The 63,779-nt window shown below is 44.7% G+C and overlaps 1 protein-coding gene across 1 annotated transcript; it reads right to left on the reverse strand.

The window, feature by feature from the left end:
* Positions 1–35,038: 35,038 nt before the first annotated feature.
* On the reverse strand, positions 35,039–58,129 carry LOC311231831 (nucleotidyltransferase MB21D2; the record flags this gene model as incomplete). Its single annotated transcript, XM_084318453.1, has 2 exons — positions 35,039–36,306; positions 57,856–58,129. 2 exons carry the CDS (start codon positions 58,127–58,129, stop codon positions 35,039–35,041), a joined length of 1,542 nt encoding a protein of 513 aa, XP_084174579.1.
* Between the last annotated feature and the right edge of the window lie 5,650 nt (positions 58,130–63,779).

Below are 63,779 nucleotides of genomic sequence, written 5' to 3' on the forward strand. Positions count from 1 at the left end.
ACAGAGAGATGGATGGTGGAGAGGATAGAGAGATGGTGGAGAGGATAGAGAGATGGTGGAGAGAACAGAGAGATGGATGGAGGGAGGGATAGAGAGATGGTGGAGAGGAGAGAGAGATGGATGGAGGGAGGGATAGAGAGATGGTGGAGAGTATAGAGAGATGGTGGAGAGGATAGAGAGATGGTGGAGAGGATAGAGAGATGGTGGAGAGGATAGAGAGATGGTGGAGAGGATAGAGAGATGGTGGAGAGGACAGAGAGATGGTGGAGAGGAGAGAGAGATGGATGGAGGGAGAGGATAGAGAGATGGTGGAGAGGACAGAGAGATGGATGGTGGAGAGGATAGAGAGATGGTGGAGAGGATAGAGAGATGGTGGAGAGGAGAGAGAGGTGGATGGAGGGAGAGGATAGAGAGATGGTGGAGAGGACAGAGAGATGGATGGTGGAAAGGATAGAGAGATGGTGGAGAGGATAGAGAGATGGTGGAGAGGAGAGAGAGATGGTGGAGAGGACAGAGAGATGGTGGAGAGGAGAGAGATGGATGGAGGGAGAGGATAGAGAGATGGTGGAGAGGACAGAGAGATGGATGGTGGAGAGGATAGAGAGATGGTGGAGAGGATAGAGAGATGGTGGAGAGGAGAGAGAGATGGTGGAGAGGAGAGAGATGGATGGAGGGAGGGATAGAGAGGTGGTGGAGAGGACAGAGAGATGGTGGGGAGGACAGAGAGATGGTGGAGAGGATAGAGCGATGGTGGGGAGGATAGAGAGATGGTGGAGAGGATAGAGAGATGGTAGAGAGGATAGAGAGAGGTGTATTCTATGCCAACCCAGTCCAGCAAGAGGCTGCAGCACTGGCAGCCTCCCTACTAAGTGCCCCTCATCGGTCCCTTGTGGCTGATGAGAACGTGCATCCTGTCTCATCAGGAACAGGGATGGGCAGCTTTACTGCAGGTGTCTTCTAACACACAGCAGTATGGAGATAACTGTGATAAACACAGGAACAGTGTTGTGTGTTTTACCAGAACACTGTTGTTTCCCTGTATTTTAGATTTAGTTAGCTTGCTACTTGTTCTTGGAGCAGGTTGGTACATATACATGGGGGTCAGGTGCCCATGCTCGGAGGCACGTCGGCAGTACTGGCACTGATGGTACTGGGGATCGAACCAGCAACCTTCTGATTACCAGACGGCTTCTCTAATCAGTCTGACAACTTTCAACCCTGCTACCGGATGGAGACAGACAGACAGACAGACAGACAGACAGACAGACAGACAGACAGACAGACAGACAGACAGACAGACAGACAGACAGACAGACAGACAGACAGACAGACAGACAGACAGACAGACAGACAGACAGACAGACAGACAGACAGACAGACAGACAGACAGACAGACAGACAGACAGACAGACAGACAGACAGACAGACAGACAGACAGACAGACAGACAGACAGACAGACAGACAGACAGACAGACAGACAGACAGACAGACAGACAGACAGACAGACAGACAGACAGACAGACAGACAGACAGACAGACAGACAGACAGACAGACAGACAGACAGACAGACAGACAGACAGACAGACAGACAGACAGACAGACAGACAGACAGACAGACAGACAGACAGACAGACAGACAGACAGACAGACAGACAGACAGACAGACAGACAGACAGACAGACAGACAGACAGACAGACAGACAGACAGACAGACAGACAGACAGACAGACAGACAGACAGACAGACAGACAGACAGACAGACAGACAGACAGACAGACAGACAGACAGACAGACAGACAGACAGACAGACAGACAGACAGACAGACAGACAGACAGACAGACAGACAGACAGACAGACAGACAGACAGACAGACAGACAGACAGACAGACAGACAGACAGACAGACAGACAGACAGACAGACAGACAGACAGACAGACAGACAGACAGACAGACAGACAGACAGACAGACAGACAGACAGACAGACAGACAGACAGACAGACAGACAGACAGACAGACAGACAGACAGACAGACAGACAGACAGACAGACAGACAGACAGACAGACAGACAGACAGACAGACAGACAGACAGACAGACAGACAGACAGACAGACAGACAGACAGACAGACAGACAGACAGACAGACAGACAGACAGACAGACAGACAGACAGACAGACAGACAGACAGACAGACAGACAGACAGACAGACAGACAGACAGACAGACAGACAGACAGACAGACAGACAGACAGACAGACAGACAGACAGACAGACAGACAGACAGACAGACAGACAGACAGACAGACAGACAGACAGACAGACAGACAGACAGACAGACAGACAGACAGACAGACAGACAGACAGACAGACAGACAGACAGACAGACAGACAGACAGACAGACAGACAGACAGACAGACAGACAGACAGACAGACAGACAGACAGACAGACAGACAGACAGACAGACAGACAGACAGACAGACAGACAGACAGACAGACAGACAGACAGACAGACAGACAGACAGACAGACAGACAGACAGACAGACAGACAGACAGACAGACAGACAGACAGACAGACAGACAGACAGACAGACAGACAGACAGACAGACAGACAGACAGACAGACAGACAGACAGACAGACAGACAGACAGACAGACAGACAGACAGACAGACAGACAGACAGACAGACAGACAGACAGACAGACAGACAGACAGACAGACAGACAGACAGACAGACAGACAGACAGACAGACAGACAGACAGACAGACAGACAGACAGACAGACAGACAGACAGACAGACAGACAGACAGACAGACAGACAGACAGACAGACAGACAGACAGACAGACAGACAGACAGACAGACAGACAGACAGACAGACAGACAGACAGACAGACAGACAGACAGACAGACAGACAGACAGACAGACAGACAGACAGACAGACAGACAGACAGACAGACAGACAGACAGACAGACAGACAGACAGACAGACAGACAGACAGACAGACAGACAGACAGACAGACAGACAGACAGACAGACAGACAGACAGACAGACAGACAGACAGACAGACAGACAGACAGACAGACAGACAGACAGACAGACAGACAGACAGACAGACAGACAGACAGACAGACAGACAGACAGACAGACAGACAGACAGACAGACAGACAGACAGACAGACAGACAGACAGACAGACAGACAGACAGACAGACAGACAGACAGACAGACAGACAGACAGACAGACAGACAGACAGACAGACAGACAGACAGACAGACAGACAGACAGACAGACAGACAGACAGACAGACAGACAGACAGACAGACAGACAGACAGACAGACAGACAGACAGACAGACAGACAGACAGACAGACAGACAGACAGACAGACAGACAGACAGACAGACAGACAGACAGACAGACAGACAGACAGACAGACAGACAGACAGACAGACAGACAGACAGACAGACAGACAGACAGACAGACAGACAGACAGACAGACAGACAGACAGACAGACAGACAGACAGACAGACAGACAGACAGACAGACAGACAGACAGACAGACAGACAGACAGACAGACAGACAGACAGACAGACAGACAGACAGACAGACAGACAGACAGACAGACAGACAGACAGACAGACAGACAGACAGACAGACAGACAGACAGACAGACAGACAGACAGACAGACAGACAGACAGACAGACAGACAGACAGACAGACAGACAGACAGACAGACAGACAGACAGACAGACAGACAGACAGACAGACAGACAGACAGACAGACAGACAGACAGACAGACAGACAGACAGACAGACAGACAGACAGACAGACAGACAGACAGACAGACAGACAGACAGACAGACAGACAGACAGACAGACAGACAGACAGACAGACAGACAGACAGACAGACAGACAGACAGACAGACAGACAGACAGACAGACAGACAGACAGACAGACAGACAGACAGACAGACAGACAGACAGACAGACAGACAGACAGACAGACAGACAGACAGACAGACAGACAGACAGACAGACAGACAGACAGACAGACAGACAGACAGACAGACAGACAGACAGACAGACAGACAGACAGACAGACAGACAGACAGACAGACAGACAGACAGACAGACAGACAGACAGACAGACAGACAGACAGACAGACAGACAGACAGACAGACAGACAGACAGACAGACAGACAGACAGACAGACAGACAGACAGACAGACAGACAGACAGACAGACAGACAGACAGACAGACAGACAGACAGACAGACAGACAGACAGACAGACAGACAGACAGACAGACAGACAGACAGACAGACAGACAGACAGACAGACAGACAGACAGACAGACAGACAGACAGACAGACAGACAGACAGACAGACAGACAGACAGACAGACAGACAGACAGACAGACAGACAGACAGACAGACAGACAGACAGACAGACAGACAGACAGACAGACAGACAGACAGACAGACAGACAGACAGACAGACAGACAGACAGACAGACAGACAGACAGACAGACAGACAGACAGACAGACAGACAGACAGACAGACAGACAGACAGACAGACAGACAGACAGACAGACAGACAGACAGACAGACAGACAGACAGACAGACAGACAGACAGACAGACAGACAGACAGACAGACAGACAGACAGACAGACAGACAGACAGACAGACAGACAGACAGACAGACAGACAGACAGACAGACAGACAGACAGACAGACAGACAGACAGACAGACAGACAGACAGACAGACAGACAGACAGACAGACAGACAGACAGACAGACAGACAGACAGACAGACAGACAGACAGACAGACAGACAGACAGACAGACAGACAGACAGACAGACAGACAGACAGACAGACAGACAGACAGACAGACAGACAGACAGACAGACAGACAGACAGACAGACAGACAGACAGACAGACAGACAGACAGACAGACAGACAGACAGACAGACAGACAGACAGACAGACAGACAGACAGACAGACAGACAGACAGACAGACAGACAGACAGACAGACAGACAGACAGACAGACAGACAGACAGACAGACAGACAGACAGACAGACAGACAGACAGACAGACAGACAGACAGACAGACAGACAGACAGACAGACAGACAGACAGACAGACAGACAGACAGACAGACAGACAGACAGACAGACAGACAGACAGACAGACAGACAGACAGACAGACAGACAGACAGACAGACAGACAGACAGACAGACAGACAGACAGACAGACAGACAGACAGACAGACAGACAGACAGACAGACAGACAGACAGACAGACAGACAGACAGACAGACAGACAGACAGACAGACAGACAGACAGACAGACAGACAGACAGACAGACAGACAGACAGACAGACAGACAGACAGACAGACAGACAGACAGACAGACAGACAGACAGACAGACAGACAGACAGACAGACAGACAGACAGACAGACAGACAGACAGACAGACAGACAGACAGACAGACAGACAGACAGACAGACAGACAGACAGACAGACAGACAGACAGACAGACAGACAGACAGACAGACAGACAGACAGACAGATAGACAGATAGATAGATAGATAGATAGATAGATAGATAGATAGATAGATAGATAGATAGATAGATAGATAGATAGATAGATAGATCTCAAAACAATAGCTGTCTTTAGAATATCAAAAACGGTAAAGAACAAAGTTAAGATTTTCCAGTTTTATTTTTTATTCTCTCCAATAAGCAGGACAACTCCTGGCTGCATATGGCATTATCTGACTCTAAACTACAGAGTGCACCTTTAAATAGTGGGGAATTTCCTCTGACTGTGGTAAATCTACCTGCGTCACATAATGACATCACATTATCATTAGTGCAGCCAGCATTAAAGGAACACTGCCACATTATCTCCAGACTCAGACAAGAAGATGGATACCAAGTTCCTCTGTGTTCAGTTGGAAAGCTGTCGGGCTGCAAGCTATGGACCAGCTCGCCTAGCTGTTGGCCAGAACACCCCTGCGGCCCGTGGTAGTGGACCAGCTATGGACCAGCTCGCCTAGCTGTTGGCCATAACACCCCTGCGGCCCGTGGTAGTGGACGGTATGCCGGTTTCCCATAATGTTGGCGTGTTCCTTTAATAATTGAGTGGACAAAAGATTGGTCTGTGAACAGATTGCCTGGAGAGAGGGGCGGGGCAGGGAGCGCTCAGCAGAGACACAGCAGGGACTGGGACCGCAGGTGCACTGACAGGTGCTGAGACCACAGGAAACAGGACCTGGCAACCCGGAGAGAAGAGGAGGAGGAGGAGGAGGAGGAGGAGGAGGAGGAGGAGGAGGAGGAGGAGGAGGAGGAGGAGGAGAGAAGAGGATTAGGAGAGGAAAGGAGGAGGAGAGGGGGAGAGAAGGAGAGGAGAATAGAAGAGGATTAGGAGAGGAGGAGAATAGAAGAGGATTAGGAGAGGAGGAGAGGGGGAGAGTGAAAAGAAGAGGAGAGGAAAAGAAAAGAGGATTGGAGGAGGAGAGGGGGAGAGTAGTGAAAAGAAGAGGAGAGGAAAAGAGAAGAGGATTAGGAGAGGAGAGAAGGGGAGAGGAGGAGAGGAAAAGAGAAGAGGATTAGGAGAGGAGAGAAGGGCTCGAGGAGAGGAAAAGAGAAGAGGATTAGGAGAGGAGAGGGGGAGAGAAGTGAAAGAAGAGGATTGAGGTGAGGAGAGAGGGGAGAAGTGAAAGAGAGAGAGGTAAATAGCAAACTATAATTACTTTTTTTTTATATAGATCTAGCCCATTTTGTGTTAACCAATTGGCTGATGAAAAAATGCTGATAAATTACAAATTGAAGTGATTGTTATACTTGGTTATACAGGGTGACAGAGGCTCAGGAGCTCGAGCGGTCGTCTGGTAATCTGAAGGTTCACGGTTCAGGCTCCCGGCAGCGCATCAAAGTGTCCTTGAGCAAGACACTTAACCCCTAACTGCCCCGGCACCTTGCATGGTCGCCTCCGCCGTCGGTGTGTGAATGTGTGAGTGAATGAGTGAAAGTGAGGCATAAGCGCTTTGGATAAAAGCTGTTATATATAATTGCACCATTTACCATTTAGGAAAAGGGGCATGGAAGGAGGGGGGAGGGGAGTAGGGGGGAGAAGAGAAGAGAGAGGAATGGGAGGGGAGAGGAGTAAGAGAGGGGAAGAGAGGAGTAGGAGATGAGGGGAGAGGAGAGGAAGTGACAAGAGGAGAGATTGAGAGGAGGAGAGAAAAAGAGGAGTAAAGAGAGAGGAAGAGGACCAGAGGAGTAGAGAGGAAGAGAGAAGAGGAGATGGGGAGGAGAAACAAGAAGAAGAGGGGAGGAGAGAGGAGAGGAAGAGAGGAGAGGAGTTGAGAGGAACAGAGAAGAGGAGGAGGGGAGGAGAAACAAGAAGAAGAGGGGAGGAGAGAGGAGAGGAAGAGAGGAGGGGAGTTGAGAGGAACAGATAAGAGGAGGAGGGGAGGAGAAACAAGAAGAAGAGGGGAGGAGAGAGGAGAGGAAGAGAGGAGAGGAGTTGAGAGGAACAGAGAAGAGGAGGAGGGGAGGAGAAACAAGAAGAAGAGGGAGGAGAGAGGAGAGGAAGAGAGGAGAGGAGTTGAGAGGAACAGAGAAGAGGAGGAGGGGGAGATGAGAGGAGATGAGAAGAAAAGAGGGGGGAAGGAGGTTAAAGGACAGAGGAGGGGAGTGAGACAGAAGGAGAAGGGACTGTCTCACACCTCAAAGTGTCTCACACCTCAAATTGTCTCACACCTCATTGGGTAATTTTGAGGTGTGAGACACTTTGAGGTGTGAGACACTTTGAGGTGTGAGACACTTTGAGCTGTGAGACACTTTGAGGTGTGAGACACTTTGAGGTGTGAGACACTTTGAGGTGTGAGACAGTCCCTTCTCCTTCTGTCTCACTCCCCTCCTCTGTCCTTTAACCTCCTTCCCCCCTCTCCTCTTTTCTTCTCATCTCCTCTCATCTCACCCCTCCTCCTCCACTTCCCTGTTCTCTCTCAACTCCTCTCCTCTCCTCTCTCCTCCCTCTTCTTCTTGTTTCTCCTCCTCTTCTCTCTTCCTCTCAACTCCTCTCCTCTCCTCTCTCCTCCCCTCTTCTTCTTGTTTTCTCCTCCCCTCCTCCTCTTCTCTCTTCCTCTCTACTCCTCTGGTCCTCTTCCTCTCTCTTTACTCCTCTTCTTCTCTCTTCCTCTCATCTCTCCTCTTGTCACTTCCTCTCCCCTCATCTCCTACTCCTCTCTTCCCCTCTCTTACTCCTCTCCCCTCCCATTCCTCTCTCTTCTCTTCTCCCCCCTACTCCCCCCCCCCCTCCTTCCATGCCCCTTTTCCTAAATGGTAAATGGTGCAATTATATATAACAGCTTTTATCCAAAGCGCTTATGCCTCACTTTCACTCATTCACTCACACATTCACACACCGACGGCGGAGGCGACCATGCAAGGTGCCGACCTGCTCATTGGGAGCAGTTAGGGGTTAAGTGACAGGCTGCTTTTGTATATAAGAATTTGTTCTTAATTGCTTGCCTGGATAAATAAAGGTTAAATAAAAAATAAAAAAAACACCTCATAATGTATCACGCCTCGAAGTGTCTCACACCTCAAAGTGTTTCGCACCTCAAAATGTCTCACACCTCACCCCATGTCTCACACCAGTGTTAAGTAAATAATAGAAAAAATGTTATACACCCAAATTCAAAACTACTTTTCAAGTAACAGTCTGATAACGAACTACCAACATGCATATAGAGATTGTCACTCTACAACAGGGCTATTCAACTGGCGACCCGCGGGCCAGATCCGGCCCGCGGGATGATTCTGACCGGCCCGCCAAAGATTACATGATAATTTTTTTTTTTTTTTTTTTTTTTTTTTTTAACTTTTTTCTTTTCATGTCAACGTTAACACGCACAATTGAGCCAAAAGTCACTCAATTAATGACAGATTTCATTGATAAATTGAGGGAAAACTTTGCAAGTCGATTTGATGAATTTGACATGTCCAGAGAATTGATGCATTTTGTGAGCAACCCATTTGCCAATGTAGCTGCTATTTCCACAAAAGGACAAGAGTTCCTTGCATCACTTCACATTGATGAAGGTCTCCTGCAACTTGAAATAATTGACATGCAAGCATCATCTGCTCTGAAGCAGGCACTTGAGAATGAATCCACCACAACATTTTGGATAAAGTGTATTCATGTCAAGACATTCCCCAAAATAAAAACGCTGGCAATATCTGTGCTAACAATGTTTGGCTCAACATACACCTGTGAATCCAGTTTCTCTCACATGAATGCCATTAAAACAAGCAACATGCCTCCTTGACAAATGAGCATTTGCATCACTGTTTGCGGGTAGCCCTCACTTCCTATGAACCCTCTTTCTCTGCCATTGCCCAGTCAAAGAAGTGCAATCGCTCTCATTAGATGTGTGTATGTAGGCAAGGCCTGTCTGCCCCCCACCCCCCTGATGTTTGAGAGTTAAGAGTGGACAATAAGTGCTAATAAGATGCTGTGATTTGCTGTTGTTGCACAGACATGACGCACTTTTTCATAAGCTCAGCTGCACTATAAATGTGTTTTTTTGTTCAAGTGTTGATGTTAGAATGTTCAGATGCACATCATGCACTTGTTTGTTTTTTATTTTATTTTTATATTGAAATGTTGAAGAGGAGATGTTGCGGTTGTTGCACAGTCATAAATGAAGCACTTTCTGCAGGAGATGTTGCAGATGTGGCGCATAAATGAAGCATTTTTTTGTAGTTAAATAAAAGTTGTGAAAATGTGGTTGCGTGTTGTGTCAAGTGTACATATATTCATAGCACGGGGAGGCGCCGTGGCAGTCCGGCCCCTGGCCCCTTGGGTTTCTGACAATGTGGCCCCCTGAACAATTTAGTTGAATAGCCCTGCTCTACAAGCACAGCACTTGCCCAAATGACCGACGACTGGTTTAAGAGCATGGATGATAGGAGGCTTGTTGGAGCTGTGATGTTAGACTTTAGCGCAGCTTTCGATGTGATCGATCATAGTCTGCTGCTGAACAAACTCAAATGCTATGGCTTTGGCTCTGTTGCTATGTGTTAGATGGAGACCTACCTGACTAGGAGAAGCCAGTGAGTCTTTTTCAATGGGAGCTTTTCTGAAAGTAAGGTGTTGCAGTGTGGGGTCCCACAGGGAAGTTCGCTTGGGCCTTTGCTAATGTAGCAACCTGAATATGTCTGGCTATTATTCAGAATTGCTAACGTAATCTTTTGCATTCCCTGTGTTCACAAGGACGTTGTAACCAGTTGTCCACCCTTGATCATACCTGCCCGGATATGGACAAATAACATGCGGTTCTCTTTGATCACCTCTCCTGGGCCCTCATTTATCAATAATTCTTAGAAAGTGTTCTATCTTTGTTCTTAAGCACATCATTTAGAATGTGTGTACGCACAAAAAAACTGGATTTATCACACATGCGTACACAGGTCGTACGCACACCTGTCTTGATAAATATCACTTTGATCCTACGCTGCAGCTCGTGCACGATTTTAAGTATTTGCATATAGCACCGCCCGTAATTAACCATATACGGTAATGGACACCCCCATGAAATGTGGAAAAGTGGACTAAGCCGAGGGAAGCGTGTTATAGAGAAATACGTGACAGGCTGACAGACATGTACACGTACGATGTCGGATATGATATCTATTAACTTAAAGACCATATTAAATAATAAAGACTGTGCTGGAATATGACTGCCTTTTTCCGTTTTGTTCGATTAATACCCAGGGATTAAAGTTCTCCTCAATTTTATTCCAAATCGCGACGGATTTTCCGTCAATTTTCTACCTGCTGCATATGATTTCTAGAGGCATACAATCTATTTTGATGTCGGTATTGTTTCAAGTTTCAAGTTTCAAGTTTCTTTAATAGTTGTCATACAGAAGTACAGAATACTTTTATACAAAATGCTTCTTACTGTTACGCTCCAGAGACTGTGCAAGACAAGATAAGTATGAAATAAAATAACATAGTATAGCATGTAAATTAGAAGTAAAAAATTAGGTCACAGTGTTCAGTATAGACATATGTACAATGTTCGATGCAGAATGGGTATCCTATATAAACAATAATACAAGGGCATATACAAGAACAATGAATCTCACTGCCATGTATGATGTAGCCTATATACGCAATGTGTAGCCTGCCTATATGTGATCAATACAAACTTGCACTTGAATTCCATCATGTCTGTGCGGGAGCTCACAAGGCTGTTGTCACAATGTAAATAAGAACGTGCACTGAAAAGTTACAGTATGTAGTTGGTTGATTATTTGTATGACATAAACCCTTGCAAAAAGTATCAGTTTTATTTAATTAATTAAAAACATGCAGCATGCCTTCCGGCAGCAACGACAGTGGAATCCCTTTCTATTCACATACTGTAACTGCATTTGTGATGGAGCTTTGACAGTGTCGTATATTCCTAATGAATATCTACGGTTAATTACAGCACAATGAGGTTGCTAACTAGAGGGAGAGAAGGAGAGTGATAGTAACATGGTCCTCATCTGACTCCCAAAAATAGCCAGTAGAGAATAAGCTTGTATTAGCCAGACAACCAGGAGCTTTGGTCCAAACTCATTTATTTGCAGCGTTGGCCAAGAGTTAATGCATTGGTTACATACAGGAAATGTATTCAGCATAATACATGATTGTACAAAAGGATTGATGAGGTAAATCCCAATAGCCCTAACACGGTGGCTCTCTACATCAAGACAGTATTGCACATAAATAGTAGTCATGTTATGTTATGAAATAAGACCATAGTACTCCTTGTCACCACATGATTAAACCTGGGTCTAAGATAGGCATCTTACTCTAGTTATCACAAAACAGTGATTATTCCATATACAGTTTACTCACGTAGGGCAAAGTCGAACCATGGTCTGTGGAAGTGGTGGAGACGCAGCCCCAGACCCCCTGGGGAACGGTCGTGGCGGGTCTGAGCTGGCCTGCTCTCTCTATCACCAATACCTTGTTTTATACCCCATTATTTCCCCTTGCTTCCATACATGGCGTTTTCTCCTTAGATGACCGTGTGGGGGAGGCCCCCCCCCCCCTGACTTCCTTGTTGGTGTCTTCTTCCAGTTTTTAACATCGAGGAGGTCTGATGACTTCAGACCTTTTAACATTTCCCTTAATAGGGCTTGTGTTGATCTAGCATTAACCCAGTACAGTCATTGCTTCTTAGGTTAATACCATTCAGTCCACAAGAGCCAGCACCAAACCCCATCTACCAAACTGACTTTGTATTACTCTATGAAAGGAACCAGCTTTGGCATTCCTAAAATGGTAATCTATTATTGTATAGATTCAACCACATTGGTCTTATTGTATAGATTCAACCACATTGGTCTTGTCTCACAGAGGCATCTCCGCTTTTGGTCTCTTGTGCTGTGCTCAACCGTCACATGTCTAGAAGGTGTTTGGTTCTTGGGGGTTTGGAATGGCGCCTCTACAACTGTGTAAACAACCTTATCATTAGAGAGGTTTTGCCTGAAGGTTTCCTCCAGAATGTACTCTGAGAGTCCATGTAATGCATGAATGACTATTACCACAGATATTTTCAGTTTTCAGGGTTGTTCTAACATTTTGATTATGAAATCTCAGTCAAGGGTACCACAACAGCTACATGGGTGGTACAGTAATAACAGTCTATTACTCGATCCATCTACAATATCACAATGGACCGTGCCATGTAGCCTATGTATAGCCTGCCTATGTGATCAATAAAAACGCGAACTTGAATCCCATCATAATATTTATATGTTGTGTGTCTGTCTACTATTTTTTATTACTTTGTTATTTCCCCCCCCTATCTATGTAAAGCGACCTTGCATGGGTCTCTTGAAAGGCGCTATATAAAATGAAGCTATTATTATTATTGTTGTTATTATTATTATTATCACTGTGCGCGGAGCTCACAAAAAAATAAAAATACTGTCTTTTACTGTTAGTCTCAGTGAAGTTTCAACGGAGCGAGGTAATCTATTCTAACCAACAAATTGAAGTAGAAAGCATTTCGTTGTGGCCAATCTTATTTGGAAACATGACACAAAATAATAGTATGTCGCTTTTTATTTGAAACAATATTTAATCGCGTTTGGAGGTAGGTGTTCTGCGTCTGCCCCCCCCCCCCCCCGTGCCAAACAAGCAGGCAACCTCTTGTTCGCGCATGAGCCTGTTATAATTACACTACTGTCGCTATTTTACAATGAACTGTAATGAATTACGGGTCATACAGAAGTTGAACACGCCAGTGTTGGAAGTAATGCACGAAAGCTTATTTCCGCATTGAAACTAATGCATGAACTGAGGAGCGCATATGCCGTCCGTCTGCAGTAACGATATTCTACCACCGGGCATCAGCTACGCATGCTCCGAGCTGTGCGTAGATATACGCACAAAGTCAAGTTCACGTTCAAATTGATAAATCCCACACTTTGCTTAGAAATGATCGTACGCACGGGTTACGCACATATCTGTGCGTACGCAACGTTGATAAATGAGGGCCCTGGAATATTGACGAATAACTTGTTGCCCTTTCATCCTCCTCTTCTGAACTTGGGCGTTTCATAGCGGGACAGGACTACAAGTGCCGGCAGGGGGCGGTGGTGGAAGGCTGGGCAGGAAGGAGATATCGGGAGAAGAAGAGATCATTCTTCGCAAGGTGCCACGGGGTGTGGCTTTCTCTTCAGCGTGGGATTCAGACGTGGTCGGACGTCAACACTGGGGAGCCCCGTGTTAGCAAGCGTGCAAGGGATATACTCTGCTACCAAACGGGTTATTCCAGAAATACATGCGATAGCTGAGCGTTGGATTAATGCGCCGGAGAAAGAGATATACTCTGCTACCAAACGGGTTATCCCAGAACTATATGCGGTAGCTTAGCGTTTGGCTAATGAGTTGGTTGAATGTGAAGGCTTCAACCGGCGAGGAGAGCCGAAGACCAGGTGATAGCCTTTGGTCACCTCGCGGTAGCTGTGTATATAGGCGTGTTAGTAGGAGGGTGCATTACGGCCCGCAGTTTTAGCTGTGTTTAGGCGAGCCTTACAGTATTAGCACGTGCGACAAACCTCCCTCTTCAGCCCAGCAGAGGACGCCACTACACTGCACCCCCATCCAGCATCTTCAAGCCGTTGCCACAGCACCTGCCCCCAGCATCCACGCCGTCCTGCTGGCTGTCATCGTGAGATCTTCATCTGCCATCTTAGCATCCGGACTAGTGGTGCTAAGAATTGGGCCCCATCTTGGATAAGTATCGGAGGTGCTCTGAGTGTGAGACGCGTTCGGTAGACAGTACACTGTGTGGAGTGAGCTCTATGAAGTGAAGATAAACGGTGCTCTGAATGCACGCTGGAGCGCAGTATAAAGAGGCGCCTCAACCATTACAGCCAGCTTTATATAGGGGTTTAAGTGTTAAATGTGGGCCCACTATTGATTTCTTTTGAGTGTAATAACATGTGTGTTCCTTATCAAATTCCCATTGAACTCCTTTAACTTTTACCTGGTTCTTACTGCGTCTGTAATAATAGAAATAGCACAAGGTGCCCATTTTGGGAATAACTTTCCTCCATATGTGTTGTAGAGCGAGAGCACTAGGTGCCAGTGAGAACATAGTGTATATAAATAGTGAATTGAGTTATAACCTTGTATCTTGAACCAGGCTATATATATAAAGGAGATGTAAATGGGAGCACTGTGTGTGTGTCTTAACCCTTTTTGCATGGGTAATGTTTATCATTATTTAACCCTTTCCCCACCTCTGTCCATAATTCATTGTTAAAGGTCTCTACAGGTCATTAAGGAAGGGTACTGTTTTGGGGAGCGAAAAACATTATCCATCTTACTGCCATCAGGTGTGGGAGGGCTAAGGAAGTATTGGGGAAAGTGGGGGTGTGTGGGGAGCTACTGCTGATCGCCCTGGAGGGCAAGAAGGACCAGAGTACCACCCCTAGGTCAGTGAATCCTAGGCCCCATCCGCTCCTGCTGCTCGACCTCCATTTCGACGTTCCTGGCCTAAAGACGGGGGTCCAGTTAGACTAAGCTCTGCTGCGTCCCGCTACCAGGTGGCCGTGTACAACCACTCCCATAAAGCAGGGATAATCCACCCTGCTACACTATACTCAATATGTACATTACAGCATCAACATGTAGTGAGTTAAACAATATACTTAAAATAGAGCTTAACACATTGACCGCCAGAAGCAGGGGGCGCTGATCCCCTTTCATCGCCAGGTCTTTATTCAATGGATATAGTTTTAGACTGCGACATTTGCGAGTGCTTAAAATATATCTTATATTATATCTATGGGTCTAATAACGCTGTCGAGTCTCAGTGAGTTGCTTCCAGTCAACATGCCAGAGACTGAGACAGATTGTTTTTTCATCCGTACATTTCCGTTTTATAACGTTTTGAATAGAGTATGGTTTGGGTGCTTTTCAGTAATTCCAGGAAAAAGACGAGAAAAAGGCATTTTACTGTAGGGGAAAATGGGGGACGTTTTACTCTAGTGTGAATTGCTCATCATCAAAACATCTTTCAATAGTCATTCCTACATTAAATTGAAGCTTAATATGTTGGCTTGAAATGTGTATCCCTCTCATTTTCCAACGTATTGTAACAAAGAGTTAATCACCTATCAAAGACACTCTGACACATTGTGACAACCAACCCCATCATGGGGATGGTTGTCACACACTATGGGGTTGGTTGTCACACCATGTGTCAGAGTGTCTTTGATAGGTGATTAACTCTTTGTTCCAATACATTGGAAAATAAGAGGGATACACATTTCAAGCCAACATCTTAAGCTTCAATTTAATGTAGGAATGACTATTGAAAGATGTTTTGATGATGAGCAATTCACACTAGAGTAAAAAGTGTGACAAAAAAATTCTTAAAAAGAAGACAAGAAGGCAGAACTAAATTTGAAAGTTTAATTGCATTCACAAGTTGACAAAAATACATAACTTAATGCATCTTAACATGAACATAAACAGGAAACACATCTTTAGGCCATCCTATATAACAAAATAAGAACACAATAAATCGGCCTAACAATAATAGCCTACACAACATGTGACAACCAACCCCAAATAAAATGTGACGACCAACCCCAACTGGAATGTCTTGATAGCATCAAGGCTAACAGCCATCTAACAACTAGTTAGCTAGCTAACAACAATCTAAAACTATAGCTATCCCTTCACACTTTTTAAGGGTAATAATTGTTTCATTATATAAACCAATTGTGTAAAAGCCTAGAAGAAAGATACTGAGGAGCGGAATATTTACAAATGGACATGAAAAGCACAAAAAGTCCTCTCACCTCAAATTCAGCTGTTTCACTTCAAAGATGACAATGTAGGTGAACTCTGACCCCCATTCTGGACATTTAAATACCAAAGTATGGGAGACAGGACCCTCTGATGGTGAAATATAATGAATGTGACAACTGTAATGGGAAATATTAAAGGACAAAACGATGAGCCCTTTTATAAATCATTCTGAGTCATTATTAATAATAGAAAAGTTTATTTCACCGTGGCCACAATGAAAGGACAGTTTACAGACAGATACATCATGTTTAAACACTAGTGTCTGGCCATAAAGTGACCAGGAGGTCTGGGCAGAACATAGTTTATACACATTTGCAAGACGTAACATTAGAACAGATATGATGATGAAAGTAAATACAAATGGTTCCCAGTTACGCGAAGTAATAATAACCTTGCTTTGGCTGGCTGGGGAGATAACTTTGGTAACTTGGAGTATCTTAAAGAGACACACACACATTACACTAGTTGGTCACACTGAACAAGTCAAGCTGTAAAATGATAAAATGATATCTCAACCCAGATCTATAATGACATGATAATATATTCCACGACACTCCACCCTGTTTGATAATATAGATTACATAATCACTTAACATAACAACTAAAAATATTATCAGAAATAGGGAGGGGAAAAAAACATTTTATTTTTTTTATTTTTTTTTAAACACACATATAAACAAACATGACAACACACGATAAGATACACAAGCATTAATATACAGTGTATATCCAACGAAATTACCATTTATACCAATGTCTTATACAGGATATACCCCTAATACCTGTTATCTAAAAACCTACACAATTATGCTCCAGCTCGAACCCCCCCCCCTCCCGGACCCCTCTTTGGATAGTACCTCCATTATCCCTCGCTCCTAACCAGACACTACCATTATAAGCTAGCTTTTATTCTCTCCACCACTTCTAACCACATTGACATTTTGGATTCATTGAGACCCAGAATTCTTGCTGTAGATATTTCTTGATAAATCACATCGAGATATGTAAGAAACCAAACTTTCCGGCAAATTTTTTCCGGTTGAAACCAGCGTGATGCGATCAGCTTTTTAGCTACTGTGATACCCGATAAAACCAATCTCTTTAGCTGTGGGTTTACTGCAAACTCAAAAACATCATTCAATAGTAATACAGAGGGGTGTACAGGTATATTCCAAGATACGAGTTTTGATAATTGTTGGGTCACATCTTTCCAGAATGTCTTAACTGGTGGGCAGTCCCAATACATGTGCATAAATGTCCCTTCGTCCCCGTTTGTACATTGGGAGCATTTGGAGTCTTGTTTAAGACCCATTCTGTTCAGTCTTATAGGAGTCAAGTATGTCCTGTGAATATAGTTAAGATTGATTTGTTGATGGTCCGGGTTCCTTGATGTAAGTCGGACATTTGCCCAGGCTCCTTGCCAATCAAAGTCACTTTCCAGGTCTGGTATATCCCTCCTCCAGACAGAGTCTAGTTGGAGGGTTTCATACGAGGACGTTAGTAAGTGATGATAAAAATCTGAAACAAAACCTCTCGATGTCTCTCTTTCATAGAAGAATTTGTGGTATCTGTGTTGTTCAATTGGTATGTCTAATGGAACACCGTGAGACTTCAAACATAGCCGTAACTGTATGTAAAAAAGCCATGTGGACATGGTGAGATTAAATTCTTTGCATATTTCTCCATAACTACAAAAACCCTGTTTGTTAAAAACATCCCCTGGAGGATGTGTCTAAGGAACACAGGCCTGTACGACTCTCTGGGAGAGGGGGAAAAAGGGGATTTTTATTTGTATATATATATGGTTTTAAGCTCGGCTCTCAACGGGACCTCAATAATTGGATGTACATCTATTGTAGCTTCGCACTCCAGAAGCATTACCAAAAACTACACTACAACATGTATAGATTATGGCTAGTTTGAATATAATGATATGGAACACTGGTGGGATAAATAAACAACACAAACGCAAAAGCGTGCTCACACTGATGAAAAAGGAACATGTGGACGTGGCTCTACTAAACGAAACGCACATTTTAGAGGAAGACATAGATACGTTAGCGGACTACACATATCATAATATTAGTCACTCTTCTTTTGGTACGAGAACTCGAGGTGTAGCCATAGTCGTTAGACGTAAGTTAAATATTGAATTAAAGGGAGTATGGTCGGATGCAGATGGTCGTATAACTATAGCTATGATTGTACACAATAACAGGAAAATAGCGTTGGCAGCGGTATATGCCCCAAATTTGTACGAAGAGGGTTTCTTCTCTACACTAACCAATGCAATGTTAGACCTTCCCGATTACTCATATATAATAGGTGCAGATTTTAATGCCATTTGGAATCCAAGGATGGACAAATCTTACCTCGCCTTTTCCAGCGAACAAAAGAATTCATCTAAAGCATTAAAGGATTGGTCGAAGATTACAGGTGTAAATTACTTATGGCGATCACTTAATCCCACGACCCGAAAGTACTCTTGTCGATCGGCGAGACATAACACATTATCCAGAATAGATTATGTCTTTGCATCCCCGAGACTATTTGATAAATATGAAGTGGAAATGATACCCAATGCACTCATCAGATCACTGTTATTTACTCCTAAAAGGAACATTTGGCATACTATCTTCCCGAGCCCCAAGATGGCGATTTAAATCGATGCTGCTTAATAACAAGGAATTCATTACACAACTCAAAGAAGCTCTTATAGTATTCCTACGGGAGAATGCAAACTTGGTGCAAGACCCCAGAATAATATGGATGTCAGTAAAGGGAATGATCAAGGATTTCACTGATAGCTTTTCCTCCAAAATGCGCAAGAATCAATGCACAAAACTGTCTGAACTGGAAACGCTTTACTCAACGTTATTTAATTCTCTAAAGTACAACAACTCAACTCGACTAGAAAATCAAGTTAACGTACTTAAAATAGAGATCAATGCCATATACAGACAACAATCGGAAATACAAATACGCAGCACAAGACAACAGCAGTACTCCCAAGGTTCTAAACCTAGTCACCCAATAGCCATGCGATTAAATTTGCAGATATAACTACCATTAGAGCACAACAAGTACTTGAAACAGACCCTGAAAAAATAAACGATACATTCAAAGAATTCTACTCCGACTTATATAAATCAGAAACGACCTTCGATCAAAACAAAATGGACACATATCTTAATCAAATTACTCTCCCTAAACTTTCAGAGGATGACGCTAAACAGTTAGAAACACCGATCACACTAGAGGAACTCAAGAAGGCCATATCCGAAATGCAAAGTGGTAAGGCTCCTGGAAGAGACGGTATCCCACCAGAAATGTACCTTTCTTGTTGGGACATAATTGGACCCTTATTACTAAATATGATCTTATACTCAGTCAAGGAGGGGAACTTCCATAAAAACGACAATATTGCACTCATAACAGTCCTTCTCAAAAAAGACAAAGACCCCACCGAGTGCGGTAGTTACAGACCCTTAAGCCTCCTCGGAACCGATATCAAACTGTACTCTAAGGTATTAGCCATCAGATTAAAAAAGCATATGACGTCTTTAGTTCATCCGGACCAAACTGGCTTCATAAGAGGCCGCCTGATCACTGATAACATAAGACGAATACTGCACGTACTAGATGCCGACAAGGACGACACCATACCTAAGGCGATGCTGTCCCTGGATGCTATGAAAGCCTTTGACAGGCTGGAATGGTCGTATCTATGGGCAGTATTAGAAAGGATGGGGTTAGGAAAAGGATTCATTGATATGATTAAAGTACTATACAAAGACCCATCGGCCATGATTACAACAGGTACAATCATCTCCAAAATCTTTCCGGTATCACGCTCAGCCAGACAGGGTTGCGCTCTTAGTCCCGGACTATTCGATCTATCATTAGAGCCTTTAGCACAATATATAAGACAATCCCAATCCATAGAACCAATCGTAATCAAGGGCACACAACATAAAATTAGTTTATATGCGGACAACGTAATATTGTTCATGCAAAACCCCAACACCACATTGCCTCATCTGCTCAAGTTGATTGAGAACTTTGGTGATTTATCGGGATTTAAGATAAATTGGCCGAAGTCGGCTTTCCTTCCACTTAACACCCCTGCAAAAAAAGATATAACCCTCCCAGGAGAGATACCTATGGTAAAACATTTTAGATGCTTGGGAGTGGAAATATTACCTTGATAGGTGGGCAAAACTTAAAAACTCATTACAGGCACGGATATCAATAGTTAAGATGGATGTACTACCTAGAATCAACTTCTTCAGTTCAATGCTACCGTTACCCCCTCCAGAGGGTTACTGGAAAAGATTACACTCCTCCACATACAAATTAATTTGGAATAACAAACCACCACGTATAAAAAGTCAAGTCAAGTCAAGTCAAGAGTTTTAATTGTCACGGCATACAGGTATACAATGAAATGCGGCTGGTCTTGCCCGCAACGATGTGCAATAGAGTGGTACAACATATAATAGAATCCAATAAAATACAGTGGTACAACATATTAATAGAATCCAATAAAACAGTGCAATAAACAGGTACATGGTGTGCCATCTCGGTATCTGTACATTAGTATTTACAGAGCATATAGGACATGCTAGGTAGCTTTAGTAGTGCAATACATTGTTCCTGATGCTATACTACTTTAAGTGGCCTTTCCTCTGGCCATAAGTGTGCGTGTGTGCGGCATGAGTGTTAAAGTGGCTGCTAGTGTGTGAGCGTGCTCAGCGTGCGTGTCGTGTATGTGCTTGTGTGTGGATAGTTCAGTTTCTGTGTCTCTCAATGTTCATTGTTCAAGGCTCTGATGGCCTGGGGGAAGAAGCTTAGCCTAAGCCTCTCCGTCCTAGTAGCTGGAGTTCGCAGGCGTCTGCCTGACCTCAGCAGCTGGAACAGGCTGTTATTGGGGTGGTGGGGGTCTTTCATTATCCTGCAGGCTCTGGATTTGCACCTCTTTGCACCTACTATCCAGGTCACATGGAGCTCCATCCTCTCCTCGTCTCTGGCCCCAGTCACTGGCAACCAGACTGCACACTCTGCAGCAGCAGCAGCACCACAACAACAACAACAACAACAACAACAACAACAACAACAACAACAACAACAACAACAACAACATGTAGTTAAAAAATAGCACTAAATACTAGGTGAAGCCATTTCAATACCCCGCTAACCTATGGACTGTTTAAGAACATGATTACAGAGATCTCTATTTCAGTCTGGGACTGTTTTTTTTTTTTTTTTGTATCTATGTTTTTGTTCTATTTGTTCAATGTCAAATTTGTCTAATGATTATTTTGTGTTCTAATTCGTTTTTAATATAGCTGTAAATCCCGACGGCATTGTAAAAGAGGGAAACCTCAACTGCCTTCTTCAAGGATAAATAAAGGATGTATTAATTCAGTCAGTGTTATAGTGCTATTTTTAGAAGTGGTGGACCTGATTACTGGGAGTCTGAAGACAGATAGAGTGAAGACAGAACACCTACTGTCTGACTGTGATTATAGTGTAGACACCTACTGTCTGACTGTGATTATAGTGTAGACACCTACTGTCTGACTGTGATTATAGTGTAGACACCTACTGTCTGACTGTGATTATAGTGTACAGAACACCTACTGTCTGACTGTGATTATAGTGTAGACACCTACTGTCTGACTGTGATTATAGTGTAGACACCTACTGTCTGACTGTGATTATAGTGTAGACACCTACTGTCTGACTGTGATTATAGTGTAGACACCTACTGACTGACTGTGATTATAGTGTAGACAGAGTCTGACTGTGATTATAGTGTAGACACCTACTGTCTGACTGTGATTATAGTGTAGACACCTACTGTCTGACTGTGATTATAGTGTAGACAGAACACCTACTGTCTGACTGAGATTATAGTGTAGACAGAACACCTGTCTGACTGTGATTGTAGTGTAGACAGAACACCTACTGTCTGACTGTGATTATAGTGTAGACACCTACTGTCTGACTGTGATTATAGTGTAGACACCTACTGTCTGACTGTGATTATAGTGTAGACACCTACTGTCTGACTGTGATTATAGTGTAGACACCTACTGACTGACTGTGATTATAGTGTAGACAGAGTCTGACTGTGATTATAGTGTAGACAGAGTCCGACTGTGATTATATTTATGCTAAGCTAGCTTGCAGCTGGATAGCTTTCTACTGAACACAGAGAAGAAATTGGTATCCATCTTCTTGTCTGACTCTGGAGAAGATGATAAACACATTTCCCATAATGTTGGCGTGTTCCTTAGTTTAACACTTTGGCAACCAGTCTTGCGGCGATTTATGCCTCAGAGGACAGATGTTTGTTTACAAACCGATGTACTTTCTAAGAGCTATATATATAATTTATAGTATTGCTATCTGTCCATTCTCATTGTCACTTGAGTGCATAAACCGTGCCTTCATAATGGCTTAAAGAAAATAAAAATCCATCGGTTGGTTGTCATTTTATAGCGTCGTGAATATAAGGTTTATCGCGCTTTTCGTCTCGTCTTTTTTCCAGGAAGCTAGATAATAGGCTAAACGTTGGCGCCGTTATATCAAACGCCATTTCTGCTGTATATATACGAATGAAATAAAACAAACTGCGTAGCATCCGGACTATTACAGAGCATCTATGGATGAAATGGGGGCGGCGGGGAACGCCGATTAGTATTATTGATTAGCAATATAGTGTGCGTTCAGGTAGCCAATGTCAGTGATCGATCATGTTAGGTTTTAAAACAATGTCCAATCCAAGTTCAAGTTTCAAGTTTCTTTTATTGCCACACGGCCAGGCCGGTGGAATTTGAGCACGGTAATCCAGCTGTAATTTGGGGGAATAGTATCCTACCGTCAGGCCATGTGATCGCCGGCAGCATTTCTTCATTAGTCATCGGATTCTGGTAGATCGATATGTCCATTGGTTAATCATAAATCCCATTATTCCAGGCTGAAATATGCATTCGGTAACGGGATAAAAGATGGAGGGTCTTCGTTTGGAATTGAGGCTCATATGATCCGCCCACAGACTGTAAAATCGCCCTCAATGATACTGCAGTGGAGCGATGGCGCCCATAAGCGGATCTGGCCGGTATTGCATGTTTCGAAAATCAAATATGTGGGTAGGTCATGAATCTCGATCGCGGACGCTAATAGCGTTATACATATGGAATAAAACAATAACAACTTGCCACGGCTATATATGTGGCTCTGGTCCACAACGCATGGCACCGAAACACGTATATATAGGTGGACGGTCCTTAAAGTGTTAGGGACTATGAGGCAGAAACACAGACGGATAAGATCCTGTACATCTTTATTTTCCACCCCAGACTGATATTCGTCTGCAACATCACTGACGTACCAAACAGTGTTTCTTCAATTCTACAGAATGTCTCATTATTTGTATTATTTCCAAGCAGTGGTTCGTTATTGAAAACAGGGCTGCGGTCCATTCACAGTCAATCCAATCGTTCCAAAATAGACATTTTAACTAAACAACGGGTGCATTTAGGTTCCGATTTTTAGAAAATGTCTTGGTATCTTTTTTGGTGAATTTAAATTTAAGTTGACCGAGAGCGACGTGGACCCCTGTTGTTTCACTCTGGGTATCCTCGCAACAAAGAGAGCTGCTATTGGTCAAGCGCAAGATACGTGACCGAACTCGCACCAATTACGTCAAATAAAACTCTGCGGTGACCAAGTATCCGTTTGCGAGGAAAGATCTAGTCCCGACTTTAAAATTATGATTGCGCATGGGCGGCTACGTGGCGTAGTGGGCAAGGCGCTCGCCACGAATGACGGAGACGCTGGGCTTGCCTGTTCAAGCCCAGCGCTCCACATTGCTTTCAGTTTAGCTGGTCGTTCATACTAATACACATTGGTCGTATTAGGGGGTGGGAAACTGATGGGTGGGGATCGGGCATTGTGGACAGCGACTCCTACAGGTCGGTTGGTGCGCCTGCGCAGTAGAATCAGGAAGTGTCGGGGGCAGCGTGAGCCTCCCACGCGTTACTCCTCGCCACTGAGAGATCGAGCTGCGCAGGTGAAAAGATGCGACTGCTGTTACCTCAAGTACCGGAGGGGACTTGTGCTATGTATGACGGCAAGAAACAGCGGTCGTGACAGGGGAGGGTTGAATTGGATGATACGAAATTGGGATGGGAGAAAATATAGAAAAATGGGAGAAAAAGTGGATAAAAAAAAAATTATGATTGCGCAAAATGGGCTAGTTTGTCAATGGAGAACTTTTTGTTCCTAAATCTACACCAATATATCTTTCACCCAGAGTGAAAATTGTGTAGTCCGGGGAGGTGGGAACGAGAATCGTTTCACTGGCCTGGGTGGACTCGGGGGATAAGCGAAATACCCGCCAACACGTGACATCGTGGGTTGGAGTCCAGCTGATAATTACCTTAAATCAAGGCTTATTCAGAGTCTTTACTTATTCGGACCAGTGGGGTAAAGGCTCACGTCCTGTACTTTATACATTGTGGGTTTGACTCCAGCAGGTCACACACAAGTATTTCTACTCTATTGGACAGTATACAACCATGGAACAAGGGATATTGAGGGAGGGGGGGGGGGGGTCAGGAGTCAAACCCTCAACATCATAAGTACATGGTCTGCACCTTAATCCCTTGTAAAAGCGAGCACCCTGCCGACAGTCTTGTAGACGTGATAGTTTGATACAGCAGAGGAAATGCCTCTTTACTCAATAAGAATTACATTTTTGTTTTAACCCCCAGAATGTGAAAAGTAGGAGTCGCCAACAAGCGGGTTGGATGAAGGAGACCCAATAAAAAAAAAAAAATCGTGTCTAGATCCCATCAACCGAAAGCACCTGGACTGTGACCTGGAAAACGGCCCAAGCTGCACAGTGAGAACTGGCTCACGGAACAGATTAGCTTCAGATTAGCTGGAGGGGAAGCAGAGGTGCCTCGTCAGCGATGGGATCTAGCCACAGCATAGGTGCCCTGCTGATGCTGAGGTCACACGTTTGGTCCACAACAGGGTTTCACTGAGCGGGCTTCGTCTGACGGCGAGGCCTCCGATTGGTCAGGGGTGAAAGGGGGCGGGGCACAGACAGAGGGGCGGGGCTCCACTCACGTTCAATTCTATCCATTGAAAATGTAAATGAAACTGCAAATTTCTTCTGCACAGCAATCACTGTAGTTTATTTCCCAATAGACTATATCAACTTTAACATGACAAAAAGTCTTTCTTTTTCTACATTTGAGTTTTGAGGAGGGGAAAGAAAAGAAAATCCACTTTCTAAACCGATTGAATTGAGAGTGAATTCAGCCCAGTCCTGATCATCAGAGCAGGATCCAATGTTTTTTTTTTTTTTTTTTATCCAGTGCTATTTACACAGTAGCTACACACGGGTGCAAGTAATTCCTGTACCAGATACACTTAAAATTGCATAACTAAATCAACCATAAATCATCTTAATAAAGTAGAGCAGCAAATATGGAAAAATAAGAATCACAGTTCAAATGTTTTCAAGAGTTCCATTACAAACAATAAGACAAGGGAAAGGAACATTTTTGAGTTTTCAAAAACAATGACATGTCAATCTTTTCTGTGCGTGTGGGTGCATGCGTGCGTGTGTGTGTGTGTGTGCGCGCGTGTGTATGTGACAGTGTTTCCTCTGAATATGTGAGCTGAAGGAACTTCATTAATATAGAGGCCTTTCATGAAATGTGGTTGGTTCCAATGTCAATCTTTCCTCCATGTTGGAAGAAACAACGGTCGCTTTGTGCACAGCAACAGTTGCTATGGGCCGACACATGACCAATATATCAATAATAATAATGTCAGATTATTACTGGATGGCATACACAGTAATATCTCACTTCTCCAGTGTTTCACCAGCTCTGCCACTGCAGTGGTTACCAATGGTTACAGGCAGCCATGTTGGAAGAAAGAGGACCACCACAACGTTTCTATTGGTTACAGCGTAGGCTCTTAAGTGTCACATGGTTTAAATCAGGAGTTTCACGTAGTGAGGTGTGAAAACGCCAGTGTTAACCCTTTCACTACCACACTACCAAAGGGTTAACCCTTTCACCGACACACTACCAGGTTAACCCTTTCACTACCACCACAGAAGTGTAACCCTTTCACTACCACAATATGGAAGGTTAACCCTTTCACTACCACAATACAGACGGTTAACCCTTTCATGTTGGCTTGTGAGCAGAAAGCCGATTGGGGTTTTTGTATGCATCAAAATAGTGACCAGATATTATTAGGTTTAATTAGGAATATTTCAAAGGATCCCCTTTGGTTGGCACCAGGTGTGGGGAGGCCTGGACGCCTGAATACTTTTACCAACGGATTTCCAGTTCCGCGTTCACGTTCTGCGCTCTGATTGGCCACTGACGTTTCTGGTCGCGCCAAACGTGTGACGGCTGTTTCTTTCACCGGTTAAGCTTAGGCACTCTTTCGTAGTTGGTTAAGGTTAGAGTTTGTCTTAGAGCAGGGCGATAGAACACCAGCCCTGATTCCAAACTCTAACCTTAACCAACTTCGAAAGAGTCGCCTAAGCTTAACCAGTGATAAACTAGGCGTTAGGTAGTTTGCTGCTGGTCGAGGCGGAAATGGGCGCGTTACGCGATTGGGCGCACATGTCCAGAAACGTCAGTGGCCAATCAGATCGCAGAACTGGAAATCCATTGGTAAAAGAATAGACGCGGCCTGGACAGGGACTACTATGGGGTAATTAGGTTAAAGGTCAGGACGCCTGCCACCACTTCCAAAAGTAGGCCATGTTAGGGTTAAGGGTTGGGTTTAGGGTTGCGGTTAGGGTAAGGGTTTAAGGTTAGGCACGTACTTGTGTGGGTTAAGGGTAGGGTAAGGGTTAAGGGTAGGGTAAGGGGCTCGGGAACGAATGTAGTCAATGTAATGTAGGTAATAGCCCTCACATGTACACAGTAGTAATGCAAACATGTGTTCTAAATGCCCTTTCAGAAGCAGAAGCTCTCTTCTTTAGGAAACACTGGTGTGTGTGTGCGTGTGTGTGTGCGTGTGCGTGCGTGTGCGTGCGTGTGTGTGAACAAAGTATGGTGTGTTTTCACTAATTGCACTTGAGGAAACGGTCATCATCACATTGTCGGTCAGACTTCTGCAGGAGTTTTCTTTTGGGGTCGTTCAGCTGCAGACGACAAGGGTGGAGGCTCCACTTCAATTCAAGTCAATTCAGAACAGAACTCGACGGGCGCTCGGAGGCTTCCCACAGACATTGCACAATTAAATTCAAGGACTTTTAAGTACTTTTCCAAACACTCTTTTAATTTTGAAAATGTTCAAGGATGTCCCTCGAAGGATACAATTCACTTTTAAATGTTGTTTTTTTAAGCATCTTCTTGGCCTGCTTGTCAGCTAGAGCTTCACACGCGAAGAATTGAGGAAAAGCAGTTGGAGCGAGCGAGACAGCGACTCGTCACATTTGATTAAAACGGAACAAAAAAAAAATTTCTTGATTCAGAACAATTTGATCATGGATGAACAAAACATTCAATGCGAATGGTTGATTTGAATTTCAAGGACTTTTTAAGCACCTTGGCTGTTTTCAAGGGATTCCAGGCCTCGACTTTTTTTTGCTAAAAAACCAAGCACTTTAATAAGCACTTCAAGGACCTTGTGTGAACCCTGTGTGTGACCTGTGTGTCAGCTAAACACACCTGCTATGAAAACAGGTTATTAGGACAGCGTTGTATTTCATTCCTACCACGGAGAGAGACTAGGAGGGTCTAGGACCAAACCCATGTGATCCAAATGGCTGGACAGCACACCGACTTTGCAGGACAGTAAATCAATACTGAAATACTTGCATAACAAATAAGATTTACATAATGTATATAAAGCATTTGATCTAAATATAAGCATTTAGATTAATTGGTTCAAACGTATTAAAAGTAGGCTAAGTAGGTCAAATGGTTATTTAAACGATCAAAAAACACAAGTTTGGTGTCTGAGACACAGGTTCCAGCACCATGGAGAGCGCAGCCCCTCTTGAGGAACCTTCCACTGAAGAGCATGTTCACTAAACTCTTGGCACGTCAGAGAGGAATTCGATGAGACTTGAATCTCGCTCGTCACGAGACCCGCGCTGCATCAATTTCTCTGGTCCGACGCAGCGGTCATGAGGGAGAGCGGGCCTCTCTCCACGAGGACGCCCAGGAGGGAGGAGGCTCCCCTCAACATCCTTCAGGATACGCTCCCCGACTTCACTGCGATAGTCGCTCCCCCTCCCTTTCACGTGACAGGCTACAAAACTAGCCATAGAGCAGGTCTGCAGCGCAGAGGTCACTCAAACTGAAAGTGATGGTAGTAGTCACTCAAACTGAAAGTGATGGTAGTAGTCACTCAAACTGAAAGTGATGGTAGTAGTCACTCAAACTGAAAGTGATGGTAGTAGTCACTCAAACTGAAAGTGATGGTAGTAGTCACTCAAACTGAAAGTGATGGTAGTAGTCACTCAAACTGAAAGTGATGGTAGTAGGCTACTGTAGGTGCATTAGGTGAATAGTTGGTGATTATTAGATACGACTAAAACAATAAAAATTCATATTAGTTTATCTAAACGCAGGACAATCTCTTCCGTTGCAGGACGAGGGTTAACATTTCTGTCCCCGTTTACAATATGAATTTGAATTAAGTTTTGAATTGACTGAATTGAAAGTGAACTGAATCCAGCCCTGAAACACATAAAAAAAAAAAAAAAAAAAAAAAAAAAAACAATGAATACAACTATACAAAACAACATAAAAGTTAGAAATCACGTCATTTAAGGTACAGGTCAGGTTATGGATATGATCAAATGTCTCACACAAAAAAAAACTATAGAATCTGAAAGAATGTGGTGAGAATCAAAAGTTTAGACCGAATGATACGAGGTGGATCCGAGAGGGAGAGATCCTCTGGGAGATCGTTTCACTTCAAAAGAAGAACTGGACTTCCACCATCAAGAAGACTCGTCTCTCCGCCTCTACATTCTGTGCAAAATAAGACCAGTAGTCATCGACACGACTCCTCTCTAGCTATCCTATCTATTTACAGTTAGTTATACGTTGTTAGTACCATCAAAAAAAATTCAACTCCCTACAGGGACTGACATTCCTTCAAGGAATGATCCACCCTTAAAACAAACAAACAGAATTCACGTTAGTAATGAATGCGCTGCACTCCCTGCGATCTGACATCGCTGAATGTATATATGTACAGTAGGGGTATTACAGACATTTTCATAAACATTCCATTTTGACCCAAGTTCCTGTTGTAGTGTTTGATGGTGTAACAATGTTTGGCGGTGTAGCAGTGTTTGACTGTGTAACAGTGTTTCACTGTGTTTGATGGTGTAATGGTGTTCAACAGTGATTTCTTCTCGAGCAAAAGTGTGATAGGACATCTTTCTTACGTCTTTATCTTATAATATGAGTGCTATTTCATTCAAACTTGTCTATTGGCCTTTACCTTTTTAGTACTGCTGCAGGGAACATGTTTTGATTAGCCGTATATTTATTTTTACGATATGCATATATATGGTGGATGACGGTGAGGTAGAAATACATACCTTTGCACGGATCCATGAGTGTATACCTTAATATTCTGTAGACCTACCAGTCCTACATGGATCCATGAGTGTATACCTTAATATTCTGTAGACCTACCAGTCCTACATGGATCCATGACAGTATATCTTAATATTCTGTAGACCTACCAGTCCTACATGGATCCATGACAGTATACCTTAATATTCTGTAGACCTACCAGTCCTACATGGATCCATGACAGTATATCTTAATATTCTGTAGACCTACCAGTCCTCCAGCTGCAGAACGGCAGACCAGCCACACTCTCAGACCCAAACGCATTTCCTTTGATTTAATTATACATCAAATGATTTATGTCAAGGATTGCAATGCCTCGCTTGAATGAAGTTAACTTTTCACCTGGATAACGTCAACATTCAGGGTGAATGTAATGTGAGAAATTGGGATAAAAAAATAAAAAAAATAAAAGAAATATTTAAAATTTTATTTGTTTATTTTTTGATCGGATCGGGAAAAATCGGTATCGGTAGATACTCAAAATCACATGCTCGGAATCGGATCGGGAGCAAAAAAATGTGATCGGGACATCCCTAGGCCCTGATGCATATGATATATTATCGATTGGCGTTTCTTTCCTATACACGCTATATTAAAAAATTCAAATGTATATGATCGGTATACATTATGCTTCATTGTTGTGAAGGGCCAGATTAAACCGAATATATATATTTATTTATATATATATATTTAATTGTATTTGTATATTCTCTAATATTCCCTGATATCCCTTGTATATTCCTTGTACAATATGCATTGAATATCCATTCTAGCCTACTGAACATCCCATAATAGTCTCCATTCTACTATTGGTCGAGACCTTGGTGCCAGGCTGCCATACCCCTCAGACCCAGTTCAAACGTACCGCTCCACATGTACGAACAAGTCCTAGTTCCGCGTAGGAATCTGGCTACCGCACCACTAATGGGACTATTTGTTCATAGTGCGTATATATACTGCGCTACTAAAGTAGGACTTCCTTTTTCAGTCCAGTTTCTTACCCTCCAATAGAGTCACAGACGTAAAGCCTCCCCGCGACGCCACGTGTGGGAGTAAGGCCAAGTTCGCCTACCATCGGTATTGAGACATCGTGTATATTAATATTTGAATAGTCATATTTGGCACTATATCGTCGAGTTGGACGTAGTCTATTAAGCTAATAATAGTCTGTTAATATATAGTGCTTCGTGCGGTGAGAATACTACCGTAGTCAGTACCCCATCGTTTCGGGCAGAGAACTGGCTGCTTGCCCAGGGTGGTTGACCCCACGTGAAGCTGCACCCGAGGAGCCCCAGAGCCGACGAGCGAGTGGACCTGTATACCGGATTATTCTACCGACGACAGCCCGCCTTCCCAGGCACGGATTATGCTTTGTACACATTGATTATTCCATGGATAAAGACCCCGACACTGCCGTGTGTTGGAACCCCCCCCCCTGGAGAGGACGCAAGGTGAGGAGACGCTCTGCAAGACGAGGTCGCTTCACGTCTCTCCTCCGTGGACCGGATGACGCCGGCCCACAAAGAGTCCACCTGCTTTCATCTGTGGTCCAAGGATCGCCGGCGCATTGAACGGCACTACAGTGGGTTCACCTGGGATACCCTTGGCCGGATGAGGCAGCCGGATTCTACCCCCCCCCCCTTCCTACTCCTGTCTGCTTACAAGCGACCGGATTAACCCCCTCTAGTGTATCCAGTATATAATCATTAAAGTATCATTGCTGTTATTCCTTAAACTATTCCAGGTCGTATATGTACCACCTGCGCCTTCAGAGATTGGACATTCTCTATTGATATACCGACGAATACTCTTGCCATAAAAGTGCATACTAATTCCATTCATAAATGTGATCGATTTGATTAAGTGCTTGCTCTACACACCATCGCTGTGTAGAAATAAAGACCTATTTCTAATTCGTACATTTGTGTTGGATCCGTTTCATCTACGTGACAGTGTTCATCATAATATATTTATGCCGTGTACTGGGTGGCCGAATATTAAGTACAAAGGTAGTGGTAGTAAGTATCATATCTAGTAATACAGTCAGGGAATTGTACCCCTCAGTTACATTCATCATGCGTGAAGGAAAGGGGGGGGGGGTCGTTTATAATTCCTTGATCGTCAGTAACGGCTTTATTTAGTATGGTTTGATATCTTGATCAGATGGATTGCCGTGAAATGAATAAACAATCGGGCTGAAAATAACGTTATACTCCTCTTACCGTTTGCCGATGAGACTGGAGGAAAAATATTCCAATTATTTGACGTCGATCTGCTAGATCCATTTCCCGTTTGTATGACGCAATAAACGCCGAAATCATATTGATTATTGCGTTTCGAAAGCGATCCCATGCACTCGAGTGTGTATCTAGACCCACGTTACAAGATATTACTGCCGGAGGAATTTCCTCGATGCACCAAGCGCCACTTCCGGTTTGGCTTGGAGTGTAAGTCGCCCGATCATCCACCAGGCGGCGGTATTGAGGCGTTGCAATATCAGACAGGGTCCAGCTGCAGTCCCGGAGGGAGGCTGGATGAATTATGAATGCCATGGCGAAAAAATTAAATATTGATCCCAAAAACGAGTGAACTCGTTTCTGGCGCACAACGCATGGCGGGCAATAACGAGTATACTCGTTTTTGGCGTCCAATGTGTTAATATTCAGTAGACCTACCAGTCCTACATGGATCCATGACAGTATACCTTAATATTCACTAGACCTACCAGTCCTACATGGATCCATGACAGTATACCTTAATATTCAGTAGACCTACCAGTCCTACATGGATCCATGACAGTATACCTTAATATTCAGTAGACCTACCAGTCCTACATGGATCCATGACAGTATACCTTAATATTCAGTAGACCTACCAGTCCTACATGGATCCATGACAGTATACCTTAATATTCACTAGACCTACCAGTCCTACATGGATCTATGGCAGTATACCTTAATATTCACTAGACCTACCAGTCCTACATGGATCCATGACAGTATATCTTAATATTCTGTAGACCTACCAGTCCTACATGGACCCATGCCAGTATACCTTAATATTCACTAGACCTACCAGTCCTACATGGATCTATGGCAGTAGGCCTGCCACGATAACACATTTTGCTGGGCGATTAATTGCCCCCGAAAATATCGCGATAAGCGATATTATTGCGACCGGTTAGAGAATTTTTTTTGAGAAATTTATTTCCCAAAACTTTTATTTTGAAGCCCACCGCTCCGTCTTTTCCGGTTTTAGACTTTTATTTTGAAGCCCACCGACCGGAGCGGAAGTATTGTTGTTATTATCCTAGCAGCATCTCGTCCGGTTCTGTGTTTTTGAGCTAATGATAAAACAAATGTTGAGATTGTTGGTGAGCAACTAACTTTAGGTTAGTTTTAACGTTAGCTACTAACGTTAGATGCAGCTACTACAGGCAATCAACGATGAGGAGGAAGCGTCAAAGCCGTATAGAATAGAATAGCCCTGTGGTGCGTAGGCACGGGAGCGCAACTCGATTACCTGTTATAATAAATGTATTCATGTTTAACTTGTCCCCGTGTCCAGTCCTTTGACTAGTCCCACCCGTTCATTGTAAACAATGATGCATGTAATTGTATTAACGTTATTCTGTGTTGTAGCTATGCTATACGTTGTATTTCGTTTGTTAGCTATTTAGCTAATGTTGTTGGCATTGAATGAGCATCAACACTAGATCTTTCATCTTTATTTAGCAGTCCAGTTTCTCCGGGCAGTAGCGAGTAACTACTTGGGTCTAAAAATAGCTAACGTTACACTACAAAGAACGCTATTTGGTTAAAAGGAGCAACACTATTGAGAAATGTAATTAAGCTATATGTGGCGTTGCTAGTGCCCCACGGAGCTCCCGTGCTGTGCTCTGTAGTAAGGCCAGCGGCCCCCCACACGGAGTGACTGACGAGGGGTACTGGTTCCGCCTCATTAAAACAAACGCGCAAATAGCAATTAATCGCGCCCGTCAAAATCATTGCATTAATTTTAATTATCGCGGCAATTAATCGATTTATTGCTTATCGCGGCAGGCCTATATGGCAGTATACTTTTACATTCTGAGTACCTCCCATCTCATGATACGATTCGATACACGATATGGGGTTCATGATTCGATAAAACCACAATAAGTGTCGCCACGAAGATGATGATTTCATACTGTTCTCTATCTCAGGTTTGTTGACGTTTCCGTCATGTTTTTCATTGTGATATGTTGAATTTCACGTATCAAATTACATTGTGTACATTAACAATGAAGCGACAGAAATCTATTCCTGACCATTTTTCATGTTTAGGAATATTGAGTGACTTGCCTCAGATCGCAGGGAACAGCAGACATGAATTCTATTTCAGGGTGGATTCTGTTTCAGGGTGGATTCTGTTTCAGGGTGGATTCTGTTTCAGGGTGGATTCTGTTTCAGGGTGGATTTCCTTCAGTCAGCCTTCTGTCCAGCAGGACGCGGCCCAACGCTCCTTCAATTCAACCCGTTCGGAACGGAAAAACTAAATTTCACTTTGACTAATAACGACAAAGCGTTCGATCCAAAATAATTTCTCAGTAGGTCGCACATGAACATCGTTCCCCCTGAATTGAAAGAGAATCGAGCCCTGGCCTGGTTGGGTCAGAAGCAGATTCATCAGCTACTGTTAAAAAGGCCTTCAGCAGGTAAGACTCAAGAGCACACAGCGGGAGGGGGGAAGGCAGGAGGAATGAAGGCAAGAAGGAAGGAAGGCAGGAAGAGTAAAAAAGTGGTAAAAACAACTAGACGAGCACCTTACTACACTTCACTCTGTGGCAACTGTGAGAGAAACAAACAAACAAAGATACGAAAAATTAAATGGCGTCAAAGGAAGAGCGGGTGCTGAGGAGGGAGGAGGAGGGAGGAGGAAGGATGAGAGGAGAATCGTTTTCCAGTCTCAGAAGAACTTGTCGTCGATGCGGAAGTGCGGCCGCGTGACGTCGTCGGGGTTGATGAAGACGGAGATGGACTTCCCCGGGTTCTCCGTCACCAGCTGCTGGAGCTTCTTGGCCAGCCGGTCGTCGGGCTGGTTCTCCCCGCCCGCGTCCGACTGCGGCGAGGGCAGGTTGCTGCCGCTGCTGCCGCGCCACTGCGTGTCCGTGGTGAGCCGGTTGGCGGCCTTGGCGTGCTCGATGGTGGTGCGCAGGTGCTCCGCCGGGTCGGAGCGCACGGACGACAGCTTCCTGGCGTGCAGCATGGCCGCCTCGTCCGACAGGTGCTCCAGCATGTTGCACTGCGGGATGAAGTAGTTGGGACACATCTTGTTGACCAGGCAGTGCTGCAGGTCGTCGATCAACCCCAACAGGAAGTGAGCGGAGAAGTCTTCCTGGGCCAGGTAGCTGGAGGGAAGCCGGTCGCAGGCCCACAGCATCATGCTCCGCAGGTGGTAGGGGCTGATGGCCTTGGGCCGAGACAGGAGCTTGATGATGATGGCCTTGCAGGCCTGGTAGGCTTGCATCAGGGAGGACGAGATGCACTTCTTCAGCTGCACCTCGCTGCGGGCGAACGACAGGCGCCACTCGTTCTCCTTGCGGCCCTTGAAGGAGCAGGCGGGGACCAGGTAGAAGCCGCTGATCACCTCCTCCTCCGTGATCTTGCCGTCCCAGAAGTGGTTCTCCATCAGCCAGCTCTGGGCCACGGCCGGCCAGCCCTTGAACGACACCACCGGCACGATGTCGTACAGCATGCGGCTGCTGCCGACGCCGAGGATGACGGAGATGACGGTGCCGTTCCTCTCCACCTTCTCCACCCGGGGCATCCCCCTCTGGGGCTTCTTCTGCACCTCCAGCAGCACCAGGCTGATGGACTGGTAGAACCAGTCGGCGACCAGCGTGGGCGAGAAGAAGTAGTTGGTGGCGCCGTTGATGTGGTCCACGATGGTGCAGCAGTCCTTCCACTTGTTGATGGTGCCCTCGTCGAACAGACGCAGGCTCAGCCAGGAGTGGCACAGTGCGGAGTGGCGCATGTCCAGCGTGACGGGCTGGTTGCGGTCGTGGAGCTTGAGCGCGGGGACGAGCAGCGTGAAGTCCATGTCGTAGTCGCTGCCGCGGGCATAGACGCTGAGCTCGTCCAGGTCCATGTCCACCACGCCCTCGCGGACGCCTCCGGAGAGGAGCAGGTACTCGTTGGCCACAGGGAGCTTCTGGTCCAGCTTCTGCACCATGCCTGGAGGAGGGACGGGATTCAGATTCAGATCAACTTTAAAATCGCCATTTATGTTAAACACACACGTAATACGGCATTGACACAGTACAGTGTATAAACTCTTTTCACAGGTAAAATCTGTCAAAACAGTCATACAAGACAATAAAGTGCAATGGCATTGGCTAGTAATCTGTTGGTATGGCAGTGCAAGATAGAGTTTAAAATTCAGACCCTAGCAACTCCCCATAGAGGGGGGTGGGGGGGTGGAGCAGGGGGACAGCCGAGTCACTAACTAGGCGAGCTGCTGAGGGGAAGAAACTGAGTCTGTGGCGGGTTTTCAATGTCTTGGGCAGCCGTAGCCGCCTACCGTGGGGAAGCATGGTGAAGAGGTCGTGACCCGGGTGGGCGGGGTCTGGAGAGAGGTGTGAGTGATGTTAAAGTGATTAAGAGACTATTAAGATCATTCTAGTTCTGTGACAAGACCGTGCCTGGAGGAGAGAGACAGGAGAGATGCGAGAGATATCAAGAGTTGAGTACCTCAAACTAAGAACCATGTAAGCTTTCAGAGGAGAAATGTTTTCAAACTTTATTATCTAAAGATGGTAAGTTACTTGGAATGAACACCGATACTGTCCAATGAGATCAACGTACGCATCACATTTAGCATATTTTGCTGTTTACAATGCGACTATAGATGAGATGAGAATTTGTGATTTCTGTGCATAAATGCACATAATCACTGTATCTGGTCATTTTATCACCAATTTCAATTGGGATGCATGGTACAATAAATAAAGAACTTTGTTTAGTCCAAAATGGTGTAGGCATATACGTATTCATTGTGAATATATAATGTGTGGCATTGCACCATATTGTTTGGCAAAACATGTCCCTTCCTCGTCGTGAGAAGAACGTTATTATGGACCGGTGCCAGAAACCAGGGGTGGAAGAACTAAAGGATTGTAGCCTATTGATGTAAAACAGCATTTTCTGTCCTTGCAGTTTAAATCAGTGGCCTTTCTCCCTCCCAGATATGATGACACAGGGTGGGGGCGGAAATCGATACGTAGTAGTATCGCGATACTTTGCGTGGCAATACTGTATCGATACAGGGACGCCAAGTATCGATATTAAATTATTCATAAAAAAATAAAAATGTTGTAAAAGGAAGTTGCATTGTTCATTTCAATACCTGTAATAGTACAGTAGTCCACACACACACACACATGGAATATGACTGTAATACAAACAGTTCAGTTTGTCAGGTACATGCAACACAGATTACAGTTTACATCTGTCTGCTTGAGAAAATACCATGTTCTGCAATAAAAATTATTGAAGTGAGATGCACAGACTGAACTTTATTTTATTAGATAAAACATGTTGACAAAGTTTTACTTTGCAGTTGAAAAAAGGTAATAAATAAAATTTGAGCAACAAAAAAAATATAATAATAATAAAAAAATCGCAATATTTTCTGCGTATCGTGACGCAAGTATCGCGATAGTATCATATCGTGAAGTCTCTGGCGATTCCGACCCCACACACAACCAATACGGGTGGAACTAGTTCCCCAGCTACCCATAGTAGTAGACTTATTAGTATAGTAGTATAGACATATTAGCATAGTAGTATAGACATATTAGCATAGTAGTATAGACATATTAGCATAGTAGGTAGTAATATAGAGATAGTAGTATCGACAAATTAGCATAGTAGTATAGACATATTAGCATAGTAGTAAATACTTAGCATAGTAGGTAGTAATAGACATAGTAGCATAGTAAGTAGTAATATAGACATAGTAATATAGACATATTAGCATAGTATAGTAGTATATATAGTCATATTAACATAGTAGTATTAGACATATTAGCATAGTAGTAAAGACATATTAGCATAGTAGGTAGTAGTATAGACATATTAGCATAGTATGTAGTAATATATAGACATGATAGTAGTATAGACATATTAGCATAGTAGTAGACATATTAGCATATAGTAGTATACATACTAGCATAGTAGATAGTAGTATAGACATATTAACATAGTAGTATAGACATATTAGCATAGTAGGTAGTAGTATAGACATTAGTAGAGATGTCCGATATTATCAGCCTACCGATAGGCATTAAAATGGGATATAAAAAATTATCGGTATCGGGGGCGGCTACGTGGTGCAGTGGGCAAGGCGCTCACCACGAATACTGGAGACTGGGCTCGAACAGGTACGCCTCCCTGTTCGAGCCCAGCGCTCCACATTGCTTTCAGTTTAGCTGGTCGTCCGCACTAATACACATTGGCAGTATGAGGGGGAGGGAAACTGATGGGTGGGGATCGGGCGTTGTGGACAGCGACTCCTACAGGTCGGTTGGTGTGCCTGCGCAGTAGAATCAGAAAGCGACGGGGGCGGGGCCCCTCCAAAGCCCAGACCCCTGACACTGAACGATCGAGCTGCGCAGGTGAAAAGATGCGACTGCTGTTACCTCAAGTACCGGAGGGGACTCGTGCTATGTATGACTTAGTCCACATTGCAGCCGGCTTGTGGGAGGCATGAAACAGCGTTGAAAGACAGGGGAGGGTTGAATTGGATGATACGAAAATTGGGATGGGAGAAAAATTGAAAATGGGAGAAAAAGTGGATAAAAAGATAAAATTATCGGTATCGGTTTAAAAAAAAGAAGATATATATACCTTTTTTTGTCTTCTTTTTTTTTTTACATTTATCTAACCTTTATTTACCCAGGCAAGCAAGAAAGAACTAATTCAGATTTTATTTATTGTCAAAAGTATGCATAATGTTGTGTTAATTCCACGACAAGAGATATGTAATGTTAATTACCTGAAATTATTCCGTTTTTTGGGGGGGGAAACCCTGCATATATCGGTATCGGAAATTAAGAGTTGGACAATATCGGTATAGGTAAAAAAGCCAATATCGAACATCCCTACATATTAGCATAGTAGATAGTAGTATAGACATATTAGCATAGTAGATAGTAGTATAGACATACTAGCATAGTAAATAGCAGTATAGACATGGTAGATTACTTAGTAGCAAAGTGCATGATAGTAAGAGGACGTTTGAAAACAGTTGGTTGTTCATCTCAAGGTCGTTCTTTCAAAGACTTCTGATTCTGCCAGGAGCATCAGAATAAATACATAAAACATAAATACAGTAGAATAAAACCACAATCAATCTATTGGTCTCTACTGTGCAGGTGCTGTGTGCGTTTGTGTTTAATACGGTCTTAGATTATTTGGACCATTGATTCATTACAGAGGGTGAAATCATTACATCATTATATTACCAAAACAAAGTAAACCAATCAATCAGCCATTCGGATCCTACTCTATGTTTGGCAGAGAGGGTTGACAGAATGATATGTGACTGCAGTGATTTTCTTACCGAGGTGCTAATGTACCACAGCTGAATTAATATACCTTACTGTATACAATAGACCTTACTGTCTACAAATTGACCATACTGTATGGAATAGACCTTACTGTATACAATAAACCTTACTGTATGGAATAGACCTTACTGTATACAATAGACCTTACTGTATACAATAGACCTTACTGTATGGAATAGACCTTACTGTATACAATAAACCTTACTGTATGGAATAGACCTTAGTGTATACAATAGACCTTACTGTATGGAATAGACCTTACTGTCTACAATATACCTTACTGTATACATATAACTTAATTTATAGAATAGACCTTATTGTATACAATAGACAAGACTGTATATAATATACCTTACTGTATAGAATATACCTTACTCTTACTGTATAGAATATACCTTAATGTATACAATATACCTTACTGTATAGAATACTTACTGTATAGAATATACCTTGATGTATAGAATATACCATGATGTATACAATATACCTTACTGTATACAATATACCTTACTGTATACAATATACCTTAATGTATAGAATAGACCTTAATGTATAGAATATACCTTACTGTATAGAATAGGCTACACAGTGTGCATCTGTCAGACAGACTACCAGAGCAATTACCACAAAGTCTCCACTAGAGGACAGTAGAGCCTCACTAACACGCTGACATCAGCACTACCCACGTGGCCATAGAGAAGAACTGTCTGGCACCCCTCCTCCATAGACTCCTCACTCCTCATCCATACACCCCTCACCCACAAAACCCTCATCCATACACTCCTCATCCATGCACCTCTCACTCATCCATAAACCGCTCGTCCCTCATCCATACACCTCTCACTCCTCATCCATAAACCCCTCATCCATACACCCCTCATCCATAAACACCTCATCCATATACTAGAAGCTAGCCAAGATGAGGAGCATGTTCAGCCACAGACTCATACACCCCCACCCCCGACACTCCACTAACCAGGTGCATTCCATGTGGGAAATGGGAAGTAGGGAGGGGAATAAGGGGATACATGCACACAACATGTAAACAACATGCACACAACATGCACACAACATGTAAACAACATGCACACAACATGCATTTTTGACCTGCAAATATTTTTTTGGGGGGGGAAAGCAATACTTTTATTCTGCACCTTTCTAAAGGCTCTGTGGGTGTATAATTGTTTGTAAATTACTACTCTACATACAAATGTTATCTATAGCACCTTTCATTTAATTTATTTAAATTTGTTTGTTTTAATTGTCAGCCTAATTGTCTATTTGCTTGTTTATGCACACGAGCCATGCTGGTGTTAATTAGCCTGTATTGTTTATTGTTTTTCTGCCCTAACTGCGGGGAAACATCATTAACTAAAGCTGTTTCTGATTCCTATTCTGACTAAGGCTGGGTATCGCCACTGATTTCCCAAAACTATTCGATTCCGATTCACAAGGTCCCGATTCAATTCGATTTCCGATTCAATCCGATTCAATGGTTCAAGGAACCCTCTAACATGTTGCATTGTTAAAAATATCAATGTTTACATTAAGAATTGACTCTCAAGCAGTTACATGAATGTACTTTTTATTGGAACATTGGCTTTTGCATATGTCACGTCTGGGTGATGTCTCAGTAAGTGGTTTCGTAGATTTGTTGTATTTCCACAATCATTATCTGTCTGTCACTATAGCCAAAGGAAATGCTAGAAATGGTCACGTGGGCTGGGAGAACCAATGGAAAATTCCTATCCCGAGGCCAAACTTAATTGCCGACCCCTGGTCTACACCCTCCCCAGACCGACAGTGGGGCAATACGCGCAATGACCAGGAAGGGAATTGGCATAACGACTAAATTGGGGGATGAAAAAAATATCGAATTTTAAGATCGATCTTGGGATCTTATGATAATAAATGAAGATCGATTCAGAATCGGGAAATCGACTTTTTGAACCCAGGCCTAATTCTGACCATTCTTTCTACAGTTTTACTGTAAAAACTAGGGGTGTAAAGGTACACGTATCCGTACCGAACCGTTTCAGTGTGTACCGTAACGTACCGAACGAATACAATGGTATGTTAACCACTAACAACCGCCCACCGGGGGCTGTTTTCTTTCACAATCTATAATATAATTTATTTTTTTACAAGTCGATTATTGATTTCATAGAATATTCGTTGACAGCCCTACAAGTACAATTAGTTACTGCACACTACATCACCCCTGAGTGGAACATGGAAAGCCAAACTTTCCCCCACTGTACCGAAAACCCATACCGAACCTTGACTTCAAAACCAAGGTACGTACCGTACCGTGGTTTTGGTGTACCGTTACACCCCTAGTAAAAGCAATAAATAAATCATTATGTACAGTTGACATGAAAAAAGACTGTCGATGTCTCATCTGTTCCTCATTTCGCTCTTATAAATGCATGTAGGTTTATTCTTCTGTCTATATTAGCCGTCATCATGACGGACAAGGAGAAAGTCCAGCGCCACCTCTGGGTGACAGTGGACGAGAGGATGGATGTCCTGCAGGAAGAGCTCAGGGGTCGATTAGCAGAACTCAGGAGGAGCAGAACAACTCGGGAGGAAGAGAGAGAAGAAGGAGCGAGTCGGGACAGCATTTTATAGATGATCCGTGTGAGTGTGTTAAAGGAAGCAGAAGGGAGGATAACTCAAAGCTTCAAAGCAAGAGGTAGAGGAATGTTTAAAAAAGACTCAGATACAGGAAATAATGAAGAAATGGGCCTTCCTCCAGGTATACCACCGGTAGGAGAGATGGAGTAAACGCTGGATATTAGGCCACCAAGGTGGAAGAAAGTGGAGGCTGTAGTAAGGTGTGCAAAGGCTTCTTCAGCCGCCAGGGCCGAATGGTGTCCCCTACCGGGTTTATAAAAGTGAATGGAGTCCCCTACCGGGTTTATAAAAGTGAATGGAGTCCCCTACCGGGTTTATAAAAGTGAATGGAGTCGCCTACCAGGTTTATAAAAGTGAATGGAGTCCCCTACCGGGTTTATAAAAGTGAATGGAGTCCCCTACCGGGTTTATAAAAGTGAATAGAGTCCCCTACCGGGTTTATAAAAGTGAATAGAGTCCCCTACCAGGTTTATAAAAGTGAATGGAGTCCCCTACCGGGTTTATAAAAGTGAATGGTGTCCCCTACCAGGTTTATAAAGGTGAATAGAGTCTCCTACCAGGTTTATAAAAGTGAATGGTGTCCCCTACCAGGTTTATAAAAGTGAATGGAGTCCCCTACCGGGTTTATAAAAGTGAATGGAGTCCCCTACCATAGAGTCCCCTACCAGGTTTATAAAGGTGAATAGAGTCTCCTACCAGGTTTATAAAAGTGAATGGAGTCCCCTACCGGGTTTATAAAAGTGAATGGAGTCCCCTACCGGGTTTATAAAAGTGAATGGAGTCGCCTACCAGGTTTATAAAAGTGAATGGAGTCCCCTACCGGGTTTATAAAAGTGAATGGAGTCCCCTACCGGGTTTATAAAAGTGAATAGAGTCCCCTACCGGGTTTATAAAAGTGAATAGAGTCCCCTACCAGGTTTATAAAAGTGAATGGAGTCCCCTACCGGGTTTATAAAAGTGAATGGTGTCCCCTACCAGGTTTATAAAGGTGAATAGAGTCTCCTACCAGGTTTATAAAAGTGAATGGTGTCCCCTACCAGGTTTATAAAAGTGAATGGAGTCCCCTACCGGGTTTATAAAAGTGAATGGAGTCCCCTACCATAGAGTCCCCTACCAGGTTTATTTTTTTGATCCACTTTTTCTCCCATTTTTTCTATATTTTCTCCCATCCCAATTTCGTATCATCCAATTCAACCCTCCCCTGTCACGAACGCTGTTTCTTGCCTCCCACAAGCCGGCTGCAATGTGGACTAAGTCATACATAGCACAAGTCCCCTCCGGTACTTGAGGTAACAGCAGTCGCATCTTTTCACCTGCGCAGCTCGATCTCTCAGTGTCGAGGAGTAACGCGTGGGAGGCTCACGCTGCCCCCGACACTTCCTGATTCTACTGCGCAGGCGCACCAACCGACTTGTAGGAGTCTCTTGTTCACAACGTTCGATCCCCACCCTTCAGTTTTCCCTCCCCGTAATACGGCCAATGTGTATTACTGCGGACGACCAGCTAAACTGAAAACAATGTGGAGAGCTGGATTCGAACACGCGAATCCTAGCGTCTCCACACTGGTGGCGAGTGCCTTGCCCACTACACCACCTAGCCGCCCTCCCCTACCAGGTTTATAAAGGTGAATAGAGTCTCCTACCAGGTTTATAAAAGTGAATGGAGTCCCCTACCGGGTTTATAAAAGTGAATGGAGGGCGGCTGGGTGGTGTAGTGGAGATTGCGCTCGTCACCAATGCAAGAGACTCCGGTATCGAATCCCAGTCTCAGCATTGCCTTCGACTTGGGCCGGCCGTCGTACTGGCTCATTTGGCAGAGTCAGCGGGTGGAAATCGATGGGTGGTAATCTGGACGTTGTGGACGGCGACTCCTACAATTCGGTTGGGTGACACCTGCACAGCAGAGACAGGAAGCACTGAGGCCATGGTTAGACTAGGTGTTTGTGTTTTTGTTTTGTTGCTGAATGAATATGTTTGCTGTCCCTGTTAACACTTTGATTGCCTAAGGCTAAATTCATGATATACCATAGGTTGCCAGCTCTATTTGTCTATGGAGAAGTTCCCCTTCTTTGCAGGGCTATAACTTTTTAAATTCTATTGCTAAATTGCCATTATTAGGGCCCATTCAATGTCCTATATGTATTGTTCAGGGTGTATGAACGTTAAACTTTTTCATTCACATATTCATACTAAAATATGATCTAAAGTATAAGTATGTTTTCATCTCTTTCTGCAGCTTTCTCCAGAACGTGATTTATAGCCCCAAATGCATTATATTGATGATCAAATACAGTTTGATAGCAATCGGCGCGATATAAAAAAATCCAACTGGACGGACTTCTGGAAGTTACTACACGTCATCTGATGTTGACCGGATGGGCGAGGGGGCGTTTATAATTCCGTGGTTCAGCGTTGCTGAAAAATAAGTGCTGCATTGGCTAAATAGCCGGAGGTATTTAAAGATGGCGGCTTGTTGACATTTCTTTGCAGGAAGTGTATTGGCACATTCAAGTTCTGATTGGTTGAAAATTGCCTTCATGTTCGCCACCTACTGCCACCTACTGCTTTGGCATTGTACTACATCACTGTGCTCAGGAGGCTAAACGAAAGTGCTCAGGTTGCAAAACGAATGTCTAACTCGGCTGCCACTACGTTGCGACCTGGAAAAGCTAAACTCATCCTGAAAACGAAACGAAAACACCCTAGGTGTAACCTGTCCCTGAGAGTCCGCGCTGTCTGGTGAAAAGATGCGACAGGCTGCCTCCTCGTGTACCGGAGGGGACCGACCAGTGGGGGGCATAGTCTAGCAACGTTCAAGACAGGGGAGGGGAGAATTGGCTATATGAAATTGGGATGGGAGAAAAATAGAAAAATTTGGAGAAAAAGTGGATAAAGAAAAAAGAAAAGTGAATGGAGTCCCCTACCAGGTTTATAAAAGTGAATGGAGTCCCCTACCAGGTTTATAAAAGTGAATGGAGTCCCCTACCAGGTTTATAAAAGTGAATGGAGTCTATAGCATCTATCTACATGTTGTGTTGTGGTGTCATTAGGGGTCATGTGGTAGGGTGTGTAGCATCCATCTATCTACACGTTGGTCAACTGAGTAACAATGTTCATCAAAGTGATGAAACTCGAGTGCTGCAGTGTTGAGTGCATAGTAGTAGAGACATGTTAGTATTAGGAAGAGTGCATGATAGTAGAGGACAGTAAGAATCTGGGTCTGTTGAGGTTGGCAGTGCTGTTTGGAGAGTTGGAACCACACCAGATCCAGACCTCAGTCATTACTGTTTCCCCCTTTCACTGGCAGCCATGTTAGCGCCACAAGCATGTGCCATCTGTGCTGTTAAGCAACCTATTGTAGGATTATATGGCAAGGAATGTTTCCTTACAGCAGCTGATTGTTGGGCAGCTCACCATGGGGCTGTTAAAGGGAGGAAACACCCCCCCCCCCCCCCCCCCAAAAAAAAGATTAAAACGTTATGAATGACTAGAGCCGTTGATATGCTTAATACCACTAACATGTTCCTTCATGTTTTATAATACTACTAACATGTTCCTTTTTTTATCCACTTTTTCTCAGACAGAGAGAGGGGGAAAGAGAGAGAGAGAGACAGCCTGCTACCTGTCCGCTGTGACCCACACAGGAATAACACAAACAACACGCACATGTACATGCAAGATCCACATGCACATCATAAAGAGGCTTAGGCCTACAGGCACTCTGCTCAAACCACATCCATACTGTGATCACCGAGTTACATCTGAGAGCTATTTTTACACACATCCATGCTGTGTCTGCTGTTTATAACCATAGACTAGTGGAGCCACTGTAGAGGTTCAGAGAGAGACCTTAGGGCCCTTTCTCACTCACTCTATTCGTTTCTATTTCGTTCCGTTCCGCCCGTGCCGAGATCTGATCCGAACCCCCCCCCCCCCCCCTCTCCCCCCTCTAGTTTGTGTACACACTTCATTCTGGGTGCGCTCTGGGTTTTGTTTACGGTTTGCGTTTTGAGCTTGTAAGCTTGCCGTAGTCGATGAGCAAAAGCACGGATGGGAGGGAGGGAGGGATATCGGTAGCTTGGATAAGTAGCCTAGCAAGCCAGCTAATAACACAGCAGCCTACTGCCAAACAGATCCCTCTCGCACTCGCTCATTGCTGTTGCACTAGAGGAGCGCTGCTGCTGCTGCTACAAATCACGACACCCCCCCGGCTATTGTCGATGATGTCACGCTCGAAATGTAAACACAGGAAGTGTTCACACGGAGACTGGAGAATGAATGTTGATATAAAGATACAAATAACTAATAAATATGAAGCTATATTTGAACCTCTTGTCAATCCTTGTCAATATAACCCACCCCCCTTTTCTCACAAATGGAACTCTGTTGTAGAGCCCGCTTTTGATCGTTTTGCAGGGTTAACAATATCGCTAAGCTAACGGCTAACGCTAACGTTACTACACATGCAACATACGCATCGATTATATTGAATGTCATTGATCTACTGGTCGACCGAAAATGTAAACGGGAATGTCTTAACACGACTGCGGACTCTGGATGTTGATATAAAATGAACAAATTGCCAATAAATATGAAGTTATATTTTATCACGAATGGATGGTGTTGTAGAGTCCGCTTTTGAGCGTTTTGAGTGATCTACTGGTCGACCACGGCCGACTTGTTGGGCACCACTGGTCTAATAGAAATAAATGCATTCGAACAAATGTATAGACATAGCAATGGCAAACAACATTTATGACGTTATGTCAGCACCAGGCGCCACGCCCGTGAAAAGGTACAAGCTCGCAAAGCCACACCCCCCGTTCTCCCGGGACCGACCCCGAGACCACCTCTGCCAGCTGGTCCCGTTCAGCGGGGGGTGAAACGATTCAGCGCCGTTTCGCACCCCAAAAGTGGTGAGTGAGAACACTGCCCCCCGTGCTCCGGGACGGTGATTCGATACAAAAGGCTGAGTGTGAAAGCCCCCTTAGTGCTGTATTATAACAGAGACTAGTGGAGCCACTGTAGAGGTTCAGAGAGAGACCTTAGTGCTGTATTATAACAGAGACTAGTGGAGCCACTGTAGAGGTTCAGAGAGAGACCTTAGTGCTGTATTATAACAGACTAGTGGAGCCACTGTAGAGGTTCAGAGAGAGAGAGACCTTAGTGCTGTATTATAACAGAGTAGTGTTGTCAAAAATATCGAAGTATCGATACATATCGATACTGAATATTTAAAAAGGCTTCGATACTCATTTCCCGAAGTACCGATACTTTCTGCAGTATCGGTACCACCAGCTGGCGAGTGTTCTACCGCAAGTTGTTGACGCGCTGTTCAGAGCGCTCAGCGTGCTTGCCCCCCCGGCTCCTCCGAGTCCAGCCCTCCCCCTCACAGAGTCACAGAGAGCCGTCTTCTTCAGTTAGTAAACAAACATTTTAGCTGAAGATGGTAAATGCAGAGCCTCCGCAACTTGTGCTTGTGGATAAAGAAAGCAGCAGAAGTGCTGTTTGGAGGTACTTCGGGTTTCAAGTAAACAACGAAGGACAAGCTACAAATGCCCCAATGCTATTTGCAAGCGGTTATAGCAGTGCCAGCGCCGATCTCCATAAAGAAATGAAAGAGGTTCGTGACAGCTGCTCTTTCAACGTCACTGTGACTGAAGCATTAAACCATTAACTCTAGTTTAATACATGATACGTTGTCTACTGATGGCGCATAATATCAACAGCTGCTTCGTTGTAACGTTACAGCTACCAGCTAAAGTTAGCTCCCTTAGCTTAGCTGGCCACAGTTATAAATACTGCATTGGAAACGGAGTAACGTTAACGTGTAAACGTTATGTCGAGGTCATACAATACTACAGTCGACATAAGGTTAACGTTACCCCGTTTCCACCAAGTGTTTAAATAGCAGCAATCTTGTTGAAAATGTAACATTACTAAAATGCTCCGAGCATAGCCTCTCTGTCTCTCTCTGTCTCTCTCCATCTACTGCTACCTCTCTCTCGCTCTCTCTCTCTCTACCGCTACCTCTCTCTCGCTCTCTCTCTCTCTCTCTCTCTCTCTCTCTCTCTCTCTCTCGCTCTCTCTCTCTCTCTATCTACCGCTACCTCTCTCTCTCTCTATCTACCGATACCTCTCTCTCTCTCTCGCTTGCTCTCGTTATCTTTAAATAAAAACTGTTACTAACTGTTCAGTTTGTGAGGTACATGCAACACAGATTACAGTGTTTACATCTGTCTGCTTGAGAAAATACCATGTTCTGCATTTGCAATAAAAATGATTGAAGTGAGATGAACAGTTATTTTTAAATGTGTGATCTAAAGATAAACAAAGGGTTTTAAAAGTGTTATATTTATCTTCTCTTATAGTACCAGACTCGAAGCTGAGGAGAATCAACCAGCAAGAAAAGCTAAATTTGTTTAAAAAAAAAAATATATATATATATATATATATATATATATATATATATATATATATATATATATTTTTTTTTTTTTTGGTATCGAAATGGTATCGAAGTATCGATACTTTTCAAGGTATCGTATCGAAGTCGAAATTCCAGTATCGTGACAACACTATAACAGAGACTAGTGGAGCCACTGTAGAGGTTCAGAGAGAGAGACCTTAGTGCTGTATTATAACAGAGACTAGTGGAGCCACTGTAGAGGTTCAGAGAGAGACCTTAGTGCTGTATTATAACAGAGACTAGTGGAGCCACTGTTGAGGTTCAGAGAGAGACCTTAGTGCTGTATTATAACAGAGACTAGTGGAGCAACTGTAGAGGTTCAGAGAGAGACCTTAGTGCTGTATTATAACAGAGACTAGTGGAGCCACTGTAGAGGTTCAGAGAGACCTTAGTGCTGTATTATAACAGAGACTAGTGGAGCCACTGTAGAGGTTCAGAGAGAGAGACCTTAGTGCTGTATTATAACAGAGACTAGTGGAGCCACTGTAGAGGTTCAGAGAGAGACCTTAGTGCTGTATTATAACAGAGACTAGTGGAGCCACTGTAGAGGTTCAGAGAGACCTTAGTGCTGTATTATAACAGAGACTAGTGGAGCCACTGTAGAGGTTCAGAGAGAGACCTTAGTGCTGTATTATAACAGAGACTAGTGGAGCCACTGTAGAGATTCAGAGAGAGAGACCTTGGTGCTGTATTATAACAGAGACTAGTGGAGCCACTGTAGAGGTTCAGAGAGAGACCTTAGTGCTGTATTATAACAGAGACTAGTGGAGCCACTGTAGAGGTTCAGAGAGACCTTGGTGCTGTATTATAACAGAGACTAGTGGAGCCACTGTAGAGGTTCAGAGAGAGACCTTAGTGCTGTATTATAACAGAGACTAGTGGAGCCACTGTAGAGGTTCAGAGAGAGACCTTAGTGCTGTATTATAACAGAGACTAGTGGAGCCACTGTAGAGGTTCAGAGAGAGACCTTAGTGCTGTATTATAACAGACTAGTGGAGCCACTGTAGAGGTTCAGAGAGAGACCTTAGTGCTGTATTATAACAGAGACTAGTGGAGCCACTGTAGAGGTTCAGAGAGAGACCTTATTGCTGTATTATAACAGAGACTAGTGGAGCCACTGTAGAGGTTCAGAGAGAGAGACCTTAGTGCTGTATTATAACAGAGACTAGTGGAGCCACTGTAGAGGTTCAGAGAGAGACCTTGGTGCTGTATTATAACAGAGACTAGTGGAGCCACTGTAGAGATTCAGAGAGAGAGACCTTGGTGCTGTATTATAACAGAGACTAGTGGAGCCACTGTAGAGGTTCAGAGAGAGACCTTAGTGCTGTATTATAACAGAGACTAGTGGAGCCACTGTAGAGGTTCAGAGAGAGAGACCTTAGTGCTGTATTATAACAGAGACTAGTGGAGCCACTGTAGAGGTTCAGAGAGAGACCTTAGTGCTGTATTATAACAGAGACTAGTGGAGCCACTGTAGAGGTTCAGAGAGAGAGACCTTAGTGCTGTATTATAACAGAGACTAGTGGAGCCACTGTAGAGGTTCAGAGAGAGACCTTAGTGCTGTATTATAACAGAGACTAGTGGAGCCACTGTAGAGGTTCAGAGAGACCTTAGTGCTGTATTATAACAGAGACTAGTGGAGCCACTGTAGAGGTTCAGAGAGAGACCTTAGTGCTGTATTATAACAGAGACTAGTGGAGCCACTGTAGAGGTTCAGAGAGAGACCTTAGTGCTGTATTATAACAGAGACTAGTGGAGCCACTGTAGAGGTTCAGAGAGAGACCTTAGTGCTGTATTATAACAGAGACTAGTGGAGCCACTGTAGAGGTTCAGACTCAGAGAGACCTTGATATGATAGGATATATGATACATTTATTTATATTGTGCCCCTCAACCAATAGTTACATCTGCCTGGGGCGCAGCCCGGGAAAGAAAGAGAAACAAAAAGACAGGAACAATACGAAAATAGAAAAAAATACATGAAATATTTTTCCAAAATAATTTGTTGTAAACAAAGACGGAAAATAAACTTCATTCAGTCAATTAATAAACTGTATGCCTCACTGTCACTGTGTGGAAGAGACTGGGATCATTCTTTTGTGCAAGGCAACATCAGGCTTGACTTAAAACATTACTTTCCTAACTTAGTAAAACTAAATGTAACAAATTAACACATAGATATAAATGTACTTATTTCTTATTTTATTTCTTATAAAAAAAAGAAAAAATAAAGAAATCTGATATATATATTTTTTTACCGATACCCGGTCCAGCTATTTTACTGATATCGGCGGCCGATACCGATACCAATATCGGACTGGTGCATTCCTAAGTCATACTACAATACAAAAACTAGCTCATGGATTTTTTTTTATGGCGAAAAGGTGGGTTTTGAGTATGGCCTTAAAAGTCCGTAGAGTGCTTGCAGATTTCAAGTTTAGTGGGAGCTTGTTCCAGAGTGTCGGTGCTGCGACTGCGAAAGCCCGGTTTCCCTTCGTCACCAGTCTTGCGTGTGGGATTTTATGGCAGATTCTATTGTTTGATCTGAGGGATCTGGAGCCAGCTGATTGGACCAGGAGTTCCATTATGTAGGCTGGGGCGAGACCGTTTAAATGGCTTTGTATGTGAACATGAGGACCTTAGTTCTGTCCCCTGCTGCTATTCTATGCCTTTCATATTATTATTCTATTTCCATCATATTCTACTGCTGTGTCTCCTGCAGGGCCCGGGGGCAACCAAATAATGTCTCTATGCTGTAAGATATAATATATATTATGATACGTGAATAATAGGGATGCCCCGATCACGTTTTTTGCCACCGATACCGATCACCGATCGTCGTGAGCCATATCGGCCGATACCGATCCGATACCGATTGTTTTTGATTAAAAAGAAATTAAAAATTATTTTATATAAAAAGTTTTTTTTTTTTTTTTTTTATAAAATATATATATTATATAATTCGACTTGTACTTGTATTATCTGCGACTGCGAGACATCGCCACCACGCAACAAGTCAAAATGCTCACTATCTGCAAACAGCTCCACTGTCTGTGTGTACTCTAGTAGCCCAGCTCCAAAAAGGATTCTCCGGCGCTGCAGCGGGACCCCATTGGTAACGTTAAGTGCTTTGGTCATTTCACATTCAGCAAGCCCTCAGCTCGAATACGCATTAAATCAATGTTATAAGACATTGATATCAAGAGCTATCTGTAGCTACTGCTAGCCGGCTAGATGACGTTAAGACAGAACTTTAGTTCAATGGGACATTTCGTTTTGAACAGTAAACGAACGTCAGCTAACGCAAGCTAACTGAGGTATGAACATGAACTACTAGACTTTCTGGATCATTTGTTGATATCAGGAGCTATCGGTAGCTAGCCGGCTAAATACCGTTAGACAATGCCTACTAAACGTGAATAGTTGACTGGGTAATTTTGTTTAAACAGTAACGATAGCTAGGTAGCTAACGTTAGCGCAGGTCGAATGCAGTGCACTACAGACTCGAGCAGAGGAGCCGCACCTCTTTGTTTACAAACTCTACACGGGGGCGGGCGGGGCTAGGGAGGAGGAGCAGCGGCAGTTTGCAGGTTGTGTGTGTCTGAGACAGACAGCGAGTGAGAGCTTCGCTTGATCGGTTTCCGCTATCGGCGAATATGACTAATTATCGGAATTCACAGATTGCATATTTATACTGAGTATCGGCCGATAACGATCGGTGGCCGATCGATCGGGGCATCCCTAGTGAATAATAAAGATTCTGATTCAGAAAGACAGAGAGAGAGAGAGAGAGAGAGAGAGAGAGAGAGAGAGAGAGAGAGAGAGAGAGAGAGAGAGGTAAACTGAGAAAGAGAGGGAGAGAGAAAAACAGAGAGGGAGAGGGGTAGAGAGAGACAAACAGAGGCAAAGAGAGAGAGAAACTGGGAGAGAGAGACAGACTGCATGGCTGAATACCATTGAATTCCACTGGCACTGTGGGCTGGGGACAAAACGTGTGTGTGTGTGTGTGTGTGTGTGTGTGTGCATGTGTGAGACATTAGCTGGGTACAACCAAGTGTGTGTGTGTGTGTGTGCGTGTGTGTAACGCATTAGCTGGGTACAAGTGTGTGTGTGTGTGTGTGTGTGTCAGGGCTGTACGCTGCGATGATCTCGTCGCAAATTGCCCCTTTAATTGGCCGTTGCGATTGGTAAATAATATTTGGGGGCGGGCTTGCGAGTAGGGATTTCAAGCCTTGCATTCGCATTTCACTCCTAAATGATCCAAGGCGTGTGATGACGCTGAGCACTCAGGTATGATCAGCGGGGAAAATCAACTGAGCACTCACTCTGATAGACTGGCTGATTTAGCTATGAAGAAAAGTAAAGTTAGTAGTAGGGATGGGAATCGATGGTTCCTAACTGGGTTTTGGCCATATGCTCCCGAAATTCTCCCGCTGTTTGGCTGCTTCTATGTGCAGTGAAAACTACTCGAAATGCTTTAGAACCTAGTCATTGATTTAGTTCAGGGTTAGCCGCGGAGCTAACGCTAGCTAACGTGAGCTAATCAAGCTCACAGAGAGAGATAAACAGCTGACAGCAGGTAGTACAGGTACAAATACAATAAAACAAGGGGTGGGGGCTGTTGTGTAAACCTTGTGTCGCGTCAATCTGGTCCACACGTTACTCGTTCATATCTCAGCCCGTGCTGAGATATGCCCATTCCGCGGTCTGTTAATAAAGTTTTCAATCAGCAGATGTATGGAAAGGCTTTTATTATAACATTCGTTGAGGTAAAATCATTATGCCTCATTTAGTCATCCTGCAGAGCACTGGTCTCCTACTCGTGGGCCGCGGGGAGCTAATGTTAGTAGCTTTGTTGTTGTCAACACACAGGGCATTCAGGAAGTCAAAAACGAATGCGCTTGCCGATTGGTGCTAAGAACAGCAGGGCGGGTGCAAGCGTTGTGACGTAATTGGCAGACTCTACTGTCAATCAAAATTATTCTGTTTTCCGTCAGAATGAATGAATGAGAACTTTATTAACAGATTGCATAATGGGTACAATACAGTACAGGAGGATGAAGACCAGAGAAAGACTTTCGGTTTTTTTACATAAGGGTCCTCCATTTTCAATTCATCAAAACATTTAGAGACATACAAATATACAGTAGTTTCATAAAAATGCTAAAATGCTATTGATTGATTGATTGATTGATTTAAAACTTTATTAACATATTGCAGAATGGGTACAGTACAGCTCAATACATACAATTGTTAAGGGGATGCAGACCAGAGAAAGACTTTTGTCTTGTTTACATCAGGGTCCCCCATTTTCAATTCATCATATTTCATATCTAAATCATATAATATCTCATTGCTAAATATATGCAATATATAATCTAATAATCCAATAATCTAAATCTAATATATAATATAAAAATGCTAAATGCATGGGTATTTTATTTTGTCTTTAATGTTAGCTTGCAAACTCATACCGTCTTGGTAAGCCTCATAATGAATTGTTTGGGGTAAAAAAGAAAAACATTGTGATGTGTATCGTGTATCGCCGAAAGGTCAGAAAATATCGTGATATCATATTTAGGCCATATCGCCCAGCCCTAGTTGGTTCATTATAAAAGATACAAACCTGACAACAAAAGCACTTAAATGTTAAATAAAAGGACCACAGTAATGAGGCAGGAGGAACATATTTTTTTGCACTATAATGGTAAAATTGTTATTTAAAAATGTGCCCCTAAAACATATTTTTTGCCCCTAAATTTCTAATTTAGGGGCAAGTGTGCCCCTAGTGAAAAAGCTTAGCGTACAGCCCTGTGTGTGTGTGTGTGTGTGTGTGTGTGTGTGTGTGTGTGTGTGTGTGTGTGTGTGTGTGTGTGCACAAAAGGGAATTTCATGGAAGTATGTAGTAGACTGTAGTATTTTAATCTGCATCTGGAGCACATCCAGGATCATAATGAAACGTGTCCTCTATTCTAGGCCACACACACACGCACATCCACATACGCACACACTAAAGCACTAAAGACTGAACACAGACAGTAGAGGCTGGTGGACACTGGAACAGTTCCGTTCCCAGACATATATTGTTTGTGACCTGCCCACCACAATATGAGACAGACCCACCACAATATCAGACAGACCACCACAATATCAGACAGACCACCACAATATCAGACAGGCCCACCACAATATCAGACAGGCCCACCACAATATCAGACAGGCCCACCACAATATCAGACAGACCCACCACAATATCAGACAGACCCACCACAATATCAGACAGACCTCCCTGCCTGCCTGTCACCCCCTCAGGTCATCTGGGGGAAAACACGGAAACACTATCACAGGAAATGCTGCTCCCAGTGGTTTCACCGGCGTCAGGCTGCAGGTAATATTCTGTATGATCTTTGTGTTGCTGAGAAGTTGGACTGGTGGCCTAGAGGTAAAGAGGCCGGCCAGTCGATCCCCGGCACTGACGGGAGGGTGTGTTCCAGCTGTGAGCTGGTGACTAGTGAAGGGTGGCTGGTGGTATTACATCTATGGTGCCCACCATCGCTTGAGCAAGGCACTCAACCCCAAAACTGCTCCAGCTGCGGGCGACCCTGTGCTCTGATGAAATGCATATGTGTGTGTAAATAGGAGGGATATGAGGACTGTGTTTATGTGTAAATAGGAGGGATATGAGGACTGTGTGTAACTAGGAGGGATATGAGGACTGTGTGTAACTAGGAGGGATATGAGGACTGTGTGTAACTAGGAAGGATATGAGGACTCTAGGTTCCATCCTAGATGCAAATCTTTCCTGTGACAAAATGGCATCCAAGGTAATAAAAAAAGTCAACCAACGAACTCGATTCTTGTACCGGATCTCCTCTCTGGTAAACAAGAATACCCTGAAGACTCTGGCACGAGCACTCATTCAAGGGTACTACGACTATGCTTGCACCTCATGGTACCAAAGCACCTCAAAGGTGCTAAAAACAAAATTACAAACATCTCAAAACAAACTGGTCAGACTACTACTTGACCTTACCCCTAGAACCCACCTCACCCCTGCCCACTTTGACAACCTAGGATGGCTTAGAGTAGACGACAGAGTACAGCAACTTGCAATGGGCCTGGTCTACAAGATACACTACACGACCAAGGTACCCATGTACATGTCAAAATACTTCCCAAAGGTCAGTGAATACCAGGCTCACAACACCAGAGGGAGCTCCACAAATCATGTTAAACCTAGATTCGGCTCAAACAAGGGACTAAACATGTTTAGCAATTATGCCACATCAATGTGGAACGCCCTACCCAAAGCTGTAAAGGAATGTGAATCACTACCCACTTTCAAAACCACTCTCAAAGAACACCTACGGGAGACTGCAATTCGAAACTGGCCCCTGTAAATAAACCCAACCCCCTCCAATGTACAGTAAATGACCAAGTATGGTTTCGTCAATATTCCAATGTACAGTTTTGCTTGTACAGTTGTACAGTGTCCCCCACCCACCCCTCCTACCCAACCCCCCCCCCCCCCCCCCCCCCACCTCCTCCAATGTACAGTTTCTACGTCAAATGTATATATACTCTCTTTTCTAGACTCTTTTTGTATCACAAACAGTAGTGTATTTGCAAATCTGGTATGTCATAAATGTATAGATGTAGCAGTATGTCGTGTATGTCATATATGTTATGATGAATTGAAAATGGGGGACCCTGATGTAAACAAGACGAAAGTCTTTCTCTGGTCTGCATCCCCTTAACAATTGTATGTATTGAGCTGTACTGTACTGTACCCATTCTGCAATATGTTAATAAAGTTTTCAATCAATCAAAAGACTGTGTATGTGTAAGGAGGGATATGAGGACTGTATATGTAACTAGGAGGGATATGATGACTGTGTAACTAGGAGGGATATGATGACTGTGTGTAACTAGGAGGGATATGAGGACTGTGTGTATGGACAGTAAATTTCGCAGAGAACATTTTACTCAAACTGAGTAAATTACTCAGTTTGAGTCAAATGTACTCAGTTTGAGTAAAATTTACTCTGTGAAATGTACTGTGTATGAGGGATATGAGGACTATGTGTAACTAGGAGGGATATGATGACTGTGTGTAACTAGGAGGGATATGAGGACTGTGTAACTAGGAGGGATATGATGACTGTGTGTAACTAGGAGGGATATGATGACTGTGTGTATGTGTAGCTACTAGGAGGGATATGAGGACTGTGTGTATGTGTAGCTACTAGGAGGGATATGAGGACTGTGTGTATGTGTAGCTACTAGGAGGGATATGAGGACTGTGTGTAACTAGGAGGGATATGAGGACTGTGGGTAATTAGGAGGGATATGATGACTGTGTATGTGTAGCTACACGGAGGGATATGATGACTGTGTGTATGTGTAGCTACTAGGAGGGATATGACTATGAGGACTGTGTTTATGTGTAACTAGGAGGGATATAAGGACTGTGTTTATGTGTAACTAGGAGGGATATAAGGACTATGTGTGTGTAACTAGGAGCGTTGTGTACATTGACCATAAAGAAGTAATCTTCCAATCTTCTAGTTGAGGCTAAACGCCATGCTGCATGATGTAACAGTGTATGAAGTCATTGGAGAAGACGGGCAAAGCTGCCATCGTATTATTCCCGTACCTCAGTCACACCATTGATTTTTTTGGCCCATTTGCCAAAAAGCTCTACGCCCATAATATGACCACAGCGTCACACACACAGACAATAGGCCTCTTTCCAACACGAAAGTAAGCAACAATAAGATTATCTTTATTTCAAATATTCCGAAATATTACTTAATACCCGTTGCCTTTATTATTAAACGAGCATTTCCTAGTCGACCCTTTGCTTGGTTGGTCCACGCCTAGACTACTACAGCTGTGGGGTGAAAACAGGGCAGGTGGCTCAGTGCTCCGGTGCTGCCTGCTGCACCCAATGCATTCTGAACGTCCACATTTGTACACAAAATAAACTACACGTTTAACACGTTTAACATGAAGTACTATTGTTGTGACTGTGTGTTCTTGTTCTTACCGAGCATCGAGAAGATGAAGTCCTTGGCCGTGTGGATCTCCAGAGCCCGCTGGTCGTCATACTCTCGCTGGTCGTGTTTGCTGAATTCCTGGATGAGTCGGTTCATCTCCTCGATCCGCGTCCCGGACCTGAAGTCCAGCTCCGGGGCTCCGGCCGCCGGGACCCTGTTGTTGTTGTTGCCGCTGCTGGAGGAGGCGACCGGCGTGGCGGTGGGACTGTTCCCACCCAGACTGTTCACCGAGCCTGCCCGGCTGGAGAGAGCAGGCGCCGCCATGTTGGCTGAGACAAACACACACTGTCTCTCTCCTACACACCCAGAGCGTTGTGTGTGTGTGTGACTGGGGGGCACAGCTGGGCGTCCTAGTATAAGCCAAGCTCTGTATTCATCATAGTACCACTGTCTCAGGCATTCACTGAAATAATGTTTATAAAACAAACAAAAAGAAAACTATATTTTGGCTAAATAAAAATACAAATTAGATTAGATTAAAAAAAATTATTGTCATCACCATACAGCACAAGTACAGTACAACGAAAAGCAGTTTGTGGCATCCAACCAGAGTGCAAATGTAATATACAATGTACAGTACAGGTGATTAAACTGTGTATAAAATATATAAATTAGTACTACTGAGTAATAGTGCTATATCAGATGTAGGCCTACAGAGTTAGTATTAATATGTACAGTGATACAGGTATATAAAGACACTATGGTAGTAAGTCATACTGGCCACCATGTGTAAGAGTAGGTAGCCAAATAGGTGACTAATGTTTAGAATTATGACTCTTATAGTAAGTGTCCAAATAACATTGTATCTGCACCACATGCACTAAAACCAAAACTTGGACTGTAAAAGAGGGCAGACGTGAAACCAAAACCAGTATACCCACAATAAATACTGCTAAAACATTTATAGCCTCTAAGAAACACTGAAAACAGCCAGGAAACGCCCTCCTCTATTGTCCCATGGATATTCGTTAGGCCAGTGGTTCTCAAACATTTGATACGTAACCAAGGACCCCGTTCCATGGGATCTCTCCTATTTTTTATATTCAGATTTAATTGTATTGCCTATATTTGTGTCTTTCTTCTTTTTTTTATCTACTTTTTCTCCTCCTTTTTTCTGTATTTTGTCTCCCATCCCAATTTGAGTCGTTATGCCAATTCCCCCCTCCCCTTCCTGGTCGTTGCGCGCATTTTCCCCCTACTTGAAGCCTATCACATGTCTCCTCCGATACATGTGGAGGCAGCCAGCCGCTTCTTTTCACCAGACAGCGAGGACTCTCATTGGGTGAGTGTGACGTGTGGGAGGATCACACTACCTCAACAGATCCCTTCCTCGCTGAGCTGAACTCGCTGAGCCGAACTGTAGGAGTCGCTGTTTACAACGACCAGGACCCACCCCACCGGCTTACCACCCGCGGCGCTGACACTGCCAATTGTGTCAGTATGGACGACCGACCAAGCCGGAGGTACCGCGGCAGCTGGATTCGATCCCACTGTCTCTGCGGTGGTAGGTGGTAGTCCGCTGCGCTAACCGGCCGCACCTTATGTCTTTCTTCTATTACCCTGCCCATACCTGTACCTCCCCTCCCCCTGCTGCTATTACCCTGCCCATACCTGTACCTCCCCTCCCCCATGCTGCTATTACCCTGCCCATACCTGTACCTCCCCTCCCCCGTGCTGCTATTACCCTGTCCATACCTGTACCTCCCCCTCCCCCATGCTGCTATTACCCTAACCCTACCCATACCTGTACCTCCCCTCCCCCATGCTGCTATTACCCTGCCCATACCTGTACCTCCCTTCCCCCATGCTGCTATTACCCTGCCTGTTACGAAGGATCAGATTAAACTGAATATATATATTTATTACTTGAGATATATTGTATAGTACTTGTATATCGTCTGATATCCCTTGTATATTCTTTGTACATATACACGGAATATCCCTTTACCTAGTACAGACCATAATATTTCGTTCTCCTATTGGACAGCGATCCCCTAGGCGCCACGGCCATACCCCCAATGTCTAGTTCAAAGTCACCACCAAGACATGCCTGGATATGACCGGCTCTGCGCAAGAATACGAGACAGAAACAAGGCTGGTACTAGATTGTTCACCTAACGTATTAATACGGCGCAGGTGAATACAGCAGTATGTTACCCCCAATAAGTTGAAGCCTCACACCACGATACAACGTGCTATGAAGTGGGCCCGTTTTGCCCCAAAATAGAGCCTTGAGACCGCGTGCGAATTGATAGCTGAAGTGTCAGAGTTTAACGCTGTATCGTCGAGTTCGACCTATTCTATTATTAAGTAATAGTCTATTATGTATAGTGTATCGTGCGGCTACCGTTCTACAGTGACCAGCATTACCAACACTTCCTCGTACCGAGCTAGTGTGCTTATCCAGGCTGGGCGGCTTAACCTGGTGCCGTCATCCGAGGAGCCCTAGACGAGAACCGTGTGGATATGTACACTGGATAACCTACCCCGGCGACTACAGAGCCCTTTTCGGCTGGATTATATTTGCTTTGGTCCTGTGGCTGCTGGATCAGAGAACCGTTCTACCCCGCTGCTGTGTGGGATTTACCCGTGAGGAGCATCACTCGAGCCCGTCTCTAGGAGAGGCTGGCTGGCTTTCACCTATGCTGCACGCATACTTGGATTATAGCTGCTGCTTTCGTCTGCCGATCAAGGGAGTAATGTACCGCCTCCCGTAGCTGGAGCTTATTGATTCCTCGGTGATCCAGACTTTTGCATTCGAACATTCCTCCCCCTGCTGGCTTACAACCGGAGGGACCCTTTTATTATCTCCAGCGGACCTACTAGTGTACCATATATAATTCTTATGATACAGGTGGTATTAATTATCTCCTGCGTAATATTCTCATGGACTTACGCTCTTGACCTATTCATGCACATTCTTCGCCTTACAAGCGCAACTCTCAATCTTGATAAGTAATGTAAGATAATCTTCGTGCTGCTAATAAATATTCTTCTAAACAGTATTTCTTGTGAAGCCGTGTTATTGTGGGAGTGTTCATCACATATACCTGTGTACTGTATGGCCAGTAGTAATGTACATAACGCAGTAGTGGTTTAATGATACCATACTTATTTAATACAGTCAGGGAATTGTACCCCTCAGTTACAATTGGTCCTTCGAGCCGGAGGGTAATTAGCGTAATATTAATATAATATTAATATTGACATGGCCAGCGGTGAACACTCCACAAACGGCTCTCCTAAGCTAGAAAGCCCCGACGCGCAGACGGCAGCCACCTTCTTACCTAGAGGACTACGCTGCCAGTCTACTACCTAGCTTTATAAAGAAGTTAAATACGGATAAAATAAATAAAGCGGATAGTCAAAGCATGTCAAATCCTACCGACCAGACGACCCTGCCAGTAGAGACCCCAGTGGGTTCTAACGTAACTGACCAGGCTCACGGGGGGGACCAGGAGGGACATGACATGACTATACCCCACGACGTCAACGGGACGGTCCCCGGAGAGCTCCAGGATAAAGAAAGCGCTCCAGGGACAGAACCCGACCCACTACCAGAAGAGAAGCGCGCCCAGGAGACGGACCTTGAGGCGCGCCCAGAGAACAGATCTCCAACGAGCACTGCCAGAAGCCGATCACCTCCGTCGGTGTCTTCCCCCAGCGAAGCGGACAAGATGCTGGCGCAGGCATTCATCGCCACCCTGGCAGCCTCCACCGAACGCGATCGACTTCAAGCGCAACAGTCGAGCGAGCGCGAACAAGCTGCAGACCAACGAGAGCACCTTCACGCGCAACTCCAAGCGCAAGCCCTCAGTGAACGCGAACATTCTGCAACCGAGCGAGAGCGCTTCCAGGCGCAACAAAGGAGTGAAGACGACCGCATAAGACTGGAGACCAGACGCCTTCAGACGGAAGAGAACATTGAAAGAAGCCGCGCCGAGGCGCAGCACGCCGCCGCCAATGCGCAGTGCGACGCCGCCAATGCCCACCGCGAAGCACAGCGCGACGCCGCCCATGCCCAGCGCGAGGCAGAGCGCGACCGGCTGCAGGCGCAGATGATGGACAAATTGATTGCCATGGCGACACCCCCTCTCTCCGCACGGAGCTCCCGGAGATCATCACGACAAGGGTCTAGGACACATTCCCCTACCCGACCAAGTGACCCGGGACCCCGCCAACAGGAGGATCCTGTCCACGTCTCCGAACCCTCTCCCCGGCCGGTCCATACGAGACCCAGCAACCGGGAAGAACCGGACCACGCCGAGAGACTGAACAGAAGACTCCAGGACCTAGCAGAGGAAGAGGAAGAGGAAGAGGAGGAATGTCAAGCCGACCAGCAGCAACGTACTCAGGACCAGGAGGCCCAGTACAGCCCCGACCAGCAGCAACGTACTCTGGACCAGGAGGCCCAGTACAGCCCCGACCAGCAGCAACGTACTCTGGACCAGGAGGCCCAGTACAGCCCAGACGTCAGCCCCGAGTCACTGCGCTACAAACCCCCGACTCAACTCACGGGTGAGTTTGACGCATTGCCAGCCCCGAGGAACAGCACCTGGGTACCCGGGCTTCGGTACCCACCAAGTACCAGCCCACGACGACACGTACGGGGAGACTCGCCCAGGAGGCCTCTCCCCCAACGCTCACCGATGTGCCAGCCAACCATGGCATCGTACCTTGGCACACCGATGTTCCCGGACTTCACACACGAGAACAGAGCACAGTACACAGAGCTACGAATGTGCTTAGAGACAATGATGTCCGATGTCCCCGATGAGACGTACAAGTATGCTATCCTACTCAAGCACCTGAAGGTGCCCAGAGCGCATAATATAGCGCTGGCATATTCCAACTCAAGTACCCCATACACCGCGGCTCTAGTAGCCCTCGACCAACGTTATGGACGCATATGGGACTACGTGATACAAGAGATAAGAGACATCGACCGTCTCCCCCCAGCCAGAGACAAGGTACAGTCCCTGGTAAGGATGCTGGGGTCCCAAAAGGAAAAGGGGATATACGAACTGTACGCTAACTCTAATGTAGAGAGGATATTAGAGAAGCTCCCTCCCGCCCGACAAGAGCGTTTTCGGCGGCAGAGAGACCACCGCGACCCCAACGGCCCAGAGGCATCCCTCCTAGACCTGTCTGAGTTCCTCGCCAGGGAGGTCAGCAGCTTACGACTGGACACGTTCATATGGAGTGGACCAAGCCCAAGACCAGGACCTCGGGGATCAAATGATAACCGCCGGTCGGTGACCGTTATGCACCAAGCCGAATCAGTACCGCAGCACAAGAACCACAACAACCCCTCGACGAAAGAGGAGTGGAAGATTGAATGCCAGTACTGTGAAGGGGAACATCGGCTGTATCAATGCGACACTTTCGGGAAGCTGACCACGGACGAGGTGAGTCAGTGGATCAAGGACCACCGCCGCTGCGCGCGCAGCCATATGGCAGCTGAGTGCCGCTTGAAGAAGAAGTGTAGCAGGTGCGGCGGCGCCCACTTGGAGGTCCTGCATGACATCAACAGGCGTCCGCCAGGACAACAAAGTGGGCCCGTCACGGTAATGTACCAGGCCGAGGCGGTGGCACCAGTACCGAAGATCCACCAGACCGCCCCCTGGTGTCCCGACTGCTACAGCAGACACTGGGAGTCACGGTGCTACTCGGACGACCGCGAGTCGGCACCACCCCAGACGATCCAAAGCAACCGACCAACAGGAGTGCTCCACATTGACCAGCATAGCGGGACCCCCCGAGTGCTCATCAAAGTGGTCAGAGTGCTCCTGAGCTACGAGGACAAGGTCCTGGACACTTACGCCGTCCTGGACGATGGGTCTGAAAAGACTCTCCTCCTCGCTTCCGCCGCAGCCCAGTTGGGCCTGCGGGGTGCCAAAGGTACCATGACAAT

Source organism: Notolepis coatsorum (assembly GCF_963971535.1).
Source record: "Notolepis coatsorum genome assembly, chromosome: 1".
NCBI lineage: Eukaryota > Metazoa > Chordata > Actinopteri > Aulopiformes > Paralepididae > Notolepis > Notolepis coatsorum.